This window comes from Pan paniscus, chromosome X, assembly GCF_029289425.2.
Source record: "Pan paniscus chromosome X, NHGRI_mPanPan1-v2.0_pri, whole genome shotgun sequence".
Taxonomy (NCBI): Eukaryota; Metazoa; Chordata; class Mammalia; order Primates; family Hominidae; genus Pan; species Pan paniscus.
Window position 1 is genome coordinate 143,868,172 of NC_073272.2, and position 72,089 is coordinate 143,940,260.

The following is a 72,089-nucleotide window of genomic DNA, read 5'->3' on the forward strand; positions in this document are numbered from 1 at the left end:
TCACTTTGGATATTTCATTTTTGACACAATGATTTTTCAAAAGCTTTGATTTCATAAATTTGACTTCTTAAAATAAAATAAATTGAACTAAATTCAATTATTATTGAAATAATATTGAGAAAATTTCATTTTTATCTGAAGTATCTGATAATACTGACATAAAATCACCTTTTTTGGCCATCTTCGAATATTATCTCCTGCAAGTATAAGCTACACATTACAAGATATTATGTAACTTTTCCTGCGTGTGGTAGCATATTGAATTTTAAAATGAGTGACATTTATTTAGAACAACGATTTGATCTAAAGGACAAGTTGTACTTCATAAAGTAACATGTAAACTCAAATTTTGCAGCTGCATGTGTTAATGGTAAGTCTTCAGTCACAGTCTTCGTACATAACGAGTAACATTTAAAGTAGTTGCCAATGCTTTTTCAGCAGATTTGTGATTTTCTGGTTTCCGTATGAACAGGGATAGCACTATGACCCCAATAAGGACAGAGGATGGGGGTAAACATATAAAATGTTTTTCATTGTTAACTTCCTTGAGAGACAAAAATTGAGCACTTAATTTTTTTCATTAAACATGAATTTTCAGTTTTTGTGCTCATAACTACAAAAAAATTACAAAATTCCTTAAATAATAAAGAATAAAAAAATTGTCCATATACAACTTGTAAAAATGAGAGACGACTACATTTGAATTTGAAAAGACATTTGAATTACTCTTTTACTGATTACAGCATGGCTGCTCTGCCCAAATTTCCTACATATATTTCTTGGACACAACCTATAATTTTCTATGTTTCCCAGTGCCCCTGACAAGTGGTAACCTAGAGGTCTATGAAGTTTGCAGTTCCTGGTATAGATCATAGCACAACTGACTTACAGAGAGGCAGCAGAGTCAATTACTTCTCCCATCAAACTCTGAGACTAGAATAAGTAGTTGTCCATAGCACCTTCCAACAGACACTTCATTTTATCTGCAGACATCTTGCATGCTCTTTGAAAATGAAGGTCAGAGGAAAAGAAATGAGTTATCACTGTTCACTGCACAAGCATATCACATATTACCAAATAAGACCGAGTCATAAAACAGAAGTATAAATTTCAGATCAGCCAAAGCAACCCTGGCATACTTTAATGTAGCAATTAATATTAATACTCTATTAAAAATGAAATATATAGAAAAATGCAAGATTGGACTGGATTCCAAGAGTACAGGAATAAACAAGGAGCCGTCGAAAGCAAACTGGGACTTACAATTACTCTACACTTAGGTAACTATGACTCACTTTAAGTTTCAGAACTTATTCAAAGCTTTTCTCCATCTCCTAACTTGGGCTTTGGGATCTGCCTTTGAGAACAGGGTGAATAGGTGGTGCCTGGTCTCTTCCTTCACTCTTCTCTGAACTATACTTCTTCTAGCCAGACAGATGGAGCCAGCCTTTAAAATTACCTCAAATAATTCTCATATTCTGGTATTCACAACTTTGTTTATCCCTTCTCACACTGTATAGGGCTGACCTATATGACCAATAGGAAATTGAAGAAGTAACAGAGTGTCATTATTTATTTATTTATTAGTTATTTTTTTTTTTTGAGAAAGAGTCTCTCTCTGTCGCCCAGGCTAGAGTGCAGTGGCGTGATCTTGGCTCACTGCAAGCTCTGCCTTCCGGGTTCACACCATTCTCCTGCCTCAGCCTCCTGAGTAGCTGGGACTACAGGCGCCCACCACCACGCCCGGCTAATTTTTTATATGTTTAGTAGACACAGGGTTTCACCATGTTAGCCAGGATGGTCTCGATCTCCTGACCTTGTGATCTGCCTGCCTCGGCCTCCCAAAGTGCTGGGATTTGGGTGAGCCACCGCGCCCGGCCAACGGAGTGTTATTTCTGATAGTTAGTCATAAAAGATGCTGGGACATCTTCTTTGTTTTCTCTATTAAATCACTTGCTTTTGGGGATGCCAGCTACCACATTGTGAAGGCATTTGAGGAGCCTTATGAAGCGGTCCATAAATTTTTGCAATCTACTCATCTGACAAAGGGTTAATATCCAGAATCTACAATGAACTCAAACAAATTTACAAGAAAAAAACAAACAACCCCATCAAAAAGTGGGCAAAGGATATGAACAGACACTTCTCAAAAGAAGACATTTATGCAGCCAAAAGACACATGAAAAAATGTTCATCATCACTGGCCATCAGAGAAATGCAAATCACAACCACAATGAGATACCAACTCACACCAGTTAGAATGGCGATCATTAAAAAGTCAGGAAACAACAGGTGCTGGAGAGGATGTGGAGAAATAGGAACACTTTTACACTGTTGGTGGGACTGTAAACTAGTTCAACCATCGTGGAAGTCAGTGTGGTGATTCCTCAGGGATCTAGAACTAGAAATACCATTTGACCCAGCCATCCCATTACTGGGTATATACCCAAAGGATTATAAATCATGCTGCTATAAAGACACATGCACACATATGTTTATTGCGGCACTATTCACAATAGCAAAGACTTGGAACCAACCCAAATGTCCCACAATGATAGACTGGATTAAGAAAATGTGGCACATATACACCATGGAATACTATGCAGCCATAAAAAATGGTGAGTTCATGTCCTTTGTAGGGACATGGATGAAGCTGGAAACCATCATTCTCAGCAAACTATAGCAAGGACAAAAAACCAAACACCGCATGTTCTCACTCATAGGTGGGAATTGAACGATGAGAACACATGGACACAGGAAAGGGAACATCACACGCCGGGGCCTGTTGTGGGGTCGGGGGAGGGGAGAGGGATAGCATTAGGTGGTATACCTAATGCTAAGTGAGGAGTTACTGGGTGCAGCACACCAACATGGCACATGTATACATATGTAACAAACCTGCACGTTATGCACATGCACCCTAAAACTTAAAGTATAATAAAATAAAAAAGAAAATAAACTGAAGCCTTTTTCCAACAGCTAACAAGCAATTGAGGCTTCCTACCAACAGCTATGTGAGAGAACCATCTTGGAAGTGAATTATCTTGCCTCTGTCGAGCCTTCAGATGACTGCATCTGCAACCAACATATTGATTGCAAACTCATGAAAGATCTCAAGTCAGAGCTACCTAGCTAAGCCACTTCTGAAATTTTACCCACAAAGTCTGTGGAATAATAAATGTTTATTGTATCTAAGACAATTTTGGGGGGAATAATTTGTTACACAGCAAGAAAGAACTAATAGACTCCCCCAGCATTAAGCAGTAGTAGGGTAATTACAGGAGTGGGACAAGTCTTGTATTGGCTGCTGTATTTATAAATTCAGCCTTTAGGGCTTCATTTTATAATATGTGCCTACATGCTGGGTGATTTTTGAGGGCCTCATTAGTTATTCCTTTTTTTTTTTTTTTTTGATATGGAGTCTTGCTCTGTCACCCAGGCTGGAGTGCAGTGGCGCAATCTCGGCTCACTGCAAGCTCCGCCTCCCAGGTCCACGCCATTCTCCTGCCTCAGCCTCCCCAGCAGCTGGGACTACAGGCACACACTGCCACGCCAGGCTAGTTTTTTGTATTTTTAGTAGAGACGGGGTTTCACTGTGTTAGCCAGGATGGTCTTGATCTCCTGATCTTGTGATCCACCCGCCTCAGCCTCCCAAAGTGCTGGGATTACAGGTGTGAGCCACCGTGCCGGCCCTAGTTATTCCTTAGAGCATTGTTTTATTTTGTTTTGTTTTTATTTCCACAATGTTTTTTTTTTTATGCAGGCAACACAGTCTCTGGAAGACTTCTTGCAACACCCTTTAATCTTCTGCCCTGGGAAGCATACCCATAGTTTATTCTTGTTCCAGTCCTTTCACCCTAGCAGGATGCTTTCTTGGGGATAGTCCCATCAAAGTTTCAAGATGACTCAAATAGACGACCTTCTGAGGTGCCCACTTAGCCAAAAGGAAGAATCTCTCATTTTAGACACACCTAAAGATAAAAATGCAGTTTGCCCAACTGCCAATCTCTCTGTCCTTACACTGCCATTTGGAGCTACTCCGTCCACTCAGTTTTTATGTTCATTTATATTCCTAGACTTCTAAAGACACTGTCCAGTTCTTCCAAAGACTCTTTCTCTATGCTCCATCTGGGTAGGCTCATCACTTGAGCCTATGAATGTCTGTAGCTTGGGAAGCTTCCTTCTGGATAATGCAATACCTATCTTCTCTTACAGGGACACTGAATTTGTACAAGTTGACATTAAGGAATCTTCTCACAACTCTGGTTTACTGGGAAAGATTTCAAAAGGCATTGCAGTTTTTATTCCTATGTGTCCCCTTCAATAAAATATCCCTTAAAATGTATAGTATTACCTTCTGAAGGCTGGACGTAGCATACATAACTGGACCAATTTTGCTAGCTTTTAGTATGTCCTGCATAGATGTGTTGTGCATTACTCTCCTCAGCTCTGAGATTTTAGCCAAAATAGCTACACAACTGAAAAAGCCACAACTTATTATCTTGTCATAATAATCCTCAAATTTATATTCTCCTCACTAGCTAGAACATAGATGAAAGGTACATAATAGGTTTTCTTTTTAAATAAAGAGATGAAATAAATTAAATCTTATTATCAGTGACATAACTACTTACGTTCTAAAATAAATTTTCCATATGAAGCATCCTATAGCAGTTATTTTGTAACATAATGGCTAATTTTCAACTGTGTGAAACTGAGTAATGACTTTTAAAAACCAAGGATATAACAAAGCTATGTTTCCAAAAATAATCAAATTCATATTCTTCACACAACTCAGGAGGAGAATACCTCTAGTAAATGAGATCAAAACTTAGCAAAGAAGAAAGAGGAAAAATCTGAAACAATAAAAATATGGAAATCACAGTTGCCAAACAGTAAACTGCAATAGCAACAGTTAATTTCTGACTCACTCTGAAAAACTCCTATGAAGAAATGCTTAGGAACATGTATTCTGGAGTTAAAATTTACCATCTGTATGACCTTGTGTAAATTACTTAAATTATATAAGCATTAGTTATTTCGTTTTTCAAAATAGATGAAAATTGAACCTCACAGGGTGGTTGGAAGAATTAAATTAGATAATGCATATAGAACACATAATGCATAGTCAATATGTAATAAATGTTAGCTTCTATTACTAAAGATGATTGAATAAAGAAAAGTAAGACAAACTTAGCAAGTTACTTTAGGCCATAAAGGACAGAGATTAAAAGATTAAACATTTTATAATAAATACATGCTCAATACGCAAGGCATATTCCAGAGAAGTAGCTTACAAATCTTTGGTGATCTTGAAAGAGAAAATAATAGAAAGAGAAAAAAGTCAGTATTCAAAGATGTAATAGTAAACTTTTAGTCTCTGGACAAAGACATGTTTTTCCTGAAAATTGGAAGTGCTCAAAATGTATTAAGGAAAATGGACAAAATTAATTCTACACCTACACTCATGTTAGTGTATTATTTTTTTCTTGGTGAAATTTTTAGATTTCTGTTATAAGGAAAAAGCTCTGTATATACCCATTAAAAATATAAATAATACAGTAATAACAAGTAGAGGAAAAAAAGCTATTCCATGAAAGACGTAGACTTAGGTTGACCCCAGTGTCCTCTGCAACACTAAACCCTGAAAGAGATTGAATCAAGATCCGTGGTAGTTTTACTCAGAAAAAAAATATTGTTTATATGTGAAGACATTTTTAAACATGCTATCATTCAAGAATTATGCCAACATGTTCTTTCTTAATAAAGTATTTGAAGTTCTTCCTAAATTAAGTTATTGGAAAAATGTGCCCTAGAAAAAACAGAGAAATTTTCAAAGGATACACAATTACAAATGATGCAAATAGCAGGATTTTCTTTTTTTAAAAGCTGAATAATATATGTGTGTGTATGTAGATACATATATACATATATATATAATTTTCCTTATTATTCATTTTTTATCCCTTTATCTGTCTATGGACACTTAGGTTGTTCCTGTATCTTGGTTATTAATGATGTTGAAATGAACATGGGAGTTCAGATATTTTTCTGGTCACGATTATTTTCTTTGGAATATATACCCAGAATTGGGATGGCTGGATCATACACATGAACCTGGAGGACATTATACTTTGTGAAAGAAGTCAGAAGCAGAAGGACAAATATTGTATGCTCTCACTTTTCTATGTGGAATTTTAAAAAATCAAATTCATAGAAACAAAGAGTAAAAGTGTGGTTACCATAAGTTGAGAGTGGGAAATGGAAAGATGTTGATCAAAGGTTACAAAGTTTCAGTTATGCAGAATGAATAAGTTCTGGAGATCTACTGTGTATACTATGGTGACTATAGCTAATATACTGTTTTGTATACTTAAAATTTGCTATGAGAGTAGACCTTAAATGTTCTCACCACACACAGATACACAGCACACACACACACACACACACACACAGACACACACACGGTAAACTATGTGAGAAAATGGGTATGCTAATTAGCTTAATTGTGGTAATGATTTCACAATGTGTTTAAATATCAAAACATCACATTGTACACTTTAAATATATATAATGTTTATTTGTTTGTTATCCTTCAATAAAGCCAGGGGAAAAAAACAGATGAGAGCTATAGTAAACGTATGGAGAAAGTGCTTTAGGAACACCAAAAGAGGGACAATTGATTCTAGTTGTGAAGGTCTAACAATTAGGGGAAAGAATTTAGCTTCTTAAGAAGAAAAGTAGAATTTACCAAACAAGGATATTCTAAATAAATAAGTGTATTGTGAAGGCATTAAGTCAAACAAGTGCTTGGCATTTTCAGGATTTAAGTGTAGTGCAGTTCTTTGTCACTATCTCTGTGTATTCAAGAAGCATTTTCTTTCACTGAAACCAACTTTCAAGACAATAAAACTGCACAGCAATTAAAATTCTAGGCAATTTTGGAAAAATTGGAACTAACAAGCCGATATATAAATATAGACTTTAAATAATTTGCTTCAGTGTCACTAAAAAGTTATTTTTGTATTTAACTAGAAATAAGAAAACGATATTGTAAAAACCAAACAAAATAAATGTAAATGTAAGAAACAGATTCTACCACCCTAGATTTTATTTGCAAAAACTTAGAAAGAAAACTTACATTTTTTGCTGATTTGCTGACAACTTTGTAATGACTAAGAATTAAAACTCATCATTCATAAATTATCATTTATTATTTATTTATATTAATTTCCTTGCCTTTATTTCAGGAAAATCACAAATCATGCTGTAATATATTTATCACATAATTGAGGTTCTTTTGATAGGGTTATCAGATTGGACAATCATCTTTAGTAATTTCGGTTTTCATGTTTTTTATCAATGTGAGTCTGGATAAGGCAGTATTGGAATTCTCAATAGCGTTATGTAAGTAATACTTAGGTTCGAAGATAAAACTATAATTGTTACCTATGATGCCTGTATATTTTAATGGTGTAGCATATGATAAATCATTGTTATCACAGAAAAGCATAAATATTTAAATTTAATCATATATCACTATCACTCATAATATAAATTTCATCAACTTTTAAAGCAATGTCTAGATCCAATTACTATTTCTAAAGTGATTTAACATTCTACAACGGTGGTACATTTTTTGAGAAACAAAAGAGCAGCATATTTGAAATTAGTTCAGTTCTCTCATCAGGTCAATTTATTTTTGATCTATAATAAGCAGAAAATATTTCTATATTTAAACATATGTATATAATATTTAGAAAATAATATTTTAATATTTAGAAATTAGTTTGGAGATTATTTTTATTTGAAGCTTCTTCATAGAATTGAAAATGTTTTTTATTTCTCTTTCTAATTACCTTATGTTGTATCGAAAGGCAAATTTTGTTGTATATTTCACAAGCAGTTTTTTTCAATTAATACCTTTCTTCCAAAATTTTATATTATTTTAAATTCTATGACAATATGTATGCAATTTTTTGGTGACATTATTGATAGTAGGGAATCTTACATACAAAATAACTGAATGTTACCGTTCAAAATAATTGTGTTTTCTACCAAAGATACAATTTGTTCTTATTTAGAGGATATATGTTCTAATGTATCTCACACCATATCTAAATTAAGTTTAATTGCTCTAATGGTATTTAATCAGCATTTGCATTGTACATTTGAACAATTTTAAGAAAAAATCTGATATGTATTTTTTTAAAGATATTCCATTTGGGGACAGATCCATAAATATGATACGCAACTTTTTAATTGTTCCAAAGAATGTCATCACTATCAACGCTGTTAAGGCCATCTCTTTGAAGAACAAAATCAAAATATGGTGCAAATATGGCTTCTAGATTTTTGACTAAAATTCTGGTTTGCACACCGTTATCTTTGCCATATTTATTAGAACCATTTACATAGACTTCTCCTCAACAATATCTTAAATTATTTCAATACAGATTATTCATATTTTTTGAAAATTTGTTTTATAAAATATTCTTATACAAATATTTTAATTATATTAATCAGTCCATATCTGTCTTTTTTCCAATATACATGAAACAGTATCATGTTTTACATACTTTACATCTAAACATGCATCATTATACAATTTTTATTATTTGAAAAGTAATATTTTATTGAAAAAAAGTCCCTCACCTACCATGTGTAAATGTTGCAAATGCCATACTACTTTGTGAGTACCGGCTTGTAAATACAAGGAGAAGCAAGAGAATGAATGCTTCTCACTACTGAAAAATGATATTTCCTAATGAAAGGATTACTACAATCATGCTGTTTGAGAGGAGGGACATGAGAAGTTAATTAATTTCCTTTTTTTTTTTTTTTTCCACCTAAGCACTTTCACAAATCCTCCCTGAACTCTGAAGGAAAGTCTGTCTCCAATATTGTCAGAGGCAAACTCTATGAAATTTGCCGGCATTGATACATAGTTACCTTTCTTTGAAGGGAAAGACCTTTGAAGAAATGTATCCCTGAAGGCTGAACCATGTCGATGATATTCAAGGTGCTCATGTGTCCATGATTAAGGTAGTGGGTCTACTACTACTGGCTGCCAACCAAGAATAGTGGGAGAATAGTGGGCAAATTTGTGACAATGTACCTAACTAATATTTATTTAAACCATGTTTAGGAATGCCATAAGTAATTGAGTTTTATTATTGTAAAATATATAAATCAGTTTTGTAAAAAATAATACAATATTCCCTATGATTGAATTAAATTCAGATAGAATTTAAGAGCTGAATAGATCATTAGAAACCACTTAGTTCATTCTTTTCATTTTTCCTATTAGAAAGCTCCTTGTAGCAACATGGATGGATTTTGAGGCCATTATCCCAAGTGAACTAATTCAGAAACAGAAAGTCAAATACCACAAGTAGGAGCTAAGCAATGGCCACACATGGACATAAAGATGAAAATATTAGACGAGACCCCAAAAGGGGAGAGGGTGGGAGGTGGGGTGAGTGTTGAAAAATTACTTAATGGGTACAATGTTCACTATTTTTGTAGTGAATACACTAGAAGCTCAATCCCCACCAGTATGTCATATAACCATGTAACAAATGTACAAATGTACCAACTGAATCTAAAACAAAATTAAATTTGAAAAAATTTACAAGACAAAAAAAGGAAACTACAGTTTAGAGAAAGAAAACGACTTGCCCAAAGCATCAGAACTTAAAATCAACAAAACAGGACTACATTGTTGGTCCTTTGACTTCTGCAGTCATTATCAATGTTGATCACTGATACCTTAGGCTGGTGAAAGCAAATGGAACCTGCAGGAAAATGCAAGGATTTCTATCAAGTGATAAGAATTAGTACTTGAAGCAAAAGAGATTTCCACAATTTAACTGTTTTATTTTCTCAGTTTTTCTTCATCTAAATATGTCCTTAATATAATCTGAGGAAGCAATATACCACAGGGATGCATTTACTAAAATTTCTTAATAAATAAATGACAGCAGACTCTAATGAAACACAAAATAAAGTGAAATCATAAAATAACTCCAAATGCTAAAATGTGCTTAGATAAAAAAGGAAATTTAGAGCTGAAATTCTGTATAGAATTTCAATTAAGTTTGACAGCTGTTTTATTACCAGATTTGATACATTGCATTATAAAATGATAATCCTTTTATCAGCATAAGTTTCCTATAATTTAGGTAATAAGATTCTCATATAAAAGCTACAAGTTTTAATATCACAGTTTCCTCAATTTTTCAGTGACTTTCATATAAAATGTTAAGAAGAAAAATATTACTAAAACACAGGAAGAATAAGACAACTTAAAATTGATGAATAACCAAATTACATAATAACTGTGGTGGGAGAAGTTTAACTTACATGTACTCTCATTCTAATTTGAACTCATGTATGGCATCACAAAGTTTTTCCAAGGTAAAAGGTAATTAGTCTGAATAGTTTAAAAAATCCCATTTAACCTCAGTTTCAAGAGAATGCTTAATGGAATAATAACAGCAGCCTAAACTAATGATTGGATGGAAGTTATTAGCCTAAATACACAAGAATTTACAGTTCAGACAGCAAAACATTGCACCACAATCATACAGGATTAGAAACAAAAAGATCATTAGAGAGCAAAATTTTAAAGAAACAGAATGGGAAAGTCATTTATCCAAGGGCAAAAATCAAAACAGCAATAACACTAAGATTATTAAATTATCAAATGGGGAAAGAAGAGAACTTTTAAAATACAACAACACAGGGAAGTAGATATTCACACAGCCTCAAAGTAATACCCCATATAGTATTTATTACAAAGGAATAAAGTAATATTACAATAGAGAAATATGGCAGACACTATTTTAATCAAGTGATCATACTTAACATCACTAATAATGGGACAAACTGACATGTGGCTTTTGATGGAGTGCAATGGGAAGGACACAGCTTCATTTATGTGGTTTTCTTGACAAAAATATTTGACCTGGATCTAATAAAGATAAATTCACCAGAAACGTTTCTATTTTAGGATGTTCTACCATTGACTAACAGAGACTCTAACAATGACAATGTTTGAAATAAAACAAAAGGTGTTTGTGTGCAAAGGGAATGTTCTAGACCAAAGGAGATCAAAAATATATGGCAATCAAATGCAATGTTTGATCTCAGATTAGATTGAGAATTGGAAAAACGAACAAGGAGATGTAAACAATATTATTGGTACAATTGGGAAAAGTTGAATATATAACATATATTGAATAACAATTCTACCAATTTCAAATTCCTTGGGTATCATAATGGTATTATAGTAATATGCAAAAGTGCCATGATACCTGATGATGTATATAGAGTTGAAGTGAGAGAGAGAGAAAAAAACACTTAAATGTGATAAGATGTTAATTAATTAATCTATGTGAAGATTATACGGATGTTCATTCTACTATTCTTGCAACTTTTACATAGATTTAATATTTTAAAATATTAAATCCAAGCAACAGCAACTCCTAGTGTAGATTTAGAACAATGTATATGCTTATAACTGTTATCTCAATTTGGCATGAAGTTAACTTTACATGTTGTTAAGCTACCCTGGACCAAATATGCATATACCTTGCTAATAAAAGGGATGTGTGCTTTAAAAACCCAAATATTCATAAATGAAAAACTATAATGAATCTTAATCAATCCATGTATGATACCACAGTTGTCAAGTGCACCAAAATTAAATATGTACTTTATGATATTACCTGAATTATCAACAAAATATAAGAAAATAAATGGCTTACAGGATATCTAGAGATGGCTTTGTAAACCAAAAATAAGATCCTAAGTGCCCAACTGACTGAATGGATCCCCTCTTGGCTAAGGGGGCACCAGAGAAACCTTAAAACTGAGTTTCTGGCCATGACAGTATGGGAGGTCAGACATGCCTCGTTATATCCCTTCCATTTTGCAGTTTAGACGAAACTGACTGGCACTAATGTTAAAACAGAGATCCTAAGACTGATAGAACAGACTTTTTTTTTGGCAATAAAATACCAAATTATAAACAGGACCTAAAGCCAGGCCAGGCAAAGGTTAAGTCAGGAACTTCTACACTTAAAGAATAAACTATGTCGTAACGGCCACAAGGCTTTTGTTTTTCCTTAGCAGCTAAACAACCACTGTCCTTAAGATAAGCAAGATTAAAACAATTAGAAATTATTTAGATCACAGGTTGACCCCCGGTTCCACCAGTCATGACTACAGCTTTAATTGAACAAGAGAATGATTTCAGTAACCTTCTCCTGACAAGAATATCATCGACCATTGAATGGTTCTGGCTGGTTTACAGAGATTGTGCACTTGCGGGCTTTCATGTCCTGCAAATACCGTTTGACTCATGGGGCCCAATTATAATACATTCAAATATTAAGTCTTCACTCTAAGATGAACATGAATTGTATGTTACATGCATGTTTGTTCAATATACATTGGTCAGGAACAACTTTCATGAATACTCATAGTTCCTCCTGTAATCTGTTGAATATTTATGTTTAACAAACTTGTTAGCATAAAGCACCTACCCCAACTCCTCTTCCTTGATTGTACTTGTCTCTGTTCTTGGCTGGAGGCATGCTTCCCAGCCTGTGGGAAGTCTACCTTGCACGTTTATAAGAAATAAAGTCTCATTTCTCCTCTTCTTTTCTAAATTTATATATTATTTTTTAAGTTAACATTGTTAAAGACTCAGCAATATTCTGTAATTCATTTTTGAACATACAATATTTTATGTAAAACCTTAATTCTAATATGTTGCTAAAATTGTTTCTCATTGAGTAATATATACTAGGTCTTACACAAGTTTACATATCTTCTTCAGATTGCTCTGGTAACCCATGGTAGTTCTAGTTTAGCCCACACACGATTCTAGAATCCAAAAACTCCAGGAGAAGGATATTTTACATATTGCACCATGAGGATGAGGAAAACAACCACCCTAACTATGACGCTCAAAACAAAAAAGCCCTGTTCCTGACATTATGCATTGAAATCATCAAAATATGTTTTACACTCCTAGTTCAGACTTTCATATGTCAGTTAACAAATTTACATTTAAAACCAGAGCATGGTGGTGTCACCATTCAGCCAACAATTCAACTTCTTGTGTAACCATCTTTGCCTACTCTTCAATGTTTTTGGAATTAAAAAAATAGTCAAGTATACTCCTATTCCATTAAAAAAAATTTAAAAACAATAAAAGTTAACTACTACTAAGAAAACTACAAAAATACAGTTAGATAGAAGGAATAAGTTTTAGTGTTCAATAGCACAATAATGTAACAGTGGTTACTAATAATTTATTACATATTTCAAAATACCTAGAAGAGAAATTTTGGAATGTTTCCAACACAAAGAAATGATACACGTTTGAGGTGATGGATATCCTAATTACCATGAGTTGATAATCACACATTGTATGAATATAACAACATGTCACATTTACCCATCAATATCCATAATTTAATGTATCAATAAAAAGTAAGATAAGAAAATATGTTCAATGTATGTCAAATAAACACCTGAAAACCTACAACAAAAATAACCCAAATTTATTATTTAATAAAATTGAGGTAATAAAATAATCAGATCTGCTGAAATCTATGATTCTGCAGTTATACTTGCTTATTATATTAATCTGAGAAAAAAATGTTTTATATGAAAATTAAAAGAACTAAAAGTATAAATCATATATAAATATGACATTCCAAACTATAAAGATTCTAGACAAAATCATTGGAGAAACTCTATGTGATGCTGGGTTGGGTGACAAATTTTTAGGTACAAACCAAAAGCATGATTTATGAAAGAAAAGTTAGGTGAGTTGAATTTTATTAACATGTAAAAAATTATTCTGTGTAAAAGATACTATTAAGAAAATTAAAAGACAAGTCAACAAACTGGAAGGAAATATTTGCAAAACATATATTTTATAATAAACTTATATCTAAAATATATTTTAAAAACCTCTTTAGATACCGGGGAATAATGCAACCAAGATGGCAGACTAGGGGATACCAGCCTTCATCTTTCCACAAAAACAAACAAACAAAAAATATAGACAGCTATCCTAAAACCAAATAGTGCTGGAAAGATTCAAGGATTCATTTATGAATCTATAGAGGCAAAGTATATCAAATAAAAACAAACTGAAGAAACATAAACACAGAAAGGATAACTAGTGAGATCAGCATACCTAAGATGTCAGGAGAAGGCTAGGAACAATAAAGAAAGGTAGAGGCTATTGGTATAAGCCACGTGGTGGAGAACCACTGTGGTCTCCAGTAGTCTGCTCCACAGAGAACACCAGCATCTTTTGCCACTGATGTAACCAAAAACTAGTCCCTCTGGGGAATGCTAGAGAGGGAGATGTGACTGCACACCCTACCCCAAGAAGAAGTTGCAGTTGTACTGCTTCAGAACCAAAACTACTACCTCTCCTAAACCCATGCATGCCTCTAATACCCGAGCCACAGCCTCCCTGCAACTGTCTACACTCTAGACCATGGATTTGTGATTGTACTGCACCTGCTGACACTTCAGACATTAAAGCCATTGCCATAGTAAGCTAGTTCTCACCCTGGGCCCAGTAGACAAGGACTCTCTGCACATGTGTGCACTCTGGGCACCAGCTCAGCCACCATAGAGAGCTACACCCTGCCCCAACCCCAGAGACATCATAGCTCTGAGCATGCCTGTGCTTCATCTTTTGGTCCCAGGCTGCTTCCTAAGCACTCATGTGTGGCACACTATTAGTAATGCAGTAGAAGGTGTACATGTGTCCTAGGCTCTTATGCCATTATAACCCTGCACCCGAGAGCCATAATGCCTCCACATGGGCTTATGCTTCAGGCTTTTACTCCATGCCCACCTCATGGATGCCACTTATCAGCCATCTGTGCCATCACCACTGTTAGCAGGACAGTAAGCCAGAATCAATGCCAAGACTAAAAGAGGAATCCCCACATCCACAACTTCCCAGGTGGAAAAAGAAAAAGATCAGGAGGTACATAGCAGTCATCACTAACAAAGACTCTAACAACCCTCATTTCCACTGTAGACATCCACAGTGTTTGTTGCTGAGGATCCCTGTAACCATCAACACTGACCTCATTTGACACATCTGCATGGAGACTACATAGCTGTTCCCTTACCAGTGCCAGAACTATTCCATACCACCCAGCCGGCACTGTCACACCTCCTAATAGGTAAAGTTATTTCCCCCTGAAACCAGACTGTAAGGTATGAAAGAGGTGATTGCTCCACCAAATATGCAAACATAAGACAACAAAAAACACAAAAACATCAAGAAAAATTTTGACACTAGAAAAGCAACATAATTTTCCAGTAACAGACCCAAAAGGAAAGGAGATAGAGAGTATTTGACCAAATTCAGAATAATTGATTTAAGGAGGCTCAGAAAACTTCAAGAAAATATAGATAGATAATTCAGTTAAATTAGGAAAACTACAAACAGACAAAATGTCAAATTTAGCAGGATTGAAATACACACACACACCCCCCAGAAATGTGGAGCTGAAAGCTACATGAATTAAAGATGCAATGGAAACTATCAACAACAGACATGATCAAGCAGAAAATATAATCTGTGAACTAAATGATAAGTTATTTAAAATAAGAGTGTCAAAGGAGAAAAAATGGAAAAGAATGAAAAGGACTGGACAAAAACTGTGGAATTTATTGGATATCATTAAGAGCTAATATTTGTATTATAGGGGTTCAAAGGTAGAAGAAAAAGAGGAAACAAGCTTATTTAAAAACATAATAGCTAAAAATTTCCTAAATCTGGACAAAGATATAAACATTCTTGTACAGGAAGGTAAAGACTTTCAATCAGATTAAATGTAAAGAAGACTGCACCAAGATATATTATAATCAAGCTGCCCAAAATAAAAGATAAAGAGGATTCTTACAGAATCAAGAGAAAAGAAACAGATTACACATAAGGGAATTACAATAAGGCTGTCAGTAAATTTCTCAGAAAAAAAAAAAAAGATTACAGGACAGCAGAAAGTAGGCTGATATCTTCAAAGTGCTGAAGTAAAAAAAGAACTACAAAAATACAAAAATAAACCTGCCAACAAAATGTAATTTACAGGCAAATGGTCCTTCAGAAATTAAAGAGATAAAAACATTCACAGACAAATAAAAGGTGAAGGAGGTTATCACCACTAGACCTGCCTTACAAGAAATGATGAGGGAGTTCAACAAGCTGGAAGAAAAAAATGCTAATTAGTAATACAAAGACATATGAAAGTATAAAACTCACTGCTACATAGTAAAATGCAGAATACACTAATACTATAATATTGGTGTGTAAATAACATATTTTTTCAAGAAAGTTAAAAGGCAAAGCTATCAAAATAATATAAAAATTCTTTTTTTATTTTTCATGTTTTTTATTTTTAATTTTTGTGGGTATATAGTAGGTGTATACACTTATGGGATACATAAAATGTTTTGATAAGGGCATGCAATGCATATGATCACATCATGAAAAATGGGGTATCCATCACCTAAGCATTTAATGTTTCCAGGTGTTAAAAATAAAAATATGCTTTTAGCTATTTCAAAATGTACACATATTATTGAGTATTATCACCATGTTGTGCTATCAAACAGTAGATATTATTTATTCTAACAGTGATTTTTGGAACCATTAACCATCCCCACCTCCCTGCTCAGCCCCTCACTACCCTGCTCAGTGTGTGGTAACCATCCTTCAACCCTCTATGTCCATTAGTTCAACTGTTTTGATTTTTAGATCCTACAAATAAGTGAGAACATGCAATGTTTTCCTTCCTGTTCCTGGCTTATTTCACTTAACATAATGATTTCCAGTTCAATCTATGTTGTTAGAAATGACAGAATCACATTCTTTTTATGGTGGAATAGCACTCCATTGTGTACAAATACCATATTTTCTTTACCCATTCAGCTGTTGATGGACACTCAAGTTGCTTCCAAATCTTGGCTATTATGAAGAGTGCTGTAACAAATACGGGGGTGCAGATATCTACTCAATGTAATATTTTCATTTATTTTGGGGATATACACAGCAATGGGATTGCTGGGTCATAGGGTAGCTCTGTTTTTAGTTTTTTGAGGAACCTCCAAACTGTTCTCCACAGTGGATGTACGAACTTACATTCCCATCAACAGATTACAAGGGTTCTCTTTTCTCCACATCCTCAATAGCATTTGTTATTGCCTGTTAAAATTAAACCATTTTAACTGGAGTGAGATGATATCTCACTGTAGTTTTGATTTGCATTTCACTGATGATCAATGATATTAAGCACCTATTTATATGCCTGTTTACCATGTGTATGTCTTCTTTGGAGAAATGTCTGTTCACATTATTTGTCCAGTTTTTGATCAGATTATTAGATTATTTCCTATAGATTTTTTTCTTATATATTCTGGTTATTAATACATTGTCAGATAGGTAGTGAGATGGTTTGGCTGTGTCACCACCCAAATCTCATCTTGAATTTTAGCTCCCATAATCCCCATGTGTCATGGGAGGGACCTGGTGGGAGGTAATAGAATCATGGGGGCAGATTTTTTCCCATGCTGTTCTCATGGTAGTGAATAAGTCTCAAAAGATCTGATGGTTTTATAAAGGGTAGTTTCCATGCGCACTCTCTCTTGCCTGCCACCATGTAAGACATGCCTTTGCTCTTCCTTCACCTTCTGCCATGATTGTGATGCCTCCCCAATGATGTGTAACTGTGAGTGCATTAAACCTTTTTTTTTTTAATAAATTACCCAGGCTTGGGTATTTTCTTCATAGCAGTATGAAAATGGACTAATACATGTAGTTTTCTAATTTTCTCCCATTCTGTGGGTTGTCCCTTCACTTTGTTGATTGTATCCTTTGCTGTACAGAAGATTTTTAACTTGATGTGACCCTGTTTGTCCATGTTTGCTTTGGTTGCCTGTGCTTGTAGAGTATTACTCTTTTGCCCAGACCAACGTCCTGGAGAGGACATTGCATCTTTTCTTGCAGAAGTTTCATAGTTTGAGGCCTTAAAGTTAAGTCTTTAATCCATTTTGATGTGATTTTTGTATTTTGCAAGAGATAGGAGTCTAGTTTCATTCTTCTGCATATGGATATCCAGTTTTCCAAGCGCAATTTATTGAAGAGATTGTCTTTTCCCCAGTGTATGTTCTTGGCACCTTTATCAAAAATGTGTTTACTGTAAAGGTGTGAATTTGTTTCTGTGTTCTCCATTCTGTTTCATGTGTCTGTGTGTCTGTTGTATTGCCAGTACCATGCTGTTCTGGTAACTGTAGCTATGTAGTATAACTTTAAGTCAGGTAATGTGATTTCCTCAATGTTGTTCCTTTTGATTAGGATAGTTTTGGCTATTCTGAGTCTTTTGTGGTTTCATATAAATTTTGGGAATTTTTTTTCTATATCTGTGAAGAATTATCTTGGTATTTTGATAGGGATAACATTGAATCTGTGAATTGCTTTGGGTAGTAAGTACATTTTAACAATATTGATTCTTCCAATCCATGAACATAAAATATCTTTCCATTTCTTGGTGTACTCGTCACTTTCTTTTATTACTATTTTATATTTCTGTATATGGAGATCTTTCACCTATTTGGTTAACTACTAGGTATTGACTTAAACACTTACTGTAAGTGTGTATATTGTAAATGGGATTACTGTTTTATTTCTTTTTCACACTGTTCACTGTTGATATATAGAAATTCTACTGAGACTGAGTTTTGTATGCTGATTTTGTATCCTGCAACTTTACTGAACTTGTTTACATTTCTAGTAGTTTTTTGTAGAGTCTTTAAGCTTTTCCAAATATAAGATTATATCATTTGCAAAAAATGGATAATTTGAATTATTTCATATCAATTTAAATGCACTTTATTTTGTTCTGTCCAATTACTCTAGTTTAGGACTTTCAGTACTATTTTGAAAGACAGTGGTGACAGAGGGAATTCTTCTTGTGTTACAGGCCTTAGAGGAAAGGCTTTTAGTTTTCTCCATTGAGTATGAAGTGGGTCTGTCATATAATGCTTTTATTATGTTGAGGTATGTTCCTTCTATACTCAGTTTTATGAGGGTTTTCTCATGAAGGAATGTTGAATTTTATCAAATGCTTTTACAGCATGAGTTCAAATGATCATATGATTTTTGTTCTTCATTTTGTTGTTGTGATCTATAACATTGAATGAATTGCCTATGTTGAGCCATCCTTGCATCGCAGGGATAAATTCCACTTGAACATGATGAATGCTCTTTTTAATGTATTGTTTAACTCAGTTTGCTAGTATTTTGTTGAGGATTTTTGCATCAATATTCACTAGAGATACTAGCCTGTAGTTTTCTTTTTTTATTTGATGCGTCTTTGTCTGTTCTTTGTATCACAGTCATACTTGCCTCATAGAATGAGTTTTGAATTCTTCTCTCCTCCTCTATTTTTTAGAATAGTTTGAATAGGATTAGTTTTAGTTTTTCTTTAAATATTTGGTAAAATTCAGCAGTAAAGTCAGTAGGTCTTGAGCTTTTCTTTACTGGGAGGTTTTTTTACATCTTTGATGTCATTACTTATTATTGGTCTGTTCCAGTTTTGAATTTCCTCCTGGTTTAATCTTGGTAGTTCATATGTATCTAGGTATTTGCCTATTCTTTCTGGATTTTTCTATTTTGGGGCATATAGTTATGCATACTAGCCGCTAATAATTGTTTGAATTTCTGCAGTATCATTTGTCATGTCTCCTTTTCTATCTCTGATTTTATTCACTTGGATATTATCTCTTTTTCTCTTAGTCTGACTAAACATTTGGCAATTTTGTATAACTTTTCAAAAAAGAAAACTTTTTGTTTTATTGATATTTTGTACTGTTTTCTTCATTTTAATTTCATTTATTTCTGCTTCTGGTTTTATTAATTATTTTCTTCTGATACTTTAAGATGCATAGATTGTTTATTTTGATGTTTTTCTTTCTTTTTTTTTATTTAAACCCTCATAAGCTATAAACATTCCTCTTAGTACTGCTTTTGCTGATTCCCATAGGTTTTGGTATGTTGTGTTTCCACTTTCACCTGTTTCAAAAAATTTATTGATTTCCTCCTTAATTTCTTTTTTAACCCACTGGTCATTCAGGAGCATATTGTTTAATTTCCATGTATTTTTATAGTTTCCAAAATCCTCATGTTGTTCATTTGTAGTTTCATTTTATTGTGGTCAGAGAAAATGCTTCCTATTATTTCATTTTTTACCTCCCAGTAAAGAAAAGCTCATTTTTTTTTTTTTAGTGTTTTAAGACTTGCTGTGTAACCTAACATATGATCTCTTCTTGAGAAGTAGCCATGTGCTAGGGAGAAGAATGTGTATTCTTCAGCCATTGGATGAAATGTTCTATAAGTATCTGTTATATCTATTTTACCTATAGTGAAGCTTAAGTCTTAAGTTTTTCTTTTCTGTCTGAATGATCTGTCCAATGCTGAAAGTGGGGTAATGAATATCCAGTTATTATTGTATTAGGGCCTAACTCTCTCTCTAGCTCTAATAATATTTGCTTTATATACCTGGTTGCTCCAGTGCTGGGTGCATATATATTTACAATTATCATATTCTTTTGTTGAATTGATCTTTTATCACCATACAGTGACCTTTCTGTTCTCTTTTTATAGTTTTTGTCTTGAAATCCATTTTGTCTGATATCAGTATCCCTACTCCTGCCCTTTTGTTGTTTCCATTGGCATGGAATGTACTTTTTCCATTCCTTTATTTTCAGTCTAAGTGTGTCTTTAAAAGTGAATTTTGTTTCTTGAAGGCAACAGAACAATGGGTCTTATTTTTTCATACATTTAGCCAACAGCCAGTTGATTTCTTTTGATTTGAAAATTTAGTCCATTTACATTGAATGTTATTATTTATAAGCAAGAATTTACTCCTGCCATTTTGTTATTTGTTTTCTGGTTGTTTTGTGTTCTTCTCTTCCTTCTTTCTTTCCTCCTTGACTTCCTTTAATGAAAATGATTGTCTCTGGTGTTATAATTTAGTTCCTTGCTTTTTAATTTTTGTGTATCCATTATATATTTTTTGATTTCACGTTACCATGAGACTTCTAGATAGTATCTTATAACCAATTATTTTAAACTGATAACTACTTAAAACAGTTTGCATAAATGAACAAACAAGCAAAATGTAATAAAAATTCTTTGCCTTAGGACAAAAAACCAAACACCACATGTTCTCACTCATAGGTAGGAATTGAACAATGAGAACACATGGACACAGGAAGGGGAACATCACACACCTGGGCCTGTTGTGGGGTGGGGGGAGGGGGGAGGGATAGCATTAGGAGATATACCTAATGTTAAATGACAAGTTAATGGGTGCAGCACACCAACATGGAACATGTATACATATGTAACTAACCTGCATGTTGTGCACATGTACCCTAAAACTTAAAGTATAATAAAAAATAAATAAATAAATAAAAAGACAAAAATAATTCTTTGCCTTAAATTCATGTCCCTGGATTTTAATTTTTTGTCATATCTATTAATGTATTTACTGTATTGTATATGTCTTCAAAAGTTAGTGTAGCTATTATTTTTGATTGGTTAATCATTTAATTTTTCTACTTAGGATAAGAGTCGTTTATGCGCCAGCATTACAATGTTATAATATTCTGTATTTTTCTGTGTACTTAGTATACCAGTGAGTTTTGCACATTCAGATGATTACTTATTACTCGTTAAGGCCCTGTTTTTCTGATTAGAGTACTCCCTTAACATATCTTGTAGGAGAGGTCTAGTGTTGATAAAATCCCTCAGCTTTGGTTTGTCTTGGAGTGTCTTCGTTTCTTTTTCTTACTATTGTAAGATAAAAGTTGTTTTTGTTTGTTTGTTTTTTCTTCAGCACTTTAAATGTGTCATGTCACCTGTATTATTCCATTTTCATGCTGCTGATAAAGGCATACCTGAGACTGGATAATTTATAAAGAAAAAGATGCTTAGTAGACTCACAGTTCCACGTGGCTAGGGAAGGCCTCACAATCATGGTGTAAGGTGAAAGGCATGTCTTTTTTTTTTTTTTTTTTGAGATGGAGTCTTGCTCTGTCACCCAGGCTGGAGTGCAGTGGCGCGATCTCGGCTCACTGCAAGCTCTGCCTCCCGGGTTCACACCATTCTCCTGCCTCAGCCTCCCGAGTAGCTGGGACTACAGGCACCCGCCACCACGCCCGGCTAAGTTTTTGTATTTTGAGTAGAGACAGGTTTCACTGTGTTAGCCAGGATGGTCTCGATCTCCTGACCTCGTGATCCGCCTGCCTCGGCCTCCCAAAGTGCTGGGATTACAGGCGTGAGCCACTGCGCCCGGCCTGAAAGGCATGTCTTACATGGTGGCAATGAAGAGAGAATGAGAAGCAAGAGAAAGGGGTTCCCCCTTATAAAACCATCGATCTTGTGAGACATATTAACTACAATGAGAACAGTATGGAGAAAACCGCCCCCGTTATTCAATTATCTCCCTTGCACAACATGTGGGAATTATGGGAACTACGATTCTAAATGAGATTTGTGTAGGGACACAGCCAAACCATATCACCACTCTGTCCTCCCTGTAAGATTTGCACTGAATGTCTGTTGCCAGATATATTGGCGTTCCATTGTATGTTATTTATCTTATTTTACTACTTTTAGAAACTTTTCTTTATCCTTGATTTTGAGGATTTGAGGTACCTCTAAACTCTTACTTTGTGTTATCTGTCTAAATGGTCACATCTCTGTTTCTTCAGGATTGCTCCCTGTGATGGTTAATATTGTCAACTTGATTGGATTGAATTATGCAAAGTATTGTTCCTGAGTGTGTCTGTTAGGGTATTGCCAAAGGAAATTAACATTTGAGTCAGTGGACTGGGAGAGGCAGATCCACCCTCAATCGGGGTGGACATCATCTTATCAGCTGTCCACATGGCTAGGATAAAAGCAGGCAGAAGAAGTTGGAACGAGCAGACTTGCTGAGCCTTCCAGACTTTATCTTTCTTCAATGCTGGATGCTTTCTGCCCTTGAACATTGAACTCCAAATGCTTTTGGACTTTTGGAATTACACCAGTGGTTTGCCATAGGCTCTTGGGCTTTTAGACACAGATTGAAGTCTGTATTGTCGGCTTCCCTACTTTTGAGATTTCTGGACTCAGACTGGCTTCCTTGCTCCTCAGCTTGTAGAAGACCCATTGTGGGACTTCAACTTGGGATCGTGTGAGTCAATACTCCTTAGTAAACTCCCCTTCATATATACATCTATCTTATTAGTTCTGTCCCTCTAGAGAACCCTGACTGATACTGTCCCTGATGACTTCTTTAGTTAATTTGGTAAGCTCACGTTCTCCTGAAACGTCTTGATAGTTGTAGATGTTCATCTGTGTCTGGACATTGAAGAGTTAGGTATTTATTGTAGTTGTTACTCTCTGGGCTTTTTTCTACTTGTCTTTCTTGGGAAGGCTTTCCACATATTTGAAAGGACATGGGTGAAGTGCTGTAAGCTGTATTCACCTTAGGGGAACCCAAAGCCCAGTATCACTGGGGTTTTTGAAGTTTGTACAGTTAACATCTTGTTGGTCCCTTCAGGACTGTGGGCTCCACTGTGGCCCCAAGCAGGTCCATAAATGCCAACAAAGCGCCAAATTCTGGAATCAGAGACTCCCAGAGCCTGCTTAATGTTCTATCCCTATGTTGCCGAGCTGGTAACTGAAGTCAGCAAGTCTAAGAGGCCCACCCAAGGCCCTCTATATATTATGCACGTATTGCTGCTCGTTATGCAGGGCCCGAGGGCTCTTCAGTTAGCAGGTGATAAATCCTGCCACATCTGTTTTTGTTTTTCTATCAAAGAAGCAAGTTAATTTCTGACCCAGGGTGTGTCAAAAAATGTCCTCCAGGGCCTAGGTCTTGGAAAGTGTGACTTTTGACTTTAACTGTTGCCCTATCTTCCGTTACCCGAGCTGATATCCAAAATGCAAGACCACGATGTCCCCACTCTTCCCTCTCCTCCCCTTCACACATAAGGTGTAGGGGTTTCTTTTGGAACCACAAGTTTTGTAGCCTTGGGTAGGGGTAGGGGTAATGTCAGCACTCCTTTAGCCACCGTGGCTAGTGTCTCAATAGGTTGTGTTTCCCTCAAGCCTCTTGGCCCTATTCAGCACTAGTTCTCCTGTAAACATTGTGGTTCTTGTGTCCTAGACTGTGTTTCATATTTTTAGAACCTCAGGGTATTTTAGACCTTGGTAGTGAGTCTTGCATGAACTCAAGTTCTGGCCACTGGGATTGACAATTTCCCTCTGGTTAGGGTCGATTTAAACTCTCCCTCTTTGGGCTGATGTCTGCTAGGTTTGGTCTGGTTTTCCTTTGCTGTAGTAGGACAGCAATGAATTCAGTGCCTCAAAATTGCTGTACTCTCTCTCTGCCAGCACACAGTAATGCTCTCCACAGCCTCTGTTGAGGCTGAAGGAAGAGTGGTGTGGCGTCAGTGATTCAAGACTGTTGTGCCTACCTCTTCAGTACCACTTCTTTCAGCAATATGAAGTGAAAACCAGATATTTTAAGTGCTCACCTGAGTTTTAATTCTTATGAAGGTGCTTATTTATTGTGTAGACAGTTGTTAAATTGGGTTCCTTACAGGATGGATTATCAGTGGAGCCATCTATTCCACCCTCTTACAAAACCTCCTCTGCTTAAAATAATAACTACAATAACGTTAAGGAATACTCACAACATAGAACGATATAAGTTATGACATTTAAAAGAACATGTGTAGGGGGTGGACATACAATGATATAATTTATTTAGGAAATGGAAATTAAGTTGCTATTAGCTTAAAATAGCCTATTACAACTCCAAAATGTTTTATGGAATTCTCATGGTAACCAGAAAGCAAAAAAAAAAAAAAAAAAAAGGAGATATACAGAAGAATAAAATTAGGAATCAAAGCATACTACCAAAGAAAATCACTCAACTACAAAGAAAGACAGCAAGAGAGGAAGAAAGGAACAAATGATCTACATAACAACCAGAAAATGTTAACAAAATAACAGAAGTAAGTCCATACCTATCAATGAATTCATTCTCTAAACAAAATCCATAGTGTTTAAATGAATAAAACACTACTTAATTGTATGCTACTCATGAGAGACGCACTTCACAGTGAAGACACGTATACATTTAAAAAATGATAGAAAAGATATTTCATACAAATGGAAATCAAGAGAACAGAGTTAGCTATACCTATATAAGACAAAATGGACATTAAGTCAAAAGCTATACAAAGTGAAAAAGAAGGTAATTAAATAATGATGAAGGGGTCAATTAATCAAGAAGATAAACTGATTGTAAATATATATACACCCAATATCAGAGCACTTAAATATGTAAACCAAATATTAGTATATCTGAAGGGAGAGATAGGCTGCAATATAATAATAATAGAAGATATTGATACCCAACTTTAAACAATGGCCAGATCATCAAGACAGAAAATCAATATGAAAACATCGAACTTGAACTATTGAGTAAATGAACAAAGCAGACATACAGAACAGCCCTTCCCACAGCACTGGAATACACACTCTTCTCAAGAAAACATGAAACAGTCTCTGGGATAGATCATGTGTTAGGCCACACAACATGTCTTAACAAATTTAAGAAGACTAAAGTCATATGAAATATTTTTTCTGACCACAATGTTATGAAGCTAGAAATCAATAACCGAAGGCATTTTGGAAAATTCACATATATATGGAAATTAATACACTCCTGTACAATAAATGAGTCAAAGATGAAATTAAAACAAATTAAAAGAACACATTGAGAAAAATGAAAAGGGGAAAAGAACATACCAAAATTTAAGTGATGCAGGAAAAGTATTCCTGAGAGGGATGCTTATAGCAATAAATGCCTATGTCAGAAAAGAAGAAAGATCCCAAAAAAACTAACGTTACATCTCGAGGAACTAGAAAAGGTAAAACAAACTAAGCAAAAGTTAGTAGAAGGAAGAAAACACTAAAGGTCAGAGCAGAAATAAAGAAAATAGAGACCAGAAAAACAACAGAAAAGATCAATGGAACAGAGTTCTTTTTTTGAAAAGATACACATAACTGATAAATCTTTAGCTAGACTATGAAAGAAGATGCAAGTAAATAAAATCAGAACTAAAAGAGAAAACACTACAATTGATACTACAGAAATACAAAATATTGTAATTACTATGAATGATTATACACAAAAAAATTGTGTAACCAAGATGAAATGGACAAATTCCTGTACACATACAGCCTACCCAGACTGAATCACGATGAAATAGAAAATGTGAATAAACCAATAAGAAGCAAGGAGATTGAATCGGTAATAAAATGTCTCTCATCAAAGAAAAGCCCAGGACCTGATAGTTTCACTGCTTAATTCTACAAAAGTTTTAAAAAAGAATGAATATTCATCTTTCTCAAACACTTCCAGAAAATTGAAGAGGAGTAAACAGTTTGAAATTCATGTTACAAGGCCCGAAATACCCCAAAACTAAAGCCAGAAAACAACACTACAAAAAAGAAAATTATAGGCCAATTTTTGTGATGTTAATAGATCCAAAAATTCTCAACAAAATACCTAGCTACCAAATTCAACAGTACATTAAAAAGTTCATTACTATGATTGAGATTTATCAAAGGGATGCAGGGATGGTTGAACATATATAAATCAATAAATATAATACAGCAGTATAACAAAATGAAATATAATCTGCATCTCAATAAATGCAGAAAGAGCATGTTATAAAATTTAATATTCATTCATGGTTAAAAAAGAACTCTCAACAAATTATGTATAGGATAAATATACCTCAAAGCTGAAGAGCTTCTGCACAACAGGGGAACTAATTTACAGAGTGAAGAGACAACATATGGATTGGGAAAAATATTTGCAAACCATACGTCTGATAAAAGGTTAATATACAAACTACAAAGGGAACTAAAATTAGTAGCAAGAAAATTAATAGCCTGATTAAAATATGAACAAAGGAACCAAATAGACATTTCTTTAAAAAAAAGACATACAGGCTGGGCGTGGTGGTTCACGCCTGTAATCACAGCACTTTGGGAGGCCCAGGCAGGCGGATCACCTGAGATCCAGACCAGCCTGGCCAACAGGGAAAAACCCCCTCTCTACTAAAAATACAAAAAAAAAAAAAATAGCCAGGCGTGGTGGTGGGCATCTGTAGTCCCAGATACTCTGGAGGCAGGAGAATGCTTGAACCAGGCAGACGGAGGTTGCAGTGAGCCCAGATCATGCCACTGTGCTCCAGCCTGGGCGACAGAGTGAAACTCCATCAAAAAAAAAAGAAAAGAAAACATACAAATGGCCACCAGATATATGAAAAACTGCAAACTAAAACCATAATGAGATCATTACATCATGCCTATTAAAATTGTTTTTATAATAAAAGATGAAAGTTAACAAGTTTTGGTGGTGAGGATGTAGAGAAAAGGTAACACTTGTATACTGTTATTGTAAATATACATTAATACAAATATTAGGAAAAACAGTATGGAGATCTCTTAAAAAACTAAAAATAGAGCCACCATGTGACCCAGCAAACTTATTTCTGTGTATATATTCAAAGGATTTGAAACTAATGTGTAGAAGAGATATCTGTACTTCCATGTTCATTGTAGCATTATTTACAATACTCAAGACAGAGAATTAACCTTAGTGCCTGTGAAAGGAAATTAAATCTCGGGACCCCAAACTCATTAAGCCAAAGGGAAGAAGTCAAGCTGGGAACTGGGACACACAAACCTGCCTTCCCCTTTTGGTTTTTAAAAAAGATGGCTACAAGATGAAAAGCTACATGTCACCCCTATTTTTGCCCATAAGAAAATTCCTAGTGAGCTGCAAGATCTTTTAAGGTGTTTCTGTTAAAATTTCACCATGGCAATGTAAATGGATAACTTACCTTTATAGGTGCAGTCACCCATGTCCCATCAGACACAAAGGCATATCTGATTTTTCCCCTGCCCCATTTTGTCTGTGTTATCTTATGTAAAATGTGGATTCCCTGCATTCTTCCTGTGCCCCATTTGTCTATGTCATCTTGTGTAAAAAAAATACAGATTCACTGAACCAAAGGCATTAATGACTATTTTTCCCTACCCGCCTCTTACATGAAAATTGTGTACTTCTCAATATCCGCCCTTTCCCCTTTAAATTTGGAGCCCTCAAAATCATCTTTGTAGAAAGGCATAGACCTGTCTCTCAGACACAAGTCCTTAACTTTGGCAAAGAAATCTCCTAAAATGATTGAGACTCTCCTTCTGTCTCATCATTTTTCTCCATTGGCATGCCTATCAATGGATGAATAACAATGAAAATGTCATATGTATATGACATTTATATATATATATATATGTTTATATATATATAAACAAAAACTGGTATTATTCAGCCTTTATCAAGAAAGAAATCCTTTTATTTATGACACCGTGAATGAATCTGGAAGTCATTGTGCTAAGTGAAATAAGTAAGGCCAAAAAATTTACAAATCCTGCTTAATTTTATTTATATGTGGAATCCAAAAAAAGACAAACTCACAAAATCATAGTCGCTTAGTGGTTACCAGACTCTGGAGTTGGGGTAGCGAGGATTGGAATACGTTAGACAAAGGGTACAAAGTTTCAGTTAGGCAGAAGGAATAAGTTCTTAAGGTCTATTTCACAGCAAGGTGATAATAGTTAATAATAATGTGTTGTATATTATTTCAAAATTGCTGAGAGTAAATTTCAAATGTTTTTACCACAAAAAATGATAAATATGTGAAATGACAGATATGTTAATTAGCTTGATTTAATCATTCCAAATATATACTTAAAGCATTACATTGTACTTCATGCTTATGTACAATTATAATTTGTCAATTAAAAATAAAATTAAAAAATCATACATTAAGTAAAAAAGAGGAAAACATTCTTAAAACTCTGCAATAACAAGGCTAATTTTTAAAAGGACAAAAAGTCTTAATAGAGATCTCACCAAAGAAGATACATAGATAGCAAATAAGCATCTAAAAATATGCTCAACATCAGTTTTCATTAAAGAAATGCAAATTAAAACAACATGCAATACCAGTACTTACCTAAGATAATGACTAAATTTTGTAAAACAATAAAAATGGTAATAACAATTCCTGTAGAGTGTGGGGAGCAGCAACAGCTCCCATTTATTGATTAGGGAAATTCAAACTGGGACTGATACTTTGGAAGACAATTTGACACATTTTTAAAAGCTAAATGTAGCCTTATCATACAATACATCATTTGCACTCCTTAATATTTACCCGAATGAATTAAAAATGTATGTCCACAGAAAAACCTGCACTCAATGTTTATAGCAGCTTTATTTGTAATCAGTATAACTGAAATCAACAAAGGTGTTCTTCAATAGGTGTATGGATAAACAAACTGTAGTATAACCATACAATTAAATATTATTCAGCAAAAAACGAATGACCTATCAAGTCCGGCAAACAAATGGGTGAATATTGTATCCACTGTTCTGTGTGAAATAGGCCAGTCTAGAAAAGCTACATACTGTACGATTCCAACTATATAATATTGTAAAAAAGTTAAGAATACTGACAGGGTAAACAGATCATGGTTGTCAAGGGTTCAGGGTGAGGAGCTTGAGTAGGTGAAGCACAAGAAATTATTTTTAATGGAAGTAAAATTATTTTTGTGTGATGCAGTAAAGGTGGTTACAAAATACTGCATTTGTAAAAATTCTTAAAACGTAACAGCATGTAGTGAACCATAATGTATGCAATTTTTCAAAGATTATTTAAGAGATTGGAGGTTCCCATGCAGACTCTGACAAGAGAACCTAACTGTATTATATTTATATAATGTCTGAAACATCCTCAAAATGAGGGTGAGAGGAAAAGGTGAAATTTGAAAATAGAGGCAACTACATTTGCAACAACATTCGCTGACTAAGCAACTCTGAAAAAGAATGGAGGCTATAAGACAAAAAGAACTGAAGGGAAACTATAGAAACACTGTATTTTAGCCAACAAAATTGTTTCCTAATAGGTTATGAGTTAACAATTCTTATAGCACTATGTATGCATTAAACAATTTATTAAATGCATAGTGGATGATCGGAAGCCAGGTTTCTAACTGTTGGAATTAAAGACAAGGAAGAGAAGCAGGCTATAGTAATCTATGTGTAAATGAACTAGAATTAGAGACATCACTATGAACTCATGTTTAGCCTATTATAGATACAAATAGCTACAAATGGAAGGATTTACAGATATGTATATACACAAGAAGCAACATACGTAGTTATACTTCCTTGTACTGTTAGCTGACAGTGTCTAGAAGCAACAGCCCAGCGGCAATGTGCACATCTCGTTTCTAAATCTAATGTCCCTGTCCCATAAAGGGAACCAGGACCTTTTGTAGACATGGCTAATTCAAGACTGAAGCAGGAAATATATAAGATGAACCTAGAGTATCTTGTAATGCCAGAAAGAAGTTACTTAAAAAGAAAGCTCACAACAGAAGTATGTCAATGGAAAAAGATGGGAGTCAATTGAAGAAATTTCCAGTGCCCCAAACTGAACAACTGGAGCAAAAAAAAAAAATGAAGCAATACTAAATCATAACCCCAAAGTATAAAATAAATATCCATAATATCATACTTATGTAAATAAATGACTGAATCAATAAGTTAAGGAGTAGAGAGACACATGCCTTGTAATGAATTCCAAGTAATTTATGTAGATATTCAGTCCTCAAAGAGGGAAGCATAACTACCCACTCCTTAGGTACAGGCTATGCACAGTGACTTTTTTCCAAAAAGTGGAGTATGGAAAAGGGTAATAAAAGAATAACTTTATGGTGGAGAAACCTAACACCATCTCAGCTCGACTACCAAGCTTAACATCAACAGTCATAAGTCTTGTTGATAGCCTGGGCCCTTGATATGATGAGAATTGCACTCTATTATCTATGGCCTTCCTGTCTAGATCTCATAGCCCCAGTCTGTGAGAAAGATATCCGGCAAATCTCAATAGAGAGACATCTTGCAAAATACATAACCAGTACTCCTTATTTTCAGTTAAGGTCATCAAAAACAAGGAAAGTCTGAGAAATTTTCATAATCAAGAGTGGCCTAAGGAGACATGTCAACTAAATGCAATGTGGTATCTATCCTGGTTGGGATCCTGGAAGAGAAAAAGAATATGACTTAAAAAAAGTGACTACATCTGAATAAATCATGGACATTAATTAATTATAATTTATTGATTATAAATTACATTGAGTTCTTGAGTTGTGACAATTGTACCATACTAATATAATGGGTTAATAATAGAGGAACTGTGTATGTGCTTTTTAATATTTTTACCTAAATAAAAAAAAAGCTTATTTAGGGAAAAATACATATATTGTTGAAACATGCATCTAGCTTCAGTTTCTGACAAGGCTGTTAATTTCCTGTCAAAAACTCAACCCTCAGATTGCCTCAGAGGCAAAAGTGGGTTAGAGGGACTGAAAAACTATCTAAAAATAGTGAGAAAAACCTGGAAAGCCAGAGGTAATTGGATTCCAGAGTGGGAGGAAATAGAAACATAGAGCAGGTAAAAGCCAGGTGCTCCAGACTGGGAATGTCACTGGAGAACATTTTTAAATAAATTAATAAATTATGTTATTTCCTACTTCTCCACACTGCCACAAGTGAATCATTCCCTGCCCTACTGTCACTGAGAACCAGAGAAACAAGAATATCAGCACTCTTTACCAGGTTATGACCAGGGCAGCATTTAAATCTGGCTTCAATTCTGAGAAATCAGTCATTCTATTTCTTCGGGGTCTAGTATGTGCCAGATACTGCTAGACACTGGATACAAAGTCGTAAAACAAAGAGAAAATAAATTGCTTTAATAGAAAGTACACTCCAGAGCACAAAGCCACCTAATATACTGTATAAATAAGTGAAATTTATAGCATGTCATGTGACAAATAGTCCTAATGAGAAAAATAAAATGAGAAAAATAAAACAAAAAATTACAGGTGAGTCGGGATATTGATTTTAGTTAAAATAGCTAAGGGATATCACAGCGGTGTCATGTGTGAATAAGAATTTGAAAGAAGTGAGGTACTGACCTTTCTAGACAGGGAAAATTTTATTCCATATAGAGGGAAGGGAAAGTGCAAAGGCTCTGAAGCATATTTTACATTTGTGGAAATAACAAGATTGCTAATGTGACTGGATCAAAGTGACTAAGAGTTAAAATAGCAGGAGGTAAAGTCATAGCGATAACAGCAAAGGGGACAGATTATATAAAGCTTTGTAGACTGTGGTAAAGACTCTGGGTCATAGGAAAAGCCATTGCAGGGTTCTAGGCAAAGAACAGACATGAACTGACTTATATTTCAACATAACCATTCTAGCTTCTGAGTGAAAATATACTGAAAAGAAAACATGATAGAATTAGGAAGACTTTATATAAGGCTATTTTAACAATCTGGTAGAAAACAATGAAAGTAGCTTTGACTAGGGTGGTAGCTATGTGGATAGTAGGAAGGGGACATATCCTGGAAATAATTTGAAAATAGAGGCAACTATATTGGCTTACTAATTGAATCTGAGATATGAGTAAGAGATATCAAAGTTTTTTGCCTGAGGGTCTGGAAACATGGAGATGTGATTTCCTCAGTTGGGGAATAGTGTAGAAAGAGGAGCTTATGGAGAGCAAGTTCCAATAGAGATTCATTAAGTTTACAATATCTATTGGGAAATCAAAAAAAGTTGTTGAATAGACAGTTGATACAAGAATTTGGAGTTCAACAGAGAAATCATAGCTGGCAATATAAATTGAGGAGTCAGTGTATTGAAGAATTACTAGCCAAGAAAATGAATGAAACAACCAAGGGAGTGTGGACACTGAAAACAGGAAAAGCTGGATGTAAAGGTCCTGAAGAGTTAGCATTAGAGATCTTTAATATAAGAGGTCAGAGATATAAAAAGAAACCAGCAAAGGAGACTGAGAAGTAGTAGCCAGCACAGTAGTCAGAAAGCCAGGAGAGTGTGATACACCAACAACCAAATGACGAAAGTGGAAACTAATAACTGTATCAAAAACTGTTTATGTATAAAGTAAGAAGAAGTATGAGAATTAAATATTGGCTTAAACACTGTGTGAGGCACATGATGATCTTGACAGTAACAGTTTTGGTGTAACACTGGAATCAAAACATGGCGGCGGGGCGCGGTGGCTCACGCCTGTAATCCCAGCACTTTGGGAGGCCGAGGCAGGCGGATCACGAGGTCAGGAGATAGAGACCATCCTGGCTAACGCGGTGAAACCCCATCTCTACTAAAAATACAAAAAATTAGCCGGGCGTGGTGGCAGGTGCCTGTAGTCCCAGCTACTCGGGAGGCTGAGGCAGAAGAATGGCATGAACCCGGGAGGCAGAGCTTGCAGTGAGCTGAGATTGTGCCACTGCACTCCAGCCTGGGCGACAGAGCGAGACTCCGGCAAAAAAAAAAAAAAAAAACAAAAACGCAAACATGGCTTACTTGTGTTTAATAGAACATAGATAAATGAAACTGGAGATATAGTGTGTAGGAGTTTTACGATCAAGGAATGGAGAAAAAAGAAATGGCATGTGTTTTAGTCCATTTTCACACTGCTATGAAGAAATATCCAAGACTGTTTAATTTATTTTTAAAAGAGGTTTAATTGACTTACAGTTCAGCATGGCTGGGGAGGCCTCAGGAAACTTACAATCATGGGAAAAGGGGAAACAAACACTTCCTTTTTCAGATGGTGGCAGGAGAAAGAATAAGAGCAAAGCAAAGGGGGAAGCCTCTTATAAAACCATTAGATCTTGTGAGAACTTACTCACTTTTATGAGAACAGCATGGTGGAAACCATGATTCAATTACCTCCACCTGGTCCCTCCTATGACACATGGGGATAATGGGAACTACAATTTCATTATGGTCTTGATGTATTATGAAGATGAGATTTGGGTGGGGACATGGCTAAACCATATCATTCTGCCCCTGGCCCCTCCAAAATCTCCTGTCCTCACAATTCAAAACACAATAATGCCCTTCCAACAGACCCCCAACATCTTAACTCATTTTATCATTAACTCAAAAGTCCAAGTCCAAAGTCTCATCTGAGGCAAGGCAAGTCCCTTCCACCTAGAAGCCTGTAAAATCTAAAGCAAGTTAGCTACTTCCTAGATACAATGGGGATACAGGCATTGGGTAAACACACCATTCCCAAATGGGATAAATTAGCCAAAATAAAGGGCCTATAGGCCCCATGCAAGTCCTAAATCCAACAGGGCAGTCATTAAACCTTAAAGTTCTAAAATGATCTCCTTTGACTCCATGTGTCACATCCAGGTTGTACTGATGCAGGAGTTGGGATCCCATGGCTTTGGGAAGCTCCACCCTTGTGGCATTGCAGGGTACAATTCACCCCTGGCTGCTTTCACAACTGGCATTGAGTGTCTGCAGCTTTTCTAGGTGCACTGTGCAAAGTGTTGGTGGATCTACCATTCTGGGGTCTGGAGGATGGTGGCTCTCTTCTCACAGCTCCACTAGGCAGTGCCCCAGTAGGGACTCTGTGTAGGGGCTCCAATCCCACATTTCCCTTCCACACTGCCCTAGCAGAGGTTCTCCATGGGGCCTCTGCCTCTGCAGCAGACTTCTGCCTAGACATCCATGTGTTTCCATACATCCTCTGAAATCTAGGTGGAGATTCCCAAACCTCAATTCTTGACTTCTGTGCACCCACAGGCCCAACACTACCTGGAAGCTGCCAAGGCTCGGGGCTTGCACCCTCTGAAGTCATGTCCCGAGCTGTTCCTTGGCTTTTTTTAGCCATTGCCAGAGCAGCTGGGATGTAGGGCACCAAGTCCCTAGGCCACACATATCAGGGGGTCCCTCGGCCGAGCCCACAAAACCATTTTTCCTCCTAGGACTCCAGGCCTGTAATGGGAGGGGTTGCTGTAAATGTCTTTGACATGCCCCGGAGACATTTTCCCCATTGTCTTGATGGTTAACATTTGGCTCCTCATTACTCATGCTAATTTCTGCAGCCTGTTTGAATTTCTCTCCAGAAAATTGATTTTTCTTTGCTATTGCATCGTCAGCTGCAAATTTTCCAAACTTTTATGCTCTGCTTCCTCTTGAACTCTTTGCTGCTTAGAAATTCCTTTCACCAGATACCCTAAATTATCTATCTCACGTTTAAAGTTCCACAGATCTCTAGGGAAAGGGCAAAATGCCACCAGTCTCTTTGCTAATATATAGCAAGCGTCACCTTTATTCCAGTTCCCAAAAAGTTCCTCATCTCCATCTGAGACCACCTCAGCCTGGACCTCATTGTCCATATCACTATCAGCATTTTGGTCAAAACCTTTCACAAGTCTCTAGGAAATTCCAAACTTTCCCACATCTTTCTGTCTTCTGAGCCCTCCAATCTCTACAAAGTTTCAAACTATCCCACATTTTTCTGTCTTTTTCTGACCCCTCCAAACTGTTCCAACCTCTGCCTGTTACCCGGTTCCAAAGTCGCTTCCACATTTTCAGGTACCTTTATAGCAGCATCCCACTACCTGGTGCCAATTTACTGTGTTAGTCCGTTTTCATGCTGCTGTGAAGAAATATCTGAGACTGGATAATTTATAAAGAAAATAGATGTAATTGATTCACAGTTCAGCATTGCTAGGAAGGCCTCAGGAAACATACAATCATGGTGGAAGGGGAAGCAAACATTTACTTCTTCACATAGTGGCAGGAGAAAGAAGAATGATAGCCAAGTGAAAGGGGAAGACCTTTATAAAACTATCAGATCTTATGAGAACTTACTCACTATCACAAGAATGTCATGACGGAAACTGCCCCCATGATTCAATTATCTCCACATGGTCTCCCACAACATGTGGGGATTATGGGAACTGCAATTCAAGATGAGATTTGGGTGGGGACACAGCTAAGCCATATCAGCATGTCATTAAGTTGTTGATATAAATTATATGATCAAAAATAGAATATTGGTGATGCAGGTTGTAAAGAGAATAATTGTTGGAAGTTATGGCCGGAAGTAGACAAGAAAAATGAAATTTTCTTTACAAGTGCAAATGTTGGCCTTAGCAATAAGCACAGATTTTTCATCCAGAGTTAATGAAGGAGAAGAAGATTCTGTGCATACAGATACCAGCTTCTAACGATGAAGATATTTCTTTGGAGAGATCTCTTGCCCTACTGGGAGTCTCCATCCTCACCTTGGGAGAAATATATTATTTTCCTCAAGCCTCAAGAGAGTTGGTAAGCTTGATATGTGTGTCCTATTGCTGAGGTCCACCACGAACAGGGATACAGTTGTTGTTCTTGGCAATCTAGAGGGCTGTGGATGAGCTAACTTCTTTGGTGGTAGAGCCAGAAAAACGTTGCCTAATTAGAATCAGCTGACTCGACTAGGCTGGAGCAAAAGTTGCACAGTATTTCCCAAGGTTGTGATGTGGGCCCCATTTGAGAAGAAACCAGAGTGGAATGAAATACTTATATTGAATAGTCATCACTAATGTTAAAATGTCTGGGATATGGATAAAGTAGTAGTCAGAGAAAACTTCATAGATGTAAATGTATTTATTTTTTAAGAAAGAAGCAAGTGAGTGAAATTTAAGTAAGTAAAGAAAGTAAGTAAAGTACTTTAGTTATGTAAATCCAAAGATAAATAATAAAGTGAATCTATAACATTAAATAATATTATTACAATAAAAGCTGGGGTATTTGGAGACATTAGTAAGATAGAAAAATCACTGACAAGTATAAGCAGAAAAGATGCAAGACATACACATATAAATGGCAGAAGGAATGGAAAAAGAAAAACAAATATAAATACCTACAAACAAAACCAAGATTTTTAAAAATTCTAAGATAATAATAGTATTATGAACAACTTTATGTCAATACATTTACAAACCAAAAGATAAAAGTGAATTTCTGAAAAGATATACCATCTTAAAAGTGGCAGAAGAAACAATTTTTAAAATTATGATTAGACAAGCAACCATTAGAAATGTAAATGTTGATAAAAGTTGCTCCATTGGAAAAAAAAAACTTTAAGTTAAACTTCCACTACTAGCCATGACAGAATAAGTGTTACTAAAATTGCTATTTTGCCAAAACGGTTTTAAACGTGACAAAATAAATGAGGCACTGGTTTTCAAGCATTGCATATCAAGAGAAGGAAAAGAAACAAAATGGCCCAACCCCACCCCTTTACATTTCTGGATTTCTTTCTGGGAGAACTTTCTTTCTACAACACCAGGAGGTAGATCCAAAGTGAAGTAATGGGAAAAAATGACCTTAGGAGGCTGCTATGATCTGAATATTTGTATCTCCCCGCAATTCAGATATTGAAACTAACCCCTAATTTGATGGTATTAGGAGGAATGGCTTTGGGGAGGTGATTTGGTCATGAGGGTGGGGCCCTTATGAATGGAATTAGTGTCCTTATAAAAAGAGACATCAGAGAGCTCCTTCACCCTTTCTACCATGTGAAGACACAGCAAGAAGGTACTGTCTATAAACCAGGAAGTAGACCCTCTGAATATCCCTTCAATGTGGACTTCCCAGCCTCCAGAACTGTGAGAAGTAAGTTGTTGTTGTTTATAACTACCCAGCTTATGGTATTTTCTTATAGTAGCTCAAATGTACCAAGAGACAGAGATAAGAGTTCTGGTCTGCTGAAGCACCTGGAATTTTTGAGGCAAAGTACTAGAAAACAGTAAGACATTCAGAAAGTGGATTCCTTATGTCTGGGTGGGAATTTATCATGAGTCCTTGACTAAGATACGGACTAGACCTGTACTGGATGAGAACTCCACAAAGCCTAAGAAATATTGTCTGCTGTGTGCCTACCAGCTGAAACAGATGTTTGGCAGGGCTGGGAGATGTAGTTCTGACCCAAGTAGAGGTGTAAGACCTCATTGAATACCTCTGGAATTCAGTTGAGACCGTTAAAAGACTACTATTTTGGAATAATAAACCAAAGTATGGTCCGTGATGTAGGACTAAGTTGAAAACAGAAATAGATTAGGGAAATCACCAATGTGACAGGACCAAAAGGCTCTGAAAGTAATATAACTGCCTGCCAGATTAAATATCAACACTTTTTAAAGAAAGTGCCATGATCTAGATGCCCTACAACATGCAAGTAAGATAAGAGATGGCCTTACATAATACTTTGTCTTGAATTGAGGAGTGTTATTCAATCAGCTCTCTGTATATCAAGAAAATTATAATTAGTGCTGTTGCATACACCTTTTTTCTTTGTTAAAAAAAGCTTTCGGATGGAAATGTGAGGTGTGGCAAAACATCAACCACGATATACAGTTTACGATAAAAATTACTAGATATATGAAGTAGGGAATTTGACAATAAGTAGCCTAAACAAATAGATATCGATATGCTACACATGTTAAAATTGGCCTATATTTATATGTATGTGTGTTTGTGTTTTAAGTAGCAGTTACAAACAAGTTTTAGTGATATTAAAGAAGACGTAGCAATGAGTTAATAGATTGTGAATCATGGCAGGCAAATGAAAACTCTAAAAAAGTATCAAATGGAAATAAAAATGGAAAAGTTTACTATCTGAAATGAGAAGATAATAAAATCAAGTTATCTAGATCATGAATAGATCTAAGAAGCTCATTATCCTCAAAGCAGAAAAAGTGCACTGAAAAGCATATGAGGGCACATCATGGTGAAACTTCTAAAAAGCAAAGACAAAAAGCAAACCTTTAATACTACCAGAATAAAAAGACACACAGATAAGAATAATGATAAAAATGAAGACTGATCAACAATGCATAAGGAAACGATGGTCTTTTCAATAAATGGTGCTGGTAAAACTGCATAACTGCATGCAGAAAATATGAAATGAAATTGGATCCTTATCATAAACAATACACACAAATCAACCCAAAATATATTAAAGAGTTAAATGTAAAAATTGAAAGTATGAAATCCCTGGAAAGAAATATAAGGGAAAGGCCTATGACATTGGTCTTGGCAATGATTTTTTTTATACGAAGCCAAAAGCCTAGGCAACAAAGCAAAAATAAACATGTGGAACTTAAACAACCTGAAAAACTTTTGCAAGGCAAAGGAAACAATTAGTAAAATAAAAAGACAATCTATGGAATGGGAAAAGAATACTTGCAAACCACATATCCACTAAGGGGTTAAATACCAAAATATTTAAGTAATTCATTAACTCCATGGCAAAAAAGCAAACAACTCAATTTAAAATGAGCGAAGGACCTGGATCAACATTTCTCAAAAAAGACATACAAATTGCCAATATGTATATGAAAAAGTGTTCAATATTACTAAGCCTCAGGGAAATGCAAAACCACAATAACATTTCACATCTGTTAGAATGGTTACAATCAAAAAGACAAAAGATAACAAGTATTGGTGAGGGTGTGGAGAAAAGATAATCCTTGTACTCTGTTGATGGGAATGTACATTAGTACAGGCATTATAGAAAACTGTGTAAAAGTTCCAGAAAATAAAACTAGGACTACCATATAAACTAGTCATGTCACTTCTGGGTATATATCCAAATAATTGAATTCAGTGCCTCAAGACTAATGTGCACTCCCATGTCATTACAACATTATTCACAACAGACAGGATGTGGAAATAAGCTAAGTATCTATCAAGGAATGGATGGAGAAAATGTGGAGTGTGCATGTGTGTTTATGTATACATACGATGGAATATTATCCAGATTTCAAAAACAAGAAAATCTTGTATTTGTAAGAACATGCATATACCTGGAGGCTGTTATGCTAAGTGAAATAAGCCAGGCACAGAAAGACAAACACTGCATGCCTGATCCCAGTGATATGTGGAATTTTAAAAACTGAAATACGTAGACACAGAGAGTAGAACCCTAGATACCAGGAGTTGGTTGGTGACAAATAAGGAGATATTGGTCAAAGGACACAAATTTTCAGCTATAAGTAAAATAAGTTCTGGAGACCTAATGCATAGGATGACTATAGTGACTATAGTTAATAATAATGTATGCATGAAATTTGCAAAGAAAACAGATCTTAAGTATTCTCATTGCACACACACAAGCGTAACTGTGTGAGATGGTAGATATGTTAATTAGCAAGATTGTTATAACCGTTTCACAGTATATGTATGTCAAAAAATCACATCATACACCTTAAATATATATGGCTTTTATTTGGCAATTATGCCTCAACAAAGCTGGAAAACCCCAAAATATCCACAGTACAATACTATTTATATAGCACTTAAAACATACAAATGAAGACTTAATCAGAAATGAGTATTTATCAGAAAGAAAGAAATGAGTGTGGGAATCAGAGACAAAGAAAAAAAATAGAATAAGAGAGGGGCTTTGCATGATCCTGTGCCTTGAAATGACGAGTATGATTGAATCAACTCTGTGTACATCAATAAAGTTATAATTAGCAGTCTTACATACATATAGACACACATATATCTATATATACACACACATATGTATACACAGATATATTTTGTTTGATGTTTTTGTTTTTTAATTTTTTAATGTTTAAACTATGTGGGTACAAGGCAGGTGTGTATGTTTATGTGATACATGAGATATTTTCATACAAGAATGCAATGTGAAATAAGCACATGGTGGAGAATGGGGTATACATACCTCAAGCATTTATTCTTTGACAAACAATCTATTTACATTATTTGGGTTATTTTAAAACAAACAAGTTATTATTGACTATAGTCACCGTTATGCTATCAAACAGTAGGTCTTATTCATTCTTTCTATTTTTCAGTACCCATTAACCACATCCACCTCCTCTGAAGCCACTCCCCCACTACCATATGAGGCCTCTAATAACTGTCCTTCTACTCTCTATGTCCATGAGTTCAACTGTTTTGATTTTTAGATCCTAAAATAAGTCAGAGACATGTGTTATTTGTCTTTCTGTGCCTGGCTTATTTCACTTAACATAACGATCTGCAGTTCCTTCCATCCCTGTTGCTACAAATGACTGGATCTCATTTTTCTTTTTAAGAAACTTTCTGAGAATATACACTACACACACATTATAACATTGCATGTTGTTTATTTTCTCACACATTCAAATGTTTCAGGTATTATTTCTGCATAGAAGCAGAAACCTCACCCAAATCATTTAATCCTTATGATACTCCTCTGACACACAAGCCTTTCTACACTCCTTTTAATGATTACAAAACCCTGGGACTCAGAGATATTCAATAATTGGCCAAGATCTCTCAGAGAATAAGTGGTGAAGCCGAAGCATTAATGCGCAGTCCGTGTACTTATCCATTAAACAACATATTTTCTCTCAGCACAAAAAACCCCCCTGATATTATTTATTTATTTATTGGTGTTATATTCAGTTCTGTATGTTTATGTTTTTCCGCATATCTTATAATATGCTGTCTTCTCACATTCATAAACTAAATTCAAGCAGTTGCTTTCATAAACACTTGGAGAAATGAACAAAGTTGATCTTTTAAATTTCTATTTTATTGTTGAAGAAGTAAATGCTTAGTGTTGGAGGAATGAAGTAGTCTTAATCCCTAGTTCTTTGATAAAGAAAGTCTGTGTGAAGCAATGTTTGTAAATGAGAAATATATATGCAGAAAAGTCTCACAGTTGATGTGCATATGGTACATAAGATGTTCAAGTTAATTAACTTGCTTTGTGTATTTGTTAAATTTGATAAATATGGTGCTTCTTATCCTGTAGAAATTTTGTTACCAGAAAGTGACAAACAGCGAGCATTTAATCAGTACTAAGTCCACACCTATAATTTGTCTATTGTTCAGATCAGCAGCTTCCAATCAAGTTTAATTGTGAAATACAATTCCTGTGATATTTTCGGGTTCATTTCACTAAAAATAAATTTCAGTAAGTGCTTTCTGGTGAGACTAATTGTCCTTTACAGAATCACTCTCTTGATAGACACCATTACACATGCAATTTCATTAGTAACTACAAACTTTTGGGCAGTTAACATTTTTCTCTGCTTAAATTTGTATAGTATTCAATATTTTATTACCTACAGTCAGCCAAAAGAAAGATAAATGAACATGTTGGCTATTTACACTTCTACAACACATTCTCAACTGCTTGCCACTTTTTCTAGAAAAGCCTAGTAGAACAAAATATTAATGTCACTCAGCCTCTCTGAAAACTTGAAGAATACAAAGATAATAAGGTGACCAGAAAGTAATGTCAAGAATTGTCCAATCAAGTTATACCAAATAAAGTACAGTCTGTGGGAAGCCTTGTGAAGAAAATTGTCTTACTAATTAGGTCCTCATGTCTGATGATATCTGCACTTACCATTATAAAGGTTGTAATTTATTTATTTTTAAGTATTTGTTCCCTACTATGTTCTCAAGCTAATTAAGGAAATTTTAAAATGTGCACACAATATGACACTATGAAATTCACATAAAAAAAACTGAGACAAAATTAACTGTAAAGGAAAGCAAGTCGAAGCCCAGAGACACAACTTAAGAAATCCATAAACTAGGTGGGTCTAAGATTCACATCAGCCAATGTGAAGAGGGGATGTTATCACGCACAATATTCCCAGTCTTCAAAACTTAAAAATTAGTTTCTCAGAAGAATACACAAACCATGGATCCTCAAAGATAAGATATTGTATTGTTAACAAGTATGCTTTTCCAAATACAAATCTTATTAACTTTTTAAAAACAGTAAGCAATCTGAATATATAATAATAAATGGGCAATCAACTATATCCGTTCACCAATATTTTCAGCCAATTAAAAATGTTACTATAAAACTATTTATGATATTTGAAAATGTTCATAAATGTTCTCAATATAACTGAAAAGGTAAAATATAAGAGTATGTATACTATAATCCCAATTTTGTTTTTAAATTATATACATGCATACTTATGGAGAAACAAAACATAAAAAGTTAAACCAAAAAATTGTATAATGTGTAACGTTCATTGTATAATTGTATAATGGTTACCTCTGGGCTATAAGAAAACAGATAATTTTTATTTACATCTTTGGAATTTTCTGTCTTCAAGAAATTATTGCAATCGACCTCTAATATTTCTAGAACTAAAAGTAACAACTTAAAAAAATAGTTCTTTATATGTAGACAGTGGTACCTTGACTCATTTAGGTAAATACTTAGGAGTACAATTTCTGCATGGTATGGAAAAACAATGTTCAGCTTTGTAAGAATTTGCAAAAGTCTTCCAAAGTCATTATATCGTTTTGCATTCATGTGAGCAATGAACGAGAGATCTTAATGCTGCAAAAACGCTACAGCAATTTATATTGTCGGTTAAGTTTAGCCATCCTCATAATTGTATAGAGGTATCTTGCTGTTTTAATTTACACTTTTAATGGAAATTATGTTGAGCATATTTTCATACACTTATTTTCTGTCTATCTTCTTTGATGAGGTGTCTGTTCAGATCTTTTACCCTATTTTAAGTTGGGTTGCTTGCTTTCTTCTTGTAGACTTTTATGAATTCTTTGTATATTTTGTGTACAAGTCCATTATCAGATATGCGTTTTGCAAATGTTCAATGTTTTTTTCCATTATCCAATGACATTTTTCCATTATCTTAACTGTTTTTTACACAGAAGTTTTTTTGTTTTAATAAAATTCAACTTATCTATCTCTTCTTTCATTAATCAGTCTTTTGGTGTTACATCTAAAAACTCATAGTCCAACCCAAGATTAGGTAGATTTTTCCACATTATTTTTTTCTAGAAATGTTATAGTTTCGCATTTCACATATAAATCTATGATCCATTTTGTGTTCATTTATATGTAACATACTGACATTGATTTTCTCCATGTTATGAGATTGTTTTTTCCTCAGTTAACTCAATGAGCATCTAACTAAAACAAAGAATCACAGTTTTCAGCAGACCTCATGATTTTCTTTTATTAATTTTATTAAATAATGAGATCTAGGCTTCTTATTACTTATCAATAGTTTCATTTTTATTTCTATATTTAATAAAGTAAGAAAACATGAATATTTTATTAAATAATTACACAAATCCTGCAGATCAAAGATGGTGACACTAGTCAAGCTGAATTGTTGGCTGGATTGTGACCCACAATGTCATGGCTTTAAATGTTACTGTGTTAGCTGAGGAGGAAAAGTCTGAAGTAAGAGTTGAGATGTTTTTTGGTTTTTAATTTTAATGAAGTCCAACTTACAATTTTTTTCTTTCACGAGTGGTGCTTTTGGTGTTCTATCTAATAAATTGTTCCCAAACCTAAAGTCACCTATATTTTCTCCTATGTTAACTTCTAGAAGTTTTTTGTTGTTGTTGTTTGTTTGTTGTGGGTTTTTTTTGTCTGTTTTGTTTGTTTTTGTTTTTTGTTTTTTTTTTTTTTTGACATGAAGTTTTGCTCTTGCCGCCCAGGCTGGAGTGCAGTGGTGTGATCTTGGTTCACTGCAACCTCAGCCTTCCGGGTTCAGGCGATTCTCCTGCCTTAGCCTCCCGAGTAGCTGGGATTATAGGTGCATGCCACCACACCTGGCTAATTTTGTATTTTTAGTAGAGATGGGGTTTCACCATGTTGGCCAGGCTGGTCACGAACTCCTGACCTCAGGTGATCCCCCCACCTCGGCCTCCCAGAGTGATGGGATTACAGGCGTGAGCCACCGCACCTGGCTTAACTTCTAGAAGTTTTATAGTATGACATTTTATATTTAGGTTTATGATCTATTTTGAGTTAATTTTGGAAATAATTCATGTCAGTGTCTAGGTTAATTTTTGTGTGTAGATATCCAGTTTTTACGGTACTATTTTATGAAGACTATCCTGTCTATTAATAGTAATTATATATATCTATTTAATATTTAAATAGAAAATATAATTTATTTTTAAGGTCCAGATCAAATAACTGAGTATTACAACCATCTTCGTATCCTGGAAATCATACTATTGAAGTTGCCAGTTTCTCTTCTTTCACATTAAACTCTGAGATAAATAGGAATCTGGCATTTTCAGAGTGATAAACCCAGCACCTAGCACAGTACCTGGGGCATAGCAGGAGCTCGATACGTATTTTAAAAATGCATGAATGTTACATCCAGAGCCATGTAAATTTAATATCAGCTTAAAAGTTAAGTGATTTAATCAAAATTATTCAACATTAAGGTATTTCTAAAAATTCATGTGCGATTGTGAGTTGTGATGTAGTCAACAGGTGGTACATAGTTCAATCTCTTTACCCATACTACCTGAAAATACTAAATTCAAGATAAAAAACAAAAATCCGCAAAGTTAAAACAGCTTTGGAAAGTAAGGATATCAATGAGTAATACGTTAATCCTCCAGAAAGAATTACCCTTAGAACAGATGGTCCCAATTGAAATAATTGGAAGCAAACCCATGCCTAACTTTCAAAAACATGACCGCACAGGGAAGAGGGAAAGAAACTTCCACCCACATCTCATACACAGTGATCAGAGAGTTGGAAGCCTGAGCTAAAGGTCCTAAGTGTGGCCTCTTGTATTCCTTGTTCTTGGAATCCACTTTACAAGCCACTCGGAATCTTTCTTGTACACTCCATGCCTGCTCCTAATGCAGTGGAAATGAAAAATAAGATAGCAAGCAAAATTTTACCAAGCAAACATATGCCAAAGGCAGGGCTAACAACATTATTTGCAAGAATATTCCAGGGCAAAATGTACTAAATGTGTCAAAGACGGTTATTTTATAGAGATTGCTTTGACTTTTTGTGGCAAATATATAAAATCAAGATCTATTTTATAGTAAGTGGAAATTGACAAAAATATAATAACTGGAGCTTTTAAAAAATATTCCTACTGTCACAAATAAATAATCAAACAAAAGTAGAACTGGAGCCATTGAACTTTTTTGGTAAAAGGGGCAATAGTAAATATTTTACGCTTTGCAGTATGCTATGCAACTCCACTGTTATAGTATGAAACCATTCATAAGATAATGTGTAAATGGATGGGCATGGCTGAATCCCTATAAATACTTACAACACAGGTGGCTATCCAGATTTTTCTTGTAGGTCATAATTTGCAAACCACTGATAAAGAAGATCTGAATAACATAATTAACATGGAGGAGAAGAGTGCAAACATGTTTGACCTATTTTTTAGAATATAAATGATATAAGTATTTATTTGTATAAATATAAATATGCTTTTTTATGAAAGCATTTATGGTACAATAAGATGCTAAATCACTTAGTAGGTCCCCAACAAAATAACTCAGTAAACTTGAAAAGTGTAAAAATGGGTAGGCCAAACTCTATGACCATAATACAATAAAAATAAAAATAGCACATTTAAAACAGAAGTTATTTACCATGTTTGTGAAATACAAAACTCTCTAGTGAATACATATTTAGTTAAAGAGAAAATCAAAATTACACTTTAAGAATGTTTAAAATATAGCAGAATATGAGTATTTGTGCTCCAACAATTATGCCAGCAATTGGGTATATCAGTCCGTGATGGTTAATATTAAGCATCAACTTGATTGGATTGAAGAATGCAAAGTATTGTTCCTGGGTGTGTCTGTGAGTGTGTTGCCAAAGGAGATTAACATTTGAGTCAGCAGACTGGGAAAGGCAGACCCACCTTCAATTTGGGCAGGCACAATCTAATCAGCTGCCAGCAGGGCCAGAATTAAAGCAAGCAAAAGAACATGGAAAGACTAAACTGGCTTAGTCTCCCAGCCTACGTCTTTCTCCCGTGCTGGATGCTTCCTGCCCTCCAACATTGGACTCCAATTTCTTTAGCTTTGGGACTCTTGGACCTGAGACCGCAGACTGATGGCTGCACTGTCGGCTTCCCTACTTTTGAGGTTTTAGGACTTGGACAGGCTTCATTTGTCCTCAGCTTGCAGGTGGTCTATTGTGGGACCTCACGTTGTGATCGTGTGAGTCAAAACTCCTTAATAAATTCCCCTTTATATATACATCTATCCCATATCTTCCCCTTTATATATACATATATATTTCCTATAACTTTGTCACTATAGGTAAGACACTGTGCTTATAGTTTTAACTTACATTACTTCATTCATGAGGTTGAACATCTTTTCCACGTTCATTAAGCTTGGTTATTAGGAAAATATGTATAAAATAACATTTTCTTACTGGATTTTGGCATTATATTTAATGGTGAAAAATTAAAACAGGAAGAAGAAAAGCACCACTTTGAAAATATAGGCAAGGCATTAACATATAAAATGGTTAAAATAAATATAATTATTGCAAAAGAGGATAAATTTTTATTTACAGAATTTATTATCATAATCAGAAATTAATTGAAAAACTATTAAAACAAATATTAGTTTCTATAGGTTCCACATATTTCTCACTCATATAGTTTAAACAACAACTAGGGATTTATCTAAGGAGATATTAAAATATAGTTTTTGGTAAGAAATTTGAAAAGCTCATTTAAAAGAACAGATGACCCTGAAACAGATTGAACTGCTCATTCATGCATGTGCTATTCTTCAGTCATATTGAACTTCTTTTCTTCTTTCTGTCCCTCTAATAACACACAAGCCCATTCCAATCTTCACATGTTTTTACTTTTTTCTCCTCTACTCAAAACCTCTCCTTCCTCTTTGTTATTGTCTGGCTTTTCCCTCATCTTTTCATGTTTCATTTTATCCCCTCATTATACTTCCTTGATCATTTTTTTAATAACCACCCCATTACAATTAGTCCGCTATTCCAGTGATTCTCAAAATAATTCATGGATCCATAGCATGGGCAACATCTGGCCACTTGTTAGAATTGCAAAATATTAGGCCTCATCCTAAATTTACTGAATTAGTAATTATAGTGGAGGCAGAGCAAGTTGGCAGAATAGAAGGCTCTGCCAATTGTCCCCTCTGCAAGGACACACATTTAGCAACTATCTATAGAGAAAAAAAACACCTTAATAAGAACCAAAAATCAGGTGAGCCCTCTTAGTACCTGGTTTTAACTACATTTCACTGAAAGAGGCACTGAAAAGATGGGAAAAATAATCTTGAATCACCAGTGCTACTCTTTCTCCACCCCTCAGCACTGGCAACTTGGTGCAGAGAGCATCTCTGGGTGTGGAGGGAGGAACACAGCAATTGTAAGGCATTGAACTTGGTGCTGTTTTGTTAAGAGCACAAAGGAAAACCAGAGAAAACTCAGCTGATGTCCACCCATGGAGGGTAGCAGTGAAACCAGCTCTAGCCAGAGTGGAATTGCCAATCCCTGTGGTCCAAACTTGTGTACTAGCAAACCTCACCACCAACGGCCAAAGTGTTCTGGGTAAGTTCTCTAAGTAAACTTGACAAGTAGTCTAGACCATAAGGATGTTAAAATTAGGTGAGTTGTAGTGCTGAACTGGGCCAGGAGTCAGTGGCCTGGGGTTGGGGGGGGGGCATGTAATCCACTAAGATACCAACTGGTGTGGCTAAGGGAGGGATGCTATCACACCTCCCCTGAGCCCAAAATGCACAGCTTGTGGCTCCAAAAGAGATCCTTCCTTCCACTTGAGGAGAAGAGAGGGAAGAGTGGGGAGGACTGTGTCTTGCATCTTGGATACCAGCTCAGCCACAGCAGGATAGGATGCTGGTCAGAGTCACGTGGCACCTCTTCCAGGCCCTAGCTCCCAAAAGACATTTGTAGACAAACCCTGAGCCAGAAGGGAGACCCATGCCTTGAAGGGAAGGACCCAGACAGGGCCGCAGTCATCAGCTGCTAACTGAAGAGCTTTTGGGTTCTGAAAAACCAGCAGCAATACCTAGGTACTATGTGGAGTGCCTTGGGTGAGCCTCTGAGAACTGCTGGCTTCATGTAAGATTCAGCAAATCACCAACTGTTGTGACTAAGAACTGAAACTTCTTAAGCTTGAGAAAAGCAGAGGAAAAATTTAAGGGGACTTTGTGTTGCACCATAGGTATCAGCAGGGCCAACGTGTGTAGTGAACCAAGTGGACACCTGGGGTCCCTGATTCAGGATTTGATTCATGGGCAAGATCTTTGGATCTTCCCTGAGCTAGACTAGAGCCCATTTCCCTGAAGGATAAGTCCTAGGCCGGGCAGAATTCACCACAAACTTACTGAAGAGCCCTTGGACATTAAAGGAACTTCAGTGATAGTCTGGAAGAACTCCTCATGGCCTGTGGTGGTGGTGGTGGCTATGGGGTGAGCCTCCTCTGCCTTTGGAAAGAGTAGGAAAGAGTGGGAAAGAATACATGCCTTGTGGTCTGAGTGCCAGCTTAGCTGCAGTACAATAGAATACTAGGTAGACTTCTAAGGTTTTTGACTCTATGTCCTGGAGTCCCAAACAGCAGCTCTGAACCCACCTGGGGCCTGCAGGAACTCACGGCCCTGAAGGGAAGGACACAGGCCTTGCTGGCTGTGCCAGCTGCTGATTGCAGAGCCCCAGGAAATTAAGCAAACATAGGCAGCAGTGAAGAAGTGGTTACAGCAGGCCTTGGGTGAAACCCAGTGCTATGCTGGCTTCAGGTTTGGCTCAGCACAGTCATACTGGTGGTGGCCACAGGGGTGCTAGTGTCACTCTGCCCTCAGTTTTAGGTGGTTGAGAAAAGAGAGAGAGACTCCGTTTCTTTGGGAGAAAGTAAGGGAAGGGAACAAGAGTCTCTGCTTGGTAATCCGGAGAATCCTTCCATATTTTACCCAAGACCATCAAAACACTACCTCTAAAAGTCTGCAAAAGCCACGTTGTTACTGGGATTGTGGTGTCTCCTAATGTAAATATGGCTTAGGTCATAATACCAAAGTCTCTTTGAATACCTGGAAAGCAGTCCCAAGAAGGATAGGTACAAACAAGCCCAGATAGCGAAGACCATAATAAATACATAATTCCTCAGTGCTGAGACAAAGACAAAGATCCACAAGCTACTAGACCATCTGGGGAAATGTGACCTCACAAAATGAACTAAATAAAGCAACAGGGACAAATGCTGGATAAACAGAGGTATGTAACCTTTCAGAGAGATAATTCAAAAAAAAAAAGCTGCTTTGAGGAAACTCAAAGAAATTCAGGATAACACAGAGATGGAATTCAGGATACTATAGAATCAATTTTACAAAGAGTTGAATTAATTTTAAAAAAATCAAACAGAAATTCTGGAACTGAAAATTGAAATTGGTGTACCGAAAAATGCATCAGTCTTTTAATAGCAAAATAGATCAAGCAGAAAGAAGAATTAGTGAGATTGAAGAAAACCTAATTGAAAATACACATTCTGAGGAGACAAAAGAAGAAGGAAGAAAAACAATAAAACATGCTTACAGGATTTTGAAAACAAGCCTCAAAGGTGCAAATTTAAGACTTATTGCCCTTAAATAGGAGGTGTAGAGATAGGAGTATGAATTTTATTCAAAGGAATAATAACAGAGAACTGCCAAAACCTACAGAAAGAAAGCAATATTTAAATATAAGAAGGTTATAGAACGCCACACGTATTTAACCTGAAGAAGACTACCTCAAGGCATTTAATAATGAAACTCCCAAAGAACAAGGGTAAATAAAAGATCCTAAAAGCAGGAAGAGAAAAGAAACAAATAACATATAATGGAGCTCCAACATGTCTGGCAGCAGGCTTTTCGTTGGAAACCTTATAGGACAGAAGAGAGTTGCATGACATATTTAAAACGCTGAAGGAAAAAAAAAAAGTTACGCTAGAATAGTATATCTGGAAAAAATATCCTTCAAACATGAAGAAGAAATAAACATTTTTCCAAACAAGCAAAAGCTGAGAGCTTTCATGAACACTAGATCTGCCTTACAAGAAATGCTAAAGGGAGTACTTCAATCAGGAAAAAGGATGTTAATAAGCAGTAAGTAAGGACCTGAAGGTACAAAACTCACTGGTACTAGTTAGTACACAGAGAAACAGAGATTATTATAAGGCTGTAACTGTGGTGTGTAAACTATGTTTATCCTAATTAGAAAGACTAAACAATAAACCAAAAAAAATAACTACCAACAACTTTTTAAGACATAGACAGTACAATTAGATATAAATAGAAAAAAAACAAAATGTTAAAAAGCAGAAGCACAAAGTTAAGGTACAGAATTTTTGTTAGTTTGGTTTTTCCTTGGCTGTTTATGAAAATAGTGTTAAATTTTTATAAGGGTAAAATAATATTTTCATAAATAAGACTTTATGAAAATAGTGTTAAATTCTTTTTTTTTTTTTTTTTTTTGAGACGGAGTCTTGCTCTGTCATCCAGGCTGGAGTATGCAGTGGCGTGATATCGGCTCACGGCAACCTCCGCCTCCCGGGTTCAAGCAATTCTCCTGCCTCAGCCTCCTGAGTAGCTGGGATTACAGGCATGCACTACCACACCCAGCTAATTTTTGTATGCTTAGTAGAGACGGGGTTTCATCATGTTGGCCAGGCTGGTCTCAAACCCTCATCCTCATGATCCACCTGCCTCAGCCTCCCAAAGTGCTGGGATTGGAGGCGTGAGCCACTGCAGCCAGCCCTAAATTCTTATAAGGGTAGAAGATGGTATTTGCAAGCCTCATAGGAACCTCAAACCAAAATCATACATGGATACACAAAAAATGAAAATCAAGAAAATAAATTATGTCAACAGAGAAAATCACCTTCACTAATGGAAGAAAGGAAGGAAAGAAGAGACCACCATAAAACAAGCCTAAAACAAATAACAAAATGGCAGGAGGAAGTCCTTACTTATCAAAAATAGCATTGAATGTAAATCCACTAAACTTTTCAATTAAAAGATAAAGACTGCCTGAATGAATGAAACAAGACCCATTGAACTACTGCCTACAAGAAATACACTTCACCTCTAAAGACACACATAGACTAAAATAAAGGAATGGGAAAAGATATTTCATACCAGTGGAAACCCAAATGAGCAGGAATAGCTCTATTTATATCACACAAACACACAGCTAGTATCATACAGAATGAGGAAAAACTGAAAGTCTTTCCTCTAAGATCTGGAACATGACACGAATGCCCACTTTCAACACTGTTATTCAACATAGTACTGGAAGTCCTAGTTAGAGCAATCAGACAAGATAAAGAAATAAAGGACATCCAAACTGGAAAGGAAGAAATCAAATTATCCTTGTTTGCAGATGATAGAATCTTATATTTAGATAAACCTAAAGAATCCACAAGAAAACTGTTAGAACTGATAAACAACTTAAGTAAAGTTTTCAGAATACAAAATCAACATACAAAAATCAGTAGCATTTCTATATGCTAACAGTGAATAATCTGAAAAAGAAATAAAAAGTGATCCCATTTAAATAGCCACATAAAAAATTAAATTTACTCACAAAAGAATAAACTTAATCAAATAAGTGAATGATCTCTATAATGAAAACCATAAAACACTGAGGAAAGAAATTGAAGAGGACACAAAAAAATGGAAAATTACTCCAATTCATGGAGTGGCAGAATCAATATTGTTAAAATGTGCATACGACCGAAAGCAATCTACAGATTCAATGCAATCTCTATCAAAATACAAAGCAAACATAGACAAATGGAATCACATCAAGCATAAAAGCTTTTGGAGAGCAAAGGAAACAGTCAACAAAGTGAAAAGACATCCCACAGAATGGGTGAAAACATTTGCAAACTACCAGTTTAACAAGGAATTAGTAACAAGTATATATCAGGAGCTGAAACTACTCTATAGGAAAACAATATAATAATCTGATTTTTAAAATGAGCAAATGACTTATAGAGACATTTTTCAAAAGAAGACATACAAATGATGAACAGGCATATGAAAAGACGCTCAACATCCTTGATCATCGAGAAATGAAAATAAAAAATACAATGAGATATCATCTCATCTCAGTTAAATTGGCTTATTTCTAAAAATAAGCCAATATGCAGGCAATAACAAATGCTGGCAAGGATGTGGTTAATAGGGAACCCTTGTACAATGTTGGTAGGAATGTAAATTTGTACAACTATGGAGATCAATTTGGAAGTTCTTCAAAGAACTAAAAATAGAGCTATCATATGACTCAGCATTCCCACTCCTGGGTATATACCCAAAAGAAACGAAATCAATATATTGAAGAGATATCTCCATCCCTATGTTTATTGCAGCACTGTTCACAATAGCTAAGGTTTGAAAGCAACCTGTGTTCATAAACAGATGCATGAATAAAGAAAGTGTGGTACATATACACCATGGAGTACTATTAAGCCATAAAAAATGAAATTCTGGCTGGGTGAAGTGGCTCACACACGTCATCCCAGCACTTTGGGAGGCCGAGGCAGGTGGATTACTTGAGGTCAGGAGTTCAAGACCAGCCTAGCCAACATGGTGCAACCCCACCTCTACTAAAAATACAAAAATTAGCTGGATGTGGTGGCACATGCCTGTAATCCCAGCTACTTGGGAGGCTGAGGCAGGAGAACTGCTTGAACCCAGGAGGTGGAGGTGGCAATGAGCCGAGATTGTGCCACTGTACTCCAGCCTGGGTGACAGAGTGAAGACTCTGTCTCAAAAAAAAAAAAAAAAGAAAAAAAAAAAGAAATTCTGTCATTTGCAACAACATGAATAGAACTGGAGATCATTATGTTAAGTGAAATAAGCCAGGAATAGAAAGACAAACATCAGATTTTCTCACTTATTTGTGGCATCTAAAAATCAAAACAATTGAACTTATGGAGATAGATATTAGAGGAGGGATGGCTACCAGAGGTTGGCAAGGGTAGTGCAGGGCTGGAAGGGATGTGGGAATGGTTAATGGTTAAGAGGTTAAATAATAGAAAGAATGAATGAGACCTACCATTTGATCACAAAATACAGTGACTATAGTCAATAATAACTTTATTATATATTTTAAAATAACTAAAAGTATGTAATTGAATTGTTTGTTAACACAAAGGATAAATGCTTGAGAGGATGGTTACACCATATTCTATGATGTCATTATTTCACACTGGATGCCTGTATCAAACCATCTGATGTACCCCTCAAGTATATATCCCTGTTGTATACCTATAAAAATTAAAAATAAAAAAAGAATTAAAAAAACAAGTATAATAAAGAATTTTATTAGGTTAGCTGACAGTAATATTTTTTAACATGCCTTCCAAGTGATTTTAAGGTGTTACTGCTCTACTCTGTTGCTGTTTTATTTTATTCAGAACTCTTGAAATAATCTGATTTTCTCTTATCTATCTTTTTTGTCTGTCTCCTACCACCTGAATGTAAGGATTTTTTTTTTTTGTTCATTGCTGTATGCCCAGTTCCTAGAACATTACCTGCCTAATTCATGAGCGGTACTAAAATGTATTTGTTGAAACGTACACCAAAATATTACTGATGATTGCCACTGCATGAGGAGATTCTTCATATATTCCATTTTCTTCACAATTTGTTAGCATATTTTTAATTTTTAAAATGATTTTAAATTGGCATGTAATAATTGTACGTATTGTTGAAAACAGTGATGTCTTAAAACATATAATTTATGGTGATCAATTTAGGGTAATAAACACATCGATCACCTCAAACATTTATCATTTCTTGTACTGGACACATGAAAAATCCTCTCTTCTAGCTATTTGAAAATATAAATTAAATTACTTTTAACTATAGCTATTATATAGTGCTATAGGACACTAAAACTTATTCCTCCTATTTAACTGTAATTTTGTATCATCTAACCAACCTCTCCATATTCCACTCCCACTGCCCTTTCCAGTCGCTAGTAACAGCTATTCTACTCTCTACTACTATAAGATAAATTTTTTCTAGCTTGTGAATGTGAGTGAAAACACATATCTGAAAACAAATTTAAATAATCCCTCCAACTCCATACTGTTTTCCATAATGGATATCTTAATTTACATTCACTCCAACAGTGTATAAGAGTGTTCTTTTCTCTACATCCTTGCCAACATTTGTGATCTTTCATTTTTTGGTAATAGTCATTCTAACAGGAGTGAGGTGATATCTCATTGTGGTTTTGATTTGCATTTCCCTGAAGAAGAGTAATGTTGAGCATTTTATTTTCTTTTATTGACTTATAAACAATAGATATTTATTTCTCACAATTCTGGAGGCTGGAAGCCTGAGGTCAGGGTGTCAGTATGATCAAGTTATGGGGAAGGATCTCTTCTGAGTTGCATACTGTTGACTTCTTGTATCTTCATTTAGTGGAAAGTGGGTGAGAGAGCTCTCAGGGGTCCCTTTTAATTGGGCACTAATCCCATTCATGAGGGCTCCACCCTCATGACCTATTCACCACCCCCTAAAGGCCCCACCTCCTAATACTAACCTTTTGAGAATTAGATTTCTTTTTGTAACTTTTATTTTATATTTAGGGGTACATTTGCAGGTTTGTCATACAGGTAAACTTCTCTCATGGGGGGTTGTTGTATAGATTATTTCATCATCCAGGTATTAAGCCTAGTACCTATTAGCTATTTTTTCTGGTTCTCTTCCTTCTACCACCCTCTACCCTCCGGTAAGCCCCAGTGTATGTCATTCCTCTCTATGTGTCCATGTGTTCTCATCATTTAGCTCCTACTTATAATTGAGAACATGTGGAATTTGGTTTTCTGTTCCTGCATTAATTTGATAAAGATAATGGCTCCTAGCTTCATCCATATTCGTGCAAAGGATATAACCTTGTTCTTTCTTTTTTTGGCTTTATATTATTCCATGGTGTATATGTACCATATTTTCTTTATTCAGTCTACCATTAACGGGCATTTAGGTTGATTCTGTGTCTTTGCTATTGCGGTAGTGCTGCAATGAACATATGTGTGCATGTGTGTTTATGACAACTAGATTTCTATTTCTTTGGGTAAATAACCAGTAATTGGATTGCTGGGTTGAATGGTAGTTCTGTAGTTAGGTCTTTGAGGAACCACCACACTGCTTTCCACAATGGTTGAACTAAGAGCACACCAAGAGTATACAAGCATTGCATGTTCTCTGCAACCTGGCCAACATCTGTTATTTTTTGAATTTTAAATAATCATTCTGACTGTTGTGAGATAGAATCTCATTGTGGTTGAAAAGACTTCCTATTCAATAAACGGTGCTGGGGTAATTGGCTAGCCATAAGCAGAATATTGAAACTGGAAAACTTCCTTAAACCACACACAAAAATCAACTCAAGCTGGATAAAGGACTTTAATGTAAAGCCCAGCACTATGAGAAACAAGGAAGACAACCTAAGCAATACTATCCTGGACATAGGAGTGGACAAAGATTTCATGATGTAGATGCCAAAAGCAATTGCAACAAAAGCACAAATTGACAAACAGGATGTATTTAAACTAAAGAGCTTCCGTACAGCAAAATAAACTATTAACAGAGTAAACAGACAATCTACATAACGGGAGAAAATTTTTGCTAACTATGCATCTGACAAAAGTCTAATATCCTGCATCTATGAGAAATTTAAACAATTCTATAAGAAAAAAAAATTAAAAATAAGCAGAGGACATGAACAGACACTTTTCAAAAGATGACATACATGCCGCCAACAAACATGTGAAATAAAGCTCAGCATCACTCATCATTAGAGAAATGCAAATCAAAACAGCAATGACTTTTTTTCAATTTTTTTGGTCATTCATATGTCTTCTTTTGAGAAATGTCAATTCCAATTATTTGTCAATCAGATTATTTGTTTTTGTACTGTTCAGTTGTTTTAGTTTCTTGTTTATTCTGGTTATTAATCTCCTGTCAAAAGAATGACCATGCTACTAAAGCAATATACAGATTGAATGCAATCTCTATCAAAATACTCACGACAGTCTTCACAGAAATATATATATATATATATATATATATATATATATATATAGTACATATGTAATCACAAAATATTTTGGCTAGCCAGAGGAATCCTGAGCAAAATAATAATAATAAATAAAGCTGTAGGTGTCATACTACCAGATATCAAAATATACCACAAAGTTATAGTAACCAAAACAGCATGGTACTGGCATGAAAAACAGACACATAGACCAATAGAGCCGAATAGAGAGCCAAGAAATAAATCCAGATATTTATAGTCAATTGATTTTTCACCATTGTACAAAGAATAATCATTTGGGAAAGGACAGTTTATTCAATAGATGGTGCTGGGAAAACTGAAGATCTACATGCAGCACCTTGAAACTAGACCCCTATCTCAGCATATACACCTCAAAATGGACTAAATAAATGTGACACCCTAATCTGTAAAGCTATTAGAAGAAAACATAAGAAAAATTGTTCAAAATTAATCTGGCAAAATATTTTACAAATAAGACCTTAAAAGCCCGGGCAACAAAAGCAAAAATAGATAAATGAGATTATATCAAAGTACAAAGGTTCTGCACAGCAAAGGAAACAATCAACAAAGTAGAAAGTCAACCTACGAAATGGTAGAAAATATTTGCATTTACTAAATTTTAAACCATCTGTGTATATAATTTCCAAACTATAAAAAATTTGCATCATGTAATATTATGTACATGTCTGCATTTCCCATATCAATAACACCATTTAGCCTCTGTTGGAGTCCCATCATCTCCCTAACAACCGAAGCTGCAAGCTATCTCAATATTGAATTTAGCATTATTATGATTAGCTTCTGAACAGTATCTTCAGGGGTAATTTAAAATCCAAGCCCATACTTTTGGTAGCACTTGACTATTTTACAAGCAAGTGACTTTTCAAATGGCATGAACATGTTCTCATTCTTCCATCTATAATCTTCCAAAATTTTATTTATATATTACTTTAAGTATATCACCAATTCCAATCTAGTTTTCTTAATAATCTTGAGACCCTCTGTAGCAATAGCATAAATAAAGTCATAATATTTAGAACCCACAAAAGTAATTACATTGATTTATACAGATTCTTTCCCTATTGTTATAATAGTTTATTTTAAAATGGTAACCCAAGAAAATTGCTTAATTGAAGTGAAATGTAAACACTTATCTTTAAAAAGATGGCTCTGGAATAATGAAACATCTGCTTTGTTCTCATGACCATATATTACTGCCCTGACAACTCTAATCATTTCTACGCAGGCTATCTTTAAAATAGTATTGAGATGGTAATTCCACAATTAACTTCCTGTGTGACCTTGGGCTGTGACCTTGGGCAAGCCACTTGTCTCCTGTGGACCTTTTTTCCCTCATCGGTGAAGAAAAAAAAATTATTAAATGAGTTCTTATGCCCTTTCTAGCTCTAAATTTTATCATATCCATGTCAATTTTTCACGTGGGGATTTCATAACAGTGGGTATCATTTGCTCATATTTTAGTTAGCCAGTGCCAATTTGAGGGAAACTAACATTTAAAAAGTAATAAAACAGTATTAGTGACCTTGCTAAAACTGACATTATATTCTTTTAATTTTCACAATTCATGTAAGTAGAGGTAGGAGAAAAAAACTAAATTGGAAATAAAAGCAAATATGCACTAAGCGATAACCCTGTGCTAGGCACTCTTTTGTGTGTTTTACATCTATTAAGCTATTTAACCTTCTGAACAATTCTGTAAACTAGGTTTTAGTATTACACTTATTTTACTCCTAAGGAAGCCGAGGGAAAAGGGAAAAATGGTAACATCACGAAACTGGTAACAGTCAAAACTGGGGTTCAAACCAAGACAAGCAGAATCCCGAGTCCATGCTCATATTTACCACATTCTGTTACCTCTGAACAGTCCAGCTTATACGTGCTTCTTTAAGATACTCACACATGTCTTTGAAGGAGCTCAATGATGATGCTCTACTTTTTCAGGGCAGAACCCCAAGAGGTCACATTAGCTGTAGCCTTGCCTGCTGGTGTAGTCTTTTTTCTGTTGTTATAAGAAAATACCACAGACTGGGTATTTATAATAACTTTATTTGGCTCATGGTTCTGGAGGCTGAAAAGTCTAAGACAATGGTGTTGTTATCTGGCAAAGGTCTTCATGCTGCTTTATCCCATGAGGCAAGGCAGAGGGGCAAGAAAGAGCAAGAGCAAGTGAAGGCTAAACTTGCTTTTATAACAACCCAGTGTCAAGATGATGACATTAATCCACTCATGAGAGCAGAGCCCTCACAGCCTAATCCCCACTTAATGGTCCTGCTTCTTAGTACTGTCACAATGGCAATTAAATGTCCACATGAGTTTTGGAGGGGACATTCAAACCATAGCACCTGTGCTTAGGAGCAGCAACACCATGGCTTTCAGAACTGACTCTACTCACCAATTCTCTCTTGAACACTGAGCCATTTCAATGAGCTTCGGTCTGTCTCATCCCAAGGCAGAAGAACCAGCACAAATACATGCAGTTATGGCAAAAACAGAAACACTGACATCCTCTTTAGGTCTTTTCATGAATTTAATGACAGAGCTGGGATTTCTCTCTTTATTTTTTCCCGCTTGTTTATATCTAGTCTCCCTGCATAAATAATAAGTGACTTTTGGCAGAGATAATATATATTGAATAATTTGTAGCCCTGAGAGTAGTGAATGTTTACTGAGCATCTAGTCAATGCCAGACATAGCTTTAGATCCTGAGGTTGTAGAAATGAATAAAATAAAGTTTCATTTTTGAAGAGCTCATAGATTTGCAGGGAGACAGATATGTATATAGCCCAAACAGGTAAGTGACATAAAAATGTAATAATTACATGGCTGTACACGCACGGAGAAGAGAATCATTCACTTTGCTGAGAGAAGATAAAGCAGTGTATATGACCATGAGCTTTGGAGTCAGACACAATTTGGTTTGAACTTTGGTGCCTCAATTTTCAAGCTATGTGACCTTAAAGAAGGAATTTAACTTCTCTGATTCTCAAGTCTTTTATCTGTGAAATGGGATTAGTAATGAGGTTTAAATAAGAAAATTCACCTAGCAAATGTCTGGCGTTTAAATACATAGCAGCTACGGTTAATATTAGGGAAATTCTTATGGAGAAGAAATCAGTTGATGTAGCCCTTGAAGAAGGTACATGAAAAGATAATGGGACAATATTTCAGTTAAGGAAAATAGCATGAGATATTGCACGGAGGAAGAAAAAGGCATCTTTGCTAAAGGAAAGGAAATTAATTTTGTACGACTGTTGAGAATTTTAGAGGTTTGGGGTCAGAATGAAAAGAGCGCTTGAAAAACAAGCTACAATTAGACTGATAAGGGCCTTAAAAATCACGGTCAAAGGATCTTGAACTCCAGCCTACAGGAAAAGCAGAATAATAGAAGGAGCTTAAATATGGAGTGGGATGGAAAGATGACATATTATCTCATCTATATTTTTAAAGCCTCAGGAATAGAGTGTGATCATCTTTCAGATTATATTGTTATCCCTGAGTAAATCTTTTTCAGGATGACTTTAATTCCAAGGCAAAAAGCTGATGAGACAGCTGCCTACCAGCAGCCATTAATTCAGTCTACATTCTTTAATTGCAATTCTCAAAATTGTCCACTAATACATTTTCTAAAATAATAATAGTCCAACAGGGAAAACAGTTTGCTGGTTCTGCATTTTTTTATTCAGCAGTAAGGAAAAAACCCTTCACTATATAGCTTGACTCAAGGTTGCAAATTTTATTGGATTTTATCACCTTAAAGAGCCCATGTTTTTTATTATTGTAACCATATATAAATTTTCTAAAAGATTCCCAAAGGCCATACAACCAAACTATAGACAATGGAGAAAGTTTATCTTGAAAGCTTATCTCATTTTTGCATTTGCCTCTGCCATCTTTGACCCAGGAGTCCCAATAGCTGACGTTGAATTCATAGAGCTCATTTCAAGGCCTTTAGACAATGTTTCTCCTCCCAGAATCCATCAGCCACAGTTCAAAAAAAAAATTAATTATCTTTTCGCAAAATGTATTCTTTTCAAGATGAAGTCTGAATTTTACCTCTGGCCATTCTTTGATGGAGTTGAGAGATATGACCACATGAAATCAGTCACTCTTTATCTCAAGCCCCATTTCCACTTCCGTAAAGGAGAGTTTTAGGCTGCAGAGTCTGAGAGGGACCATTTAGTGCTGACATTCTCGACTTCATTTAAGCATTTAGGTTTTCCTATTAGTTTGAGAACAAAGTGTTTAATAACCTGGGAAGAAATTATAGCAGAGAAGTATCACATACCAAAATTATGGACAGCTACTAGACAACATTTACGGTGCATTTACTGTATATCAGACTCTCTTGGACGTGTTGGTAATAATTCCATATTAATCATAGGGTACCATACCTATAAGGTGGAATATGGTAGAGTTTAATTCCTTTGGGACAAGTTCCCAAGGAAACTCCTGGAAGAGAAAAATCTTTAAATTTGTCCAGTGACTAAAGTCCTAAAGTCCGTTTTAGAGGAGCAGTTTCTGTTTCCACAGTTGCCCAACTTTGCCACCTCCCCACAACTCTCTTGAGTATGACCAAAAATATAGTTACTATATACCCCCGCCATCACTATAATGATGGCTGGCAGATTAAAAATACCCCAAACAGAGCAAAGCTCCATGTGTGAAGCACTAGCATAAAGGTACTTATAGAGAACCATCAGGTCCAAACTCGATCCCTGAAATCATGCATGATATTTCTCGAGGCAATTTTAACTGAGATTGACGATACCCGGGAAGGTGAACTTCTTACTGCTTTTCAGTTATACACTCAACTACTGCTGTGATAAATTAGAATATTTCAGCTGAAAATCTGAAGGTATGGGTTCTAGTCTTTACTAGTAAGAGTAATTAGTTGTGTTAAATGTGAACAAGACACAAAGTGTCTGGGCCTCAGTTTCTTCTTATATGAAAGGAGAAAGCTAAACTGGATGATCTTCAATATTTCAGCTGGTCTAACATTTTGTGGTTATCAGGAAATCCGTTTCTTGTTCCCCATATGTCGCATATACTTCTGTGGCTCTCAGAGACTATCTCCTTCTATTTATAAATAGATTTTAATATTCATTTGGAAGATACAGACTTTTTAATTAATCAAAATGTTCAATGTAGTATTTTATCATTTACAAAAATTGACATACTTTTTAATAATTAATTTTATTATTTTTTTAAGTTCCAAGGTACATGTGCAGGATGTGCAGGTTTGTTACATAGGTGGTTTCCTGCACCTAACAACCTATCATCTAGGTATTAAGCCCATATGCATTAGCTCTTTTCCCTAATGTTATGTTTGACTATTCTATAAAGTATTCCAAAGCACATAGCAGTGTGAGAATTGAAAGGTACAGGCATGCATTAATGAGCAACACATCAAGGAGTCTGGAGACTCTTCAAGTAGTCCGTTTTCCAGACAATTCTCTGAGATTTCATCCTATTTAAAACCCTGCCATCTTTTTAGTTGACAAGGTATAATAACTTTCTCACACTTCTTTAATAAGTCCCCCAAGCATTCCACCTTGGCCAAAGAGAATAATTCATATAATTTAAATAAACCTTCCAAGCTTGACCTAATCTTATGATGGAGCCAAGTGAGTATATAACTTCATTATGCCTATATATCAAGTAGCTTAGCAAAAAACTAGGCAATTTTAAACATCTCCATAGAAAGCTTCCTGTAACAGTGGGACAAGATATATAGCCAAGCATCTGCTGAACTCTCCCTACGAGGATAAGACAAAACCACAGCCCAGATTTTGTGGTATGGTCTCAATCTGAAACATCTTTTCCCATTGTTCCCATAAAGTATCAGAATATCCTGAATATTCCAATATTCCAGTATTCAAACTACTTCTACCACCATGCATCTTGCTTCAAATATGAAACCTAGAGCTTTTTTTTTGTCACCACTCTGTTAGGTTCCAAGACATCTGGAAGAATATTCAAATGTGGTCTATTACTAGAAAAAGAACAATCTAACTCTTAGAAGACTATAACCACACTCATTTTCTAAAGGATAACACAAAATTTTTCTTTAGTTTCCCCATCACTCAAAATGGAAACACCTTCATTGGGCATAGGAAGTCTTCCTTCCTCCCTGATTTCCCTCTATTTGCTCTTTTTTACTCACCATCCTCTTCCCTGGATCCTACCTTAGTGTAGTGAGAGTCAGGGAATCTTCATTCTCAGCTTCCTCATGGAAGATTTGACTCCCTACCATGAAGATGTATATATCCCACTCATGAGGTTAGCTTAGGACTTTCAGAGAAAAACAGTTAGTTGCAACTAACACTCAGTATGTGCCGGGCACTGTCCGAGTACTTTGCATAAGCATTTGTTTCTCTCAGAAAATCTATGAGTTAAGTGCATTTATTAACTCTTCCATTTTACAGATTAAGATATAACCTAAGCATAAAGAGATTAAATAACATGCCTCATCTCTAAACCGAAGCAGTCTGTGTTTGGAGTCCATGCTATAGCCACTGAACCACCTTTTAATATATTACAAATACTCTTAAATATGGGAAGAATTAGATGGAGGAAGAAGAATTTGTTCACATTGCAACTTGAAAGTTTCAAATCAGAAATCAGTGATGAAAACATGATAAATGATAAAATCTCAGTATAAATTATTTTCTTTTATTATATAGCCCCTCATTTTAAGCATATGTACCCCCAAATGAAAACATAACATATCTGAAGCTTCAGAATAAAAGAACCTGCACATACTTGAATTTCTGCCTCTTTCCTCTGTGAATCTGAGCAAACAAAACATTGTTTCTGTTGGTTCTCAGTATTAGGCAGTAAAAGATTTAATAATGCAGTAAGCAGGGCTTTATTTTTTATCTTTAAATGACCTTTTAAATCAGGTTTTACTGAGAGCTTAATTTTTTCTCTGAAAATCTTTAATACACAGAATAAGAAAAAGGAAGAATTAGTAAAACCATAACCATATTTTTTATTAAGAAAAAATATTATTTTGGGGATACAAAAATACATGGAAAAGAAAGGGTAACCTGCCTACTTAATGCATAAGTCTGTTTTGATCCTTTAAACAAAGAATGTGTTTCTCTTACAAAAATACCCTGGTATAAAAAACATCTCTTTGAGGACCACAACCCCCAAGTATGTACTTGCTAGGAACACGTTATCTACAGCTGGTTTGTATCACACTTGCACAAGCAAAGATGTTCTAACCAGTCTGTTTACTGTACCTAAGTATAATAAAAGCTGTCTACTAACCTTCTCTACTACAAGCCACTTTTATTTGTTGATTTCAAATAGACACTCTGGTGCCCCTCTAAATGAGAGAAATTCTTAAAGACACCAGCCACTGTTTACTCAATGGGTTTAACAGATCAACACAAAGAAAATGGTGCAAAGTCTGCCAGGATACGCTATTCTTCAAACCTTCAGAGCCAGAAACTGTGCTCAAAATAGGGCAGCGGTTTCTCAGAGGATTTCTGAACCGTGGAGAAGAAATTTGTTTCTACAGAATCTACTGACATCTTCTCAGTCTGGAAGCTTAGAATCAAATCACCCCTTTGCCACAGGGATGACTAGAGGATCAGCCACATGGTGGCGCCATCTTATGTGGTAGAGTCTGCAAAGGCCCTCCCCATAGGCCTTCTGCTTAGTGGTCGACTGTGGTCCGTTGCAATTATGCCTCAGTTTCACAGTCCCTTCATGCCACCCACTCACATACTCCCCTTCCCTTCCCAGCAAAGTCAGTGACCTTAGGAAAGCCTACAAAATAATAATGCACAGCACTTGCTCTCCAAGTGTTTACAGTCTAACTGGGGCAGGTGAGACATTTAGATAAATAAATAATTCTAATACAAGGTAAAAATGTAAAGGTTTCTTATAGTCTTTGCATTGTTTAGGAGAAAGAAAAAATTATCTGAGCTAAGAGGAGTTAGGGAAATTTTGTCGAGGTAGAAGCACCAGAGAATTTTCCTTTTGCATATGCTCTTCTTCGACTGTTTTTCAGAGTATACATTCCTCTCTTCTGGATACCACTCAATTATTTCACCATTTTACCTTGCATATATTCCTCTCATATTTTAATGCATATTCCAATTATATCTTGATATGTGTACCTCTCATATAATACTTCTGTACCCCATAAGAGCAGAGGCCACACCTTAGTGTCTGCTGGATCCCCATCCTGCTCACTGTCTGATGCATAATAAATCTTCAGCATATGTTGAATTAAATAATAATAGCAAATATGTACTATTGAGAGCTCTTCCAGGTGGGTTACATAAATGCTTTACATTTAATCCTCCCAACAACAAAATAAGGTCAGTATCCTTCTTATGTCTATTTTACAGATAAGGAAACTGAACCACAGAGGAGTTAAGTAACTTCCCCAAGTTCACACAGTTCTAAAGTATTGTGAGCCAGGACTTGAACCTAGGCAGTCTTCCTTCAAAGTTTGAACTCTACTCCATTGTTCTGCCTCTGTAAACACATAATACGTGAGTTTGATCTAAGTGATATGATTTGAATTTTAATATTGGCAGAAGGAGATCCCAAGTGGAGATTTTAGTATTAGTAAAGGTGTATCAAAGAGAAAATGTAGGAGTGCATAAGAGGCAAAAAAGTTTAATTTTACTGGAATAGGGAATGCATATGTTAAAAGTGGTGATACAAAAAAGGTATAAGGTTGGAAATGAGCTGGCAGAGAGGGACTAGGTAGTCTTGGGGCCGTCATCTCCCCATCATTCTTGACAAAAAACTAAGCCCTCTGTGGTTCTTTTCATGTTTTGCTCACCACATATAATCTGATTGAGGTCCTTTGACTTCTCCTCTGTATTTTTTTTTTCTTGAATTTATCTTCTCTCCAGTTCACCTACCTCTAGAGCAGGGGCTAAATGAATACCTCCTACTCGGATTACTGAGAATGTCACACAACTAAGATCTTTGTTGACGTGCCCATCCAGGAGCAGAAATACTCTTGAAATACACTGTGATTGCCACACTACTACTCAAAAAGCCCCAATGACTCCCCTTGCCTGAAGAACAAAAGCATGGTATGGTGAGTTATTCTCTACTCAGTTCTGTATCTATGTGCTTCTGTGGTTGGTTGTGCTGAGCCCAGACTAATAGGATTTTCATGAGCTAATTGGTCAGATTCTGGGCAAGGGTCAAGATTCTGGACAGAACCTCATAGAACTTTTCAGGGAGACTCAATGATACAGTGCAAGAGCAGAGCTATTTTATCATCTAAGTGTCAAAAAGAGGCCCACAATTGGAGCCCTCAGAGGTTTTCCACTAGCAAAGACATGGGACCCTAAAGACATGAAGATTTAGAGCAACAAGAAAGAGGGCATTCGGTACAATGATTAGAGTTCTTACGATAGACAGTGATGAAAGTGAAGTATATGGTAGAGGACTCCTCAAAATAACAAGAGGATTAACTTTAATAGAGATAATTCATGACAATTAATCTTGTGGCGATTCATGGTGTCCAAATTTGGATTTTAAATAATGTAACTCTTGGACACTCTTGAAATTTGTCACCAGAAACTGTTAGGCAAGTCTTGACCTAGAGCAAGAGAGAGAACTTCTCTCTGCTTTCTCCTAGCTTCTCCACATAAAGATGAGTTGTTAATTGAATTGGGTCAAAGTTTGGGACACTGATAAGGTGATGTTTAATAGTGTCTTGGGTCGTTGTGTGACAAAGTCATACACATGGATGTAGTCCTCTTTCCTCCCCCACCCCAATCCATACTATCAGACTGACAAATTGAACTGGGTTGGCATTCTAAGGCAACGGATGGCCACCTTACCCTCTCTTTCTTCTCTTTACTCCATCCCTTTATAGCGTAAGCTGAGCTAGAAAGCAGTGTCAGTGAATTAAGCCAGGAGATCTTGATATCATTTGTTTCCTCTTATGTATAAGCTGTAAGGAATCCACTGTGTGACCCTCTGCAGTTCACTGGTGATAAAAGCTATATTTAAAGGGATGAGACAGCCATTTCTGTCCACAGGGTTATTAAAGTAACACGAATACATGTTAGTCATTCTTAATTACAAAGTTCACAATTTATTCCAAAATACATAGCTGCAGTATTGGCAATCAGAAAAGTATTTCAAGCCTAATAGCAGTAAAATACTGTTACTCCCAAGCTGCTGGCCTCTCTTCTGAAGTAAGGCTTTCTCAAAATCTGTTTGATTAAGTCTCAAGCTATCCATCAGAGATATGTGAGATGCTTGTCAAAACAAAACAAAACTAAACCAGTGTCCCACTGCTGGGGATGAAACAGAGACTTCCTTAGCTGCAAAGTTCTGGGTTTTCCACAGTTTATTTTCTATTCTTTCTCAGTTTCTCCATGGGTGAACTTGGCTACCCCATTTCAGCATTCCAGCCAATCAGCCTAGCAACTCTGCTTCAGTAGCTTAGAAAATCAAGATCATTCCATTTTAGTATTTTATGTAATCCCATTTTGACATGTGTGAAAAGAAGCTGGACCTCAGTAGTCCTTTTTTAGAGCAATGTTTCAGTTAATAGAGATACATCTCAAACGGAAATTTTAATATTTATCTATGTGTCCCTCTCTCAAATATTTGATAGAGTTCAAGTGCTTATTTCATAACATCTATTATAAAAATCCTGTTGCCTTTTTTGTCCTTCAGACACCTCTCTCCTCCAACCTATTGCAACTCTTCACAACTAGCTCCTGATTTGTTTCATCCCTCAACATACACAACACTTGGTGGTGGCTGGGGTGGGGAGTAGAAAGCGGAGAATACTTCTTTGGTACTTTACATACTTTCTCAAGAAAATCAAACTATTCCCATCTCTCATTGCGAAATGGAAAATGCAAATTAGCTCATTCATTTGGTGTCTACTCATTGAGCACTTGCTATGTGCAAGACACTCTTCCAGGCACCAAGGACAGAGCTATGAACAAAGCAACAAAGGGGAACCTCTACCTCCATGAAACTTACATTCTAAATGGTAAGAAAACAAATACAATTTAAAAACCAAGAATGTTTATCCCTTTACAATGGTAAAAACTCTACCTATGCTTCATTAGTCACACAGAGAGGCAATATTACATGTTAAGTGAGCTTCAGGATACAATCCCTGTGATTTCCTACCCTGCATGCCACCCTTGAGGGGCCAGAACCAATTCTAATTGGTATACCAGAGAGGCTGTCTCTCAGATCATGAACATAAGCCTTTTGCCATATCCCAGTTTACCAGAGAGAACATAAATTAGAAAATTTATCCAGCACCAGTTCATACAATCATAACCTGAAACTGGTTTTCTATTTGTCATTTCCCTTTGTGTGCCTTCTTTCTCAAAAATTTCACAAGAAGGAGTTCTAAGTTAATCTTCTTTTGGAACATTACTGGATCCTTGACCTGCTACCACTTAGTCACTCTGAAATCTCATCATCGTTTCTAACAGCTCTTAGTATATAGTCACAATCTGACAAAGTCTGGAATAGTTGACTTACATACTATTTTGCTAATTTTTATTTGATAGGTTTTTGATTTAAGTGTGGCCATTTTTATATGGCCATCTTCTTCAGATATGCTATTCTGAGTTGCTTTTCCATTTCTTCTTGAAAAGCGCTCTCCTTTCCCAGCAAATTTTTCCATGGTCAGTGATATGGTTTGGCTGTGTCCCCACTCAAATCTCATCTTGAATTCCCACATGTTGTGGGAAGGATCTGGTGGGAAGTAATTGAATCATGGAGCAGGATTTTCCAGTGCAGTTCTCATGAAAGTGAAAAGTCTCATGAGATCTGATGGTTTTATAAGGGGGAGTTTCCCTTCACTAGCTTTTTTTTTGCCTACCGCCATCCATGTAAGATGTTACTTGCTCCTCCTTGCCTTCCGCCATGATTGTGAGGCCTCCCCAGGCATGTGGAACTTTAAGTTCATTAACACTCCTTCTTCTTCTCAGTTTTGGGTATGACTTTATCAGCAGTGTGAAAATTGACTAATACAGTAAATAGGTACCAGTAGAGTGGGGAATTGCTGAAAAGATACCTGAAAATGTGGAAGCAACTTTGGAACTGGGTAACAGGCAGGGGTCGGAACAGTTTGGAGGCTCAGAAGAGGACAGGAAGATGTGGGAAAGTTTGAAACTTCCTAGAGATTTGTTGAATGGCTTTCCCCAAAATGCTGATAGCAACATGGACAATAAAGTCCAGGCTGAGGTGGTCTCTAATGGAAATGAGGAACTCTTTGGGAAATGGAGCAAAGGTGACTCTTGTTATGTCTTAGCAAGGAGACTAGCAGCATTTTGCCTCTGCCCTAGAAATGTGTGGAACTTTGAACTTCAGAGAGATGACTTAGGGTATCTGGCAGAGGAAATTTCTAAGCAGCAAAGCATTCAAGAGGTTACTTGGGTACTGTTAATGGCATTCCGTTTTATAAAGGAAGCAGAGCATAAAAGTTTGGAAAATTTTCAGCCTGACAATGTGATAGAAAAGAAAATCTCATTTTCTGAGGAGAAATTCAAGCTGGCTGCAAAAATTTGCATAAGTAATGAGAAGCTGAATGTTATCTCCCAAGAAAATGGGGAAAATGTCTTTGGGGCATGTCAGGGTTCTTCATGGCAACCCGTCCCATCACAGGCTCCAAAGTTTAGGAGGAAAAAAATGGTTTCATGGGCTGGGCCCAGGGTCCCTCTGCTGTATGCAGTCCAGTGACTTGGTGTCCTATATCCCAGATGCTCTAGCCGTGACTAAAAGGGGCCAAGTTGCAGCTTGGACTGTTGCTTCAGAGGGTGCAAGCGCCAAGCCTTGACAGCTTCCATGTGGTGTTGAGCCTGCAGGTGCACAGAAGTCAAGATTGAGGTTTGGGAACCTCTGTCTAGATTTTGGAAGATGTATGGAAACGCCTGGACGCCCAGGAAAAAGTTTGCTGCAGGGGCATGGCTCTCATTGAGAAACTCTGCTAGGGCAGTGTGGAAGGGAAATGTGGGGCCAGAGCCCCCACACAGAATCCCTACTGGGGCACCACCTACTGAAGCTATGAGAAGAGGGCCACCATCATCCCGACCCCAGAATGATAGATCCACCGACATCTTGCACTGTATGCCTGGAAAAGCTGCAGACAATGCCAGCCCAGGAAAGCAGCCAGAAGATGGGCTACACCCTGCAAAACCACAAGGGTTGAGCTGCCCAAGGCCATGGGAACCCAACTTTTGCATCGCTGTTACCTGGATGTGAGACATGGAGTAAAAAGAAATCATTTTGGAGCTTTAAGATTTGACTGCTCCGCTGGATTTTGGAATTGCATGGGGGCATGTAGCCCCTTTGTTTTGGCCAATTTCTCCCATTTAAAAGAGGTGTATTTACCCAATGCCTGTACCCCCATTGTATATAGGAAGTAACTAACTTGCTTTTGATTTTAGAGGCTCATAGGCAAAATGGACTTGCCTTGTCTCAGATGAGACTGGACTGTGGACTTTTGATTTAGTGCTGAAAAGAGTTAAGACTTTGGGGGACTGTTGGGAAGGCATGATTGGTTGTAAAATGTGAGGACATGAGATTTGGGAGGGGCTGGGTTGGAATGATTTGGTTTAGCTGTGTCCTCACCCAAATCTCATCTTGAATTCCCACGTGTTGTGGGAGGGACCTGGTGGGAGGTAATTGAATCATTGGGGCAAGTCTTTCCAGTGCTGTTATCATGGTAGTGAATAAGTCTCATGAGATCTGCTGGTTTTATAAGGGGGAGTTTTCCTGCACAAGCTCTCTTTTTGCCTACCACCATCCAAGTAAGATGTGACTTGCTCCTTCTTGCCTTCTGCCATGATTGAGGCCTCCCCAGCCATGTAGAACTGTGAGTCAGTTAAAATCCCTTTTTCTTCCCAGTCTCAGGTACGTCTTTATCGGCAGTGTGCAAATAGACTAATACAGGCAGCTGTATTTGGAAGCTGCTATCCCATAGCCACATCCTACCTCTAGTTACTGACCTCTGCCATTTTCAATGCCAAATAGCATTTATTCATTTATTTACTCAAATAATATTTACTGAGAGGCTACTATAAACTAGGTACTGTTCTAGGTGCCAGTGATACAGCACTGAATTTCAGGAAACATCCCTCTTCCACTGGAGCTTATTCTAGTGAGGAGAGACAAAAGATAAACCAATAAACATAATGTATCAGATGGTGATAAGTGCTATGCAGGTAAAGCAAGTAGAGTGAAGCTAGTAGAGAGTGACAGAGGTAACATTTGGGACAAAACTCACTGTCAAGTGACATTGATCTTTCTTACTCTCTATCCTCAACAGCTAAACTGTTTGAAGCTACAGAGATGGGGATATGTTCTAAACTGCCTAAAAATACAGGGACGGTGGCACCAGAGACCGTTAAGTCTTAACTTCTGTCAGATGACATTTTTCTGCTCTATTTTCTGATATTAATGTAGATGTTTCGCAGCCTTCCTTCTCCCTTTGCCACAAAGGGCACACGAAGTGTTCCCAGTACCCCATGCTTCACTTCCACAATGTTCTATATTGCCCTTGTGGACCTGCCTTTTACATATATTTTGTTTTAGTAACTCTCCAGTTTCTTGCAAAGGTCATTTCCAGCCTTGACCATTGAAAATACAACACTAAAAAGTTTATTCAGTTCATCTTCAAAGTTTGTATGAATCAGAAGTAAAACCTCTAGCCTTTAGAGCCCCCAGCCGCTAATGGAAGCATGTCAAGTCTTACTTATTGGACTATAATTGGGTATAATTTTCCCGAATGATTAACTTCCATTGCTGTAACTGTCTCTATGGTGATAAACATCAGTTGTGTATCTCTGGTCCACTTCTATATCCTAATCTCTAGAGTTTTATACCAATCCTCCTGCTAGATATTGACCTTGCAATTAGGCACATGCAACTTTAATTCACTGTGTCAAAAAATAACTGGAAAACCTGCCCCTCGTTGCCCCTGCAACTTGTTGAATTTTCCATGTCTCCTCATGGCAATCAGAAGCCTGCCCCTCATCCTAAACTTTGTCCTCTCCTGCTTACCTTTCCCAGTTTTCCATCATTGAATCCTGACAATTCTA